The 72,089-nt window shown below is 37.4% G+C and overlaps 2 protein-coding genes across 16 annotated transcripts; both read left to right on the plus strand.

Moving 5' to 3' along the window:
- Positions 1-21,803: 21,803 nt before the first annotated feature.
- On the plus strand, positions 21,804-28,460 carry LOC113280965. 12 transcript variants are annotated; one of them, XM_026529582.1, is made up of 4 exons: positions 21,804-22,434; positions 22,540-22,827; positions 22,936-24,774; positions 27,740-28,460. In XM_026529582.1, the coding sequence occupies exon 3, from the start codon at positions 23,430-23,432 to the stop codon at positions 24,654-24,656; it is 1,227 nt and encodes a 408-aa protein (XP_026385367.1). In that variant the 5' UTR covers positions 21,804-22,434; positions 22,540-22,827; positions 22,936-23,429; the 3' UTR covers positions 24,657-24,774; positions 27,740-28,460. The 12 variants fall into 11 exon arrangements, with proteins under 12 accessions (XP_026385363.1, XP_026385372.1, XP_026385365.1 ...); XM_026529578.1 differs by having other exon boundaries at positions 21,804-22,670; positions 27,740-27,884; positions 28,118-28,460; XM_026529587.1 differs by having other exon boundaries at positions 22,519-22,827.
- Positions 28,461-29,039: 579 nt separating this feature from the next.
- Positions 29,040-55,456, plus strand: LOC113277250 (helicase protein MOM1-like). 4 transcript variants are annotated; one of them, XR_003324811.1, is made up of 9 exons: positions 29,040-29,379; positions 29,446-29,648; positions 29,741-29,789; positions 51,710-51,818; positions 52,128-52,578; positions 52,772-52,945; positions 53,045-54,328; positions 54,432-54,852; positions 55,065-55,456. XR_003324811.1 is itself a non-coding variant. In XM_026526394.1 (9 exons), the coding sequence occupies exons 1-8, from the start codon at positions 29,205-29,207 to the stop codon at positions 54,609-54,611; spliced, it is 2,625 nt and encodes an 874-aa protein (XP_026382179.1). In that variant the 5' UTR covers positions 29,040-29,204; the 3' UTR covers positions 54,612-54,640; positions 55,065-55,456. The 4 variants fall into 4 exon arrangements, 2 of the variants coding, with proteins under 2 accessions (XP_026382179.1, XP_026382178.1); XR_003324812.1 differs by having other exon boundaries at positions 29,485-29,648; XM_026526394.1 differs by having other exon boundaries at positions 54,432-54,640.
- The last annotated feature ends 16,633 nt before the right edge of the window (positions 55,457-72,089 follow it).

Raw genomic sequence — 72,089 nt, forward strand, 5'->3', positions numbered from 1 at the left:
ACTGTCTCACACAAATCATGTAAGATGTTTCAAGGCGATTTTCACATAATCATCTTTTGAGTCATTATTCAGTTTCCAACAAATAAATTGCTTCCAACTAAACTCGTCAAGAATAATGATGAACGTAGTTAAAGCAAAAAACTTTCCAACACATATTTCGAGAAAGATATAAGCAAGTTAAACTCAGCTCGAAATATGAAATGTGTATAATGTAAAAGTCTATATAGCTATACGACTTAGTCTCATTAGGAGATAAAATAGAATACACTTATGAGTGATAGATGAGTTTAAGTCTCCACATACCTTTTACCGATGAAGTTCCTCCAAGCTCTCCTCAGTAGATCTTCGTCTTCAATCGTTGAACGCCGTGAAGTCTAAATCTCAACTACACATTCTATCCTAATCCGAGTCATAGCTATAAGTAGACTAGAAATCAAGACTTATAGTTTTGATCAACTAAACTTGAAAAATAATCTTGAGATAGAAACGCTTGCGAGTTCGACCGAGCCGTGCTCTAACAATCTCCCCCTTTTGTCAATTTTAGTGACAAAACTACCAATACATATGGATTACAAAATAAATAAACTTTGTAGCTTCTCATCCAACATGCTTGATTTCCTTGGTTCTTCAACATTTCTTGAATTCTTTGTCACTCCAAGTACTCCAGTGATAATGAACGTGTTCAACTCAGCATCATTGTTGTTGAAGCTCCGTAGCCATAACAATAAGAAAACATATGTTCTCAATTATTGTTATACAGTGTCATAGTATTATCATACAACATCAAAGTTCAATTGTATCACAACTTTGAAAATAATACTACAATGATATGTATCACCCCACCTTGGTCAATACTTCATCTCACAATGAAAACCACTCCCCCTTACATAATAATCAGAACACACAACTACAGAGAAAATAGCTGGGTCTGGCTTCGGAAACTGCACGTCTAGTTTCAAATGGGTAAAATTTGAAGAATCCAAAATTATTGTTTGTTGGATTTGTTTAGACATAATTGTGCATGTGAAGGTGAATTAGGGTTTGGGTTTGAAAAAAATCGTTTGAATCGCAGATTAGAGAGAGGGGTTAGGGTTTGAAAGATGAAGAAAAATTATGTGGAAAAATCTTGGATTATGGACTTTATTGTTGGGATACCAACACCAATCTAAAGTACGAGTACTTATAGTAATTAGTTTAGGGTTATTTACTTTTTTTACAAAATTCAATGTAAATATGTTAGTTTGTTTTAAGGATTTATTTTATCCAATTAATGAAAGAAATATAATCAGGTTTTTAGGCTTGCCAGTCTCTCGGTGGTTAATTCCCAATCAAAGAATTTTTATCGTATCGCTCCCGGGTCTTAATATTTATATTATAGGTTCAGAGGGTAAAATGAAGAAGAAAAAGAGGCTTGTTACGGACCTGTATGACTAGTTACTGACCAGTATGACTAGTGCTAGATTATGACTTATAAGTCCCATTTTGTTGCGACTTTGGTGCTTCAAATAGACTTCCAATAAACTTTTTTTTTGGATGCCAACATTACAATAATTAATCATCACCCTCATTTACAAGAGAGTTGGTTGGTAGCCGAGCAACAAGCTGGGAACCAATCCCTTTCGCAATAACAACCCAATTCTATGAAAAATAAAATTACTAACTTTCGCATTAAAGTCATGGCTAGATATGCAGGACCGAAGTCTCTTCAAAAAAGCTACAAAATCCTCGCCGAGCTCTCCAAGGGTTGTAAAGGCCAAAACCCCCAAACTGTAACCCTGAGATCTACATTTTTCAAAATATTTCTTGTGTTTCCGGGTAACCGCATTAGAGATAGAACTACCAGGCAAAAGAGCACCACCACTAGCAAAGGGAGAGACTCCAATAACATCAAAACAGGTGTCTTGACTATTGTTCCAGCCGCAGACCATTATATCTGCGGGTCTTAAGGCGGAACCATCATCAGCTAAAAGACCCAGAGACATCTATTTTCTGGAAGGAACCCCAGCTCTGTAACAAGCGTCAGCTAAAGTATCACGCATAAAGTCATGAAGGAACATTAGACCAACTTAGTGGAACATTGTTAAGCATGATCACCATAAATATACATCCCTCCTTTACAACAAGGACATGCAATACCTTCCTCAAAAAGTGGGATACCCATTCGGTAACATAACACTGAAGCAAACTGGCGTGGCCCAATGTTTTAATTCAACCCACTAATAGGAATAACCAATAGATAGTCTTGTGAAGCTTGATTTTGTTATACTCCCAGAGAAACAAGTCGCGCTCAGACATAGAATACTTTGTCGGCATCTCTTTCTTAACAACATTGAAGTAAGGAACTGCCAAGGTACTCATTAGATGGGGGGCAGTATCAACGATGCTGAAAGAGGAAGGGAGGGAGCCACAAATTTGTAAATAATTATCAAGCGCGCCCTGGAAAATGGGGCTAGTTCCATTAATTAGAGTTTTTCTCAAAATATTGTCTTGCAAGTTCTTAGTCTGAGCCCAGGAAGCAACAAAACAGTAGTGTGCCGAGTCTTCCATGGTATAAAGGCCCAAAGGAGAGTGGCTCGGCGCTGATGTAGTGGCCCAAAACCAGGCACATCTAAAGTAATAAGAGAACTAAGATACTGAAACAAATAGTTATCGTACCTTGTTTGAGCTCGTCGAATAACATCAGGAATAGTCGTTCGCATAGAAAAGTACAGGCGTGAAACCCCAGTGCAACTGCACAAGAGAAGCAATTCACAAAATGGGTCGCGTAGTTTACGAACAGAATCCAGTAAGGCTATTGTTTTATCGACTCTTTTCAGCACCATCTCGGCCGAGAACTAAAGTCCAAACTGACAGAAGACCCTAACAGCTTAACCCCATCAACTGGCCTGCCAATTTTCGGGCAAAACCCCAACCTTCAGGCACCTAAGATCAGTAGTGGGCCAAAAAACTTCAGTCTTGGATATATTTAACTGCAACCCTCTAGGAAGTCCCTATTTTTGTATGATCTTTAGAGCTTTAGAAACCTCCATTGCATCACCAATAAGAGTGCCATCATCTAAGTACCATGCCTGTAACTCTATGTTGCAGCTGCTGTCAATCTTACGCACGAAAGGATGTAAAGAAAGGCCATAAAGTAAGGGCCCCAAAGGATCCCCTTGTTGAACACCCTGCGTTGAAGCTAATAAATTGTCCCTGTAGTATAAGCGGGCTGGTTTTTCATAACAAAATTCAACCCACCTAGAAATGGATGGACAAACACTTCTATATTCAGCAATAAGTGTGGTTCTGTCGACTAGATTGAAGGCGTTGCTAAAATCTACAAGAACCATGGCCATGTTTCCTTGTTTACCTTTCTCCTCTAAAATCCTGTTGACAATAATAGTCGACAGACACTTGTTTACCAATTGTAATGCAGCCGCAGCAGCACTGAAGTGTCCTCAATGGAGAATAATAGTCATACTAGTGTTTCATTTTTATAAACAGTGTCACAATGCACATGCTATTGAATTTATTGAAGTGTCCGGACTCTCACCGACTGAGAAGAAGTAATGTTGTCGATGAAGGCAAATCAATAATAATCTGAGCATCTGGCAAGGAAGTTGCATTTAAGCAATTCATTCAACAATTAGATCCTTGTTAACTATCAGAGGAATGGGAGGAAAAACATACCAGACATGCTACTATTATGGTCCACTTATCAAAAAACATGTACTTTAGTAAATTAAAGTGATTGTCAACCAATATAAAGAAAACACATGTATGAGTAAATATGTGACAGATGCACGTGGCAAACTCTTAGCCGGTGAAGTACCGAAAGAAGAGCAATGGTGAAGCATCAAATCAAGCCCAAGGGTATGGGTGCATTAACCGAAGTATCAACCACATCTGATCGGAAGGAAGACACATGGAAATATCGAGAATAATCAACGGTTCATTTTGAATAAGCCGACAAGGAATTAAATGCTACTGACGAGCTACGCGCGAAGATAAAAGGATCAGATCAAGGTGGGACCGATGACAGAAGACTAACGGGACATATGAATAGGATCGGGAAACCTAATATCAATAATCGAAGATCCATTGGAACACTTTTATCTCGGGAAGAAATAATACATAGAGGAGAACATCGGAAGAGCTCGACTATGACAACCCGACAAGAACAACAAATATGATAGGATAGTCCAACACAATAATCTTGTTGTATGTAAGACTTTGCCTATAAGTACCCAACGAGGTAGTGAGGTAGATGTAGGTTCTTTAAGCGAGTGAGAAAGGAGAAAGATTAAGTGTAGCAATCCTTGTGTGTTTATAAAGCATTTTCACCATTGTAGCATTGTGAGAAAGTAATAAGATTCATCATTCACCCCCGTGGACGTAGGTAATCATGTCGAACCATGTATATCTTTGTGTTCTTGTGTTGCTATTTGTTTACCTATTTTGCATGAATTTCACTTGAATGTTAGATGTAAGATGTTAGATTTTCTACAACTACATTTTGGCGCCGACTAAGGGCACGAGTAACATCTTTTGGTACCTTGAATTTTTTGTTAGCTAAGAGCAGAATCTTAAAGATCATAATCATCTGTGATATTAGTTGATGCTAGAAAATATCTCTCATGTCTTATTTTGATGATGTTTATATTTCAATGAAAATACTTATGTTTTTCTTTGAAATTTGTTATTTTTCTTTGGGATTAACTCTAGTCATATGAAGAAACATCGGTTGGTCTTTAGATTCACTCAAAGTTTTTGATAAAGAGATTTCAAAGTTCTTAAAATGATTTTGTTTTCTCGTGAAAATTGGTATTTCGTAAACAGCTAGTGCTTGAAGAGAGCTATTGATTCGTTGGAAAGAATTTCAAAGCTCCTAAACACCCATGATGATTAATAGAATCTAGAGGAAATTCTTTTCAAATACTCGTATCTTGGAAGGATTTTAATGTTTCTTAATTTCTTGGTTCCTCAAAGGGTTTTCAAATTATTGAAAAAAGCCTTAAAGAACCTAGACATCTATGATTTCAGTTCAAGATATGAAAGATCTCTTCGTACACATTGAGATTATAAGTCTGACACTTTTTCTGATGAAGGTCTTGTTAAGCTAAACCACAAATCTTAGTATCTACTTCAGAGCACACCAGATCTCGATGAACCGATTTCCTGATAATCAGAGTTCTCAATGACATGCTGGAAATTTCTGTAGAAAACTATAAAAAGACGAGGGTACCCAAATACACCATAATCTTTTTCCTTCAACCTATAAGTCCTCTACCGAATGTGATTGTCTATGGAAAAAGTCGAGACAATACGACAATTCGGTTCACACTTCGTATGATCGTCTATGGATACGAGATCGGGACAATACGACATCAAGATAACTTGTGTGATTGACTATGGATACAATATCGAGACAATACAAAAACGAAGTATGTTACTTGATGATAGGTTCGGTAATGATAAAACTCTATAGGATCACTATAAAGTAATGCAGAGTTAACGTATATGTGTATTTTACTTTATATAATAGACAATTATAATGCAGAAATCAAAGTAAAAGACACAACAAGATTTTGTTAACGAGGAAACCGCAAATGTAGAAAAACCCCGGGACCTAGTCCGGTTTTGAATACTCTTATAATTAATCCGCTATACAAAATCTAAACCAACTTCGTATAGTTTGCTAGAGAATCTGTATGGACTAACTCTGAAATACTTTGCTAGAGAATCAACTAGACAGTCAGACTCAATCTAGATAAAAAGTATCTCAAGGAGTTATTATCTCAATCTCTCGATTTGATCTTTACTCAAAGGAACAACAAGAGCAACCTTAATTTCGAAAGAAAAGAAGGATTTTTATTTGGACACCAAAAACCATGTGAATGATTTTTTATATCCAAAACTCAACCAAAATAATCACAAGTAAACCCATGAATATTCTACTTGGAATACGCAATTAAATCAAAACCACAAAAGTGATAAATTTAATTGAAAGTGCTCAACATAAGTAAACTCACGGAGCAACAGTCTACGACTAAGTTAATCATATGGAGGTGACTAACTTAACCGTTCAAGTACTCAACATAAGGAAAAAATTACTGAATACATGACTACATTAACCAATAGAACATTATAGTGTAGCCGTTCATATACTCAACACAAGAGCTTGTGGAATATATGAAAACACAACTAGATTAATTACAAGAGAGCCTATAATTAATCTAATCGAAAATCAAATAACCAAACTAATCACCGAAGTAATCAATTTAATTATTTTGGGCTCAACATAAAAGAGATTACGGAAACCCGACTAAGATTATCATGGAACATGACCATCTTAACCGTACATGTACTCAACATAATAAGGAAAACTTATGGAGTACAAACTAAATAACCAAGGATGATTAATTTAGTTCACAATGCTCAACATATATCATCTTATGGAACAACCAACAAAGCCAAGGCTAATCGACTTAGTTGTAAGGTGCTCAACATAAGACATACAATGGAGCCTTTAAGGTAAAACATAGCAAGATGGATCAATGAAGATCAATACCGTGGTTAACATACAAGGATTTATTCTATCTTTGCATCATTATATGCATTACAACATAATAGACTTTATCCTTGTTGCACAAAATATTTAATCCTATTTTCCATCAAATACATGATTGCACAGGCATAAATTTTGTATATGTCAAAAGTCCATTCGTCCTTTCATCAATACGAATACCAATTCATGGACGAATTTACTTTTGATCGCAATATGGGACCTTCAAGTTCACGGACGCAAACAATACATATCCCATAAAAATATTGCAATATAACAAACCAAGAAAAATACTGCAATAATCATCATCCTCCAAATATTTTTAGAATTTAAAACAAATAAACCTAAAAAATAAACATAAGAAGATGAAAACAAAATAGCTATGTGTAGTCACAATCTTCGCTATTCGAAACACTAGTTATTCTTCCATATAATCCAAAAAGAAGACATCCTAGGCATCATAAACAAAGCAGACCCTTAGGTCAAAAACCAGACACTAAAGATCAGATGGACGGTTTTGGAGACACACGAGTCTTGTGATCATCGAGCTTACGAGTGACAGAAACCTCATCAACATTTGAGGAAACATCCTTATTGAGAGGTTTTTTCACGCGGTTCTTCATGAGTTCAAGGTTACATTTAACCTTTTTCAACTCAGCTTTTACAGCATCCAAACACTTTATGGTTCCAACAAGTTGCTGAGAATCAATGATCACCTTGGTTGGAATCTTTTCTCCAATATCTGAGTAAGAAGCAGGAGATTGAGGAAAAGATCCATCAACTTCAACAAGGGTTCCCTTCTTTTTATCAAACTCAAAGTATATACCACTATTAACAAAGTCTTCAGGAAAGTCCCATGAAAAAGAAGCCATTGATACGAAGCCTAGATTGAAGGATTTAACACAATAAGAAGGGTATATAAACGAATTTGAGGGAATTAAGGTTTAACGGTAAATATAAGATACTAAATCCAAAACCTTAACAGAACCCTTATGAGGACCCAACACAAAACATGACGCTCTTGAAAGACAAGACAAAACTAACAAAAGCAATACAAAATAAGATAAAATACTAACATAAAAGTACATGTCTGATTATCCATCTAAGAACGATAAGAACATAGCCAGATAATCACAGTTACTTTGCACAAAGTATACCTATTCAGTTCTCACACATCTAGGATTTTTGGTGAGTGAGATATTAACCTTGTGATTAATTCGCACAAGTATGAGCATCTAGCTCATCAAATGACCATTGATTTTGTTTAGCCTTCCTTCTTTGATTATCCCTCGGTAAAGCTTGTTCTACATGTCCTTCTGAAGGTTTTTTCTGAGGAATAAATCTAGGACCTCTTGAAATTGGTTCAAGTGGATTAGAATAGATGGGAATCCATTTTATAGATGTAGATTTACCAAAAGCATAAACATGGGGAATACATTCATTAAAAACATAAGAGTTTAAATAGTTAGAATGTACCTATGATCTATGACGACTTCTAGGAAGAGATTTATTCTTATAATACTTTTGGTTTTCTGTGGGTATTTGGTTCACCGCGGTAGTCGATTAACTATTTGTTCCATTGGCAGTTGATAGAAGCAAATTACGGAGTTTAGAAATTTGTTTGTTTCTTTCAAAACAATGGATAGCATAGTGATTTCCTTTTCCACAGAAGGTACAGGTTCGTGGAGGTGAAGCAACAACATGCACTTGTTTAAACTTCATAGCCACCGAGAAGATTGTAAGTTATAAAAACTTTTCGTGACACAATCTTCATATGGAGAAACTTTCATTCTGTACAGTAACTCATGAGAATTAGAATGTGCAGAAGGATTTTTCTTTAACACAGAGTTTTCCTTTTCCAAGGATTTGCACTGTTCATGAGCTATGACAAGTGATGCTTCAAGTTCATTTTTCTCAATACGAAGACTGTTAAGATTCGATAAATGCGTCTTGATCAAACCTTCTTCTCTAATTGAGCCTTCTTTTACTAGCTTCTCAAGATTACGAATCTTTTCACGATGTTGACTATTTTCTTGAAGAAGATTCTGAATTTCATTAGAGAAAGACCCTATAATGTTATAGAGTACCTTTTCACGATCAATAGCCTTTTCAAATTCATCGACGAGCTGTACATGATCCTTGATATCAACAAACTCTATAGAATTTTTGGAACTTCTGGTGAGCTCCATTTCAGCTTTAGCCATTATGTCTAATGTCTCATTGGAGGAAGAATGATTCACACACAATGGGACATTCTTATTACCTCGGGATTCAGAAGAATTATCTAAGGAGTGATCCTTTGAGGTATTTCCGAGAATTTTGACAAAGTTGACAGCTTTAGGAGGCATTTTGGTATGCGTATGAGATTCTGTCCACAGAGTCAGATCGCTACAAACACAGACTGATGAGGTCTTAAATGTGTTTTCCTGCTCTGATACCAATTGAAAAACAAGGGGGTCTAACAACACCACCCAATATTTCGCTTAGCAATATGTATGGACTAACTCCGAAATACTTTGCTAGAAAATCAACTAGACAGTCAGACTCAATCTAGATAAAAAGTATCTCAAGGAGTTATTATCTCAATCTCTCAATTTGATTTCTACTCAAGCTAAAATCAATAGCGAGTCTTTATCAAAAGAGAGATAACTTGGACGGTACCAAAGACCAATTTCCAAGGATCAATCAACTACAATCAACAACCAAAAGTTGGATTAGAGAAGTTGATGATCACGAACGCACAACCTGTATTATTTCTATTATACAAAATATAATGCGGAAAAGAAATAACATAGACACCATAAAAAATTTTAACGAGGAAACCGCAAATGCAGGAAACCCCCGGGACCTAGTCCAGATTGAATACACAGTGTATTAAGCCGCTACAGACACTAGCTTACTGCAAACTAACTTCGGACTGATCTATAGTTGAACCCCTACCGATCTCCCACTGATACAAGGTAAATTGTACTTCTACGCCTCTGATCCCAGCAGGACACTGCGTACTTGATTCCCTTAGCTGATCTCACCCACAACTAAGAGTTGCTGCAACCCAAAATCACAAACTTGATAATAAATGAATTTGTCTCACACATAAAAGTCTATCAAAAGGATAAATCTGTCTCCCACAGATAAACCCTAGGTTTTGTTCCGTATTTAGATATAAAATCAAGGTAACAGGAACCAATTGATAATCCGGTCCTATTTTCCCAAAGAACAGCCTAGATTAATCAATCACCTCTCTACAATCCTTCCTGACTACACAAGAGGATTATCAGGGAATCACAAATAGTGAGACGAAGATGTTTGTGACTTCTTTATCTTGCCTATCGGAGAACTCTCACGATCTCAAGCCAATCAATCGATTGTACTCGTACGATAGAAGATGAAAGATCAGATCACACAACTACGATAAAAGTAGTATCGGTCTGGCTTCACAATCCCAATGAAGTCTTTAAGTCGTTAACTCGGGTTTAGAGAAGAAATTCAAGAGTTAATGGAGATCGACTCTAGCGAGCGCACTAGTAGCACATAGACGTGTGGAGATTAAGTTTTTCTCTGGCTAGATGTCTCCTATATATAGCCTTTCAAATTAGGATTTTTCCTTAGGTACAAAGCAAACTCTATCCACCGTTAGATGAAAACCTAATTTAGATTCAATTCAATATCTCTCAACCGTTAGATCGAAAGACATAGCTTGTCACACACACTTTGGTACACGTTTACTAGGTTTGAGAAAACCATGCCCAAACGAGTACACATATGTTGGTTCAACATGATAACCCAAAAAGTCAACCATATGAGCATCTCATATTAATCATGTTCTTCTTCTCCATAACTAGTTCAATTGACTCAAATGAACTAGTTAAGAGTTGTTCAATTGCTATGAGATCTTATGTAACTACACAAGACACAATTGAAACAAAGATGATTCGATTCGATTAAAATCGGCTCATGAACATTATACCCACGGTTTGCATAAAACATTCCTTAATAATTAATATTTCATGTTCAGATCACATCTTTAGATCATAACCTCTTAAGCTCACAAACAAGTTCGCGGACTTAAGTTAATCGGTTGAGTTTTCCAAACTCAACAGAAATTCTCGGGTCGAGAACTTCCGCCAGTTCGCGGACTTAGCACACAAACAAGTTTTGGAAATCCCAGCAGAAATTCTCGGTCGAGAACTTCCATCAGTTCGCGGACTGGGTTCGCGGGCTTGGCAAGCCAATTCCACAATTCTACCGATTTCTCTTGACCAACAAAGTTCAAAAACTTCGGTTCAAGGATTACATGGTTATATAATCTAAACTCTCATTTCAATCATTGAAACCTTCTCAGAGGGCGATATTCAGTCGTGAAGAGCAACAGACCTTTCTCGTCAGAGCAATTTCCAAAGTGATTGAAACTTTCATGACTTTCGTCACTAGGTGAAGATAAACCTGATCAAAGCGATACGCTTTACCAACACATGATTTTGAGTAAAAGATAAGCAATAAATACTCAGCTCGAAATATCAAGTGTATATGATCTAGTCTATATAGCATACGACTTTTGTCTCATAAAAAGTAGGAGAAGAATAGATATACTTTCGAGTGATATATAAGTTCAAGTCTTCACATACCTTTTTGTTGATGAAGTTCCACGGTTCCTTAGTGTAAATCTTCGTCGTTGTCGTTGAATCACCATGAAGTCCTTGAGCTCAAATACACTTTTTCTATCCTAGTCCGAGACTTAGCTAATAAGCTAGAAATCAAGACTTTATAATTTTGATCACTAACATTGACAAACATGATTGATATAGCAACGCATGCGAGGTTGACCGAGATATGCTCTAACATCTCTAACTCTTAATTCAATCTGCAATAAACTAATAGAAATCTGCCAGCTCAATTGAATATAAGAGGAGTTACTTGTACGGTACCAAAAACCAATGTTCAAGTGTCATTCAATATAAATAAACAACCCAAGGTTGGATATTCTATTTGAATGACATTAACGCACAACCTGTGATATTTTAATTATATAACAAAATATAATGCGGAAAAGAAATGACACAGACACCAGAATTTTGTTAACGAGGAAACCACAAATACAGAAAAACACCGGGACCTAGTCCTGATTGAACACCACACTGTATTAGGCTGCTACAGACTCTAGCCTACTACCAATGAACTTTGGACTGGACTGTAGATGGAACCTAATCAATCTCACACTGATTCAAGGTACAGTTGCGCTCTTTACGTCTCTGATCCCAACAAGATACTACACACTTGATTCCCTTAGTTGATCTCACCCACTAAAGTCGAAGACTTGATAGATAAATATGTCTCACACAAAAAAGTATATATGATTGAATAATCTGGAAAGAGCATGAAGGTTATTTCCTTCAACGATGGAATGCTTCTTAGAATCGTATCTAGATGGTAGCGATCTGAGAATTTTCATCATTGTGTCCTTTTTCATGAATAGCCTTACCCAATGCAAAAGATGCATTAACAAGTAAACTCATCAAATGAATATTCATCTGCCATACAAAGGTTTTCCCAATCAGAATTAAGGTTTTGAAGTCTAGCTTCCTTTTCACTGGTATTCCGTTCGAATACGGTTTCTAAGATCTGCCAAGCATCTTTAGACCGAGTGCATGTAGTCACATGGTGCTGAAGATCTGGGGTAATGGCATGTATGATGGCATTCAAACCGTCAGAGTTTTTCTTTGTTTTTTGGAAAGGTCGCATTCCCTACTGCCACAACGTGAACATCATAGACATTAACTACATAAACCCATGATTGAAAATCACGCGCTTGAAGAAAGGCACGCATAGCAATTTTCCACCACAAGTAATTTAAGTCATCTAAGACTGGTGGTACGTTTATAGAGATAACACCTCTGTCCATATTAGATCGCTACAAACACAGACTTGTAAGGTCTTTAATGTGTTTTCCTGCTCTGATACTAATTGAAAATGCGGGGGTCTAACAACCACACCCAATAATTCGTTTGACAATCTGAGAGGACTTACTCCAATACACTTTCTAGAGAATCAACTAGACAGTCAGACGCAATCTAGAATAAAGTGTATCAAAGAGTTTAATATCTCTAACTCTTAATTAAATCCGCAATCAGCAAATACAAATCTATGAGCCCGATTGAATATAAGAGGAGTTACTTGAACGGTACCAAAGACTAATGTTCAAGTGTCAATCAATGTAAATAAATAAACCAAGGTTGGATATTCTAATTGATTGATCTTAACGCACAACCTGTGATATTTCAATTATATAACAAAATATAATTCGGAAAAGAAATAACACAGACAACAGAATTTTTAACGAGGAAATCGAAAATGCAGAAAAACCTCGGGACCTAGTCCAGATTGAACACCACACTGTATTAAGCTGCTACAGACTCTAGCCTAATACCAATTAACTTCGGACTGGACTGTAGCTGAACCCTAATCAATCTCACACTGATTTAAGGTGCAGTTACGCTCCTTACGTCTCCGATCCCAGCAGGATACTACGCACTTGATTCCCTTAGTTGATCTCACCCACAACTAAGAGTTGATACGACCCAAAGTTGAAGACTTGATAGACAAATATGTCTCACACATAAAAGTTTATATGATTGAATAAATCTGTCTCGTACAGAAATGCCCAAGATTTTTTGTTCCGTCTTTTGATAAATCAAGGTGAACATGAACCAATTGATAACCCAGACTAATATTCCCGAAGAACATCCTAGAATTATCAATCACCTCACAATAATTTAAATCGTATGATTGCGAAACTAGATATTGTGAAGTTACAAATGATGAGACGAAGGTGTTTGCGATTATTTTTCTATTGGAGATATAAAATCTCGAGTCAATTATTCCAATTGTACTCAACACGACAGAAACAACAACATCAGATCACGCAACTATAAAGATAATAGTTGGGTATAGCTTCACAATCCCAATGAAGTTTTCAAGTCGTTAACCTACAAGGTCTCGAGAAGAAACCTAAGGTTAAAGGAGAATCGACTCTAGTTATGCAACTAGTAACACACATGAGGTGTGGGGATTAGGTTTCCCAGTTGCTAGAGCTCTCCTTTATATAGTTTTCAAATCAGGGTTTGCAATATAAGTTACCTTGGTAACAAAGCATTCAATATTCACCGTTAGATGAAAAACCTGATTCAACCAACCTAATATCTTTCAACCGTTAGATCGAACTTAGCTTGTTACATACAAATGAAATGTACCCTCATTTAGGTTTATGTAACCGTACCTAAACGTGTACACCATGTCCGTTCACGAATAGTTAACCGAGGTTAGCCATATGATTACTCTCATATCAACGTTATTCATCTCAGCCATAACTAGTTCAAATGACTCAAATGAAACTAGTTAAAGAATTGTTCAATTGCTATATTCTCATAGAATTATATAAGAACACAATTGAAGCAAAATCGGTTTGATTCACTTGAATCAATACATGAAAATTATAACCACGGTTTGCAAATATTGGATTCCTTATTGATAAATGTTTAGGTTCATGAACAACCGATTTTAGAAAGTAACACACTTAAGTATACGTACGGTTATGCATACTTAAATAAGCGGATTTAAGTTTGGTTTTGCTTTTCAAACTCAGCAGAAATTCACGGACGTAAACTTTCTCCAGTATGCATAATGGTACGCATACTTACCCAGTCTCCTACAACCTTTTTGTATACACACAAGTATGCATACTTTAGGCTCCCGGTTTTGGACTTATACACTAATGTGGGAACACACTATGCTTATATCCAAATATGGTTACAAGATTCTATAACTCTTTATTTCAATCATTGAAACATTCTTCTATAATTATAATAGCCATTTTCACACACTATTATCATCAAAGCAATTTTCAAGATATTGAAATAATCATTATCGAAACATTCCAAGCCTACATCAAATGATTGTATCATACAAACCATGTAAGATGTTACTCGGTAATTTTCTCATGATATAAGATGAACTTGGTCGAAGGGAAAGCTTGCCAAGACATATTTCGAGAAATATGTAAGCGAGATATACTCAGCTCGAAATCTCAAATGTTTATAGAGAAAACTATATCGTAACACGACTTATGTCTCAATATAGGAGATAGTAGAAGTAAACTTTCCAAGTGATAGATGAGTTCAAGTCTCCACATACTTTTTGTCGAAGAAGTTCCACAAGCTCCCCTTAGTAGTTCTTCGTCTTCAAATGATGAACTCCATGAAAACTAAGCTCACTACACAATCTATGTCCTAGTCTGAGACATCTATAAATAGGCTAGAAATCAAGACTTATAGTTTTGATCACTAACATTGACAAACATGCTTGAGATAGCAACGCATGCGAGTTCGACCGAGCAGTGTTCTAACAACTTCTTGATCCCGCAGAAGTCTTTAAACGAGCGGTCGTAAGAGATTTCACATAATTAAGGTACATTTTACTCCGAAAAGACTGCTCCACCAGAAACAACAAGAACTGAAGTTTGCCTGGATTTTAGGATAGTTTGATAGAAATGAAAACTTAGGTATTTATAGACCAAGGATGTTTGGACACCAAGGAATTTCCAAAACCGAAGATATTTTCAAGGTCTGCAATGAATGGCAAATTCGGTTTTCCTAGTTCCAATAAATGCTTGTCCAATATTTTCCAAAATCTCTCAATAGAAATTCTCCAATTAGTAAATGCACTTTACTAATTTTTATTCTCTAGAGATATGCATTAATTGCAGGTAATTAAAGCATATAAAATCAAAAACCATAACTAAAAGATTCTTAATTTATTTCGACACAGAATTACCTTGAGTACTAAGAAATATCTTTGCACAATAAATGATAAGAATTATTGTTCATGTTCAAAGTAAGTTGACATCTTTTCACTGCAAATCCTTATTTCATATTTACATGGATTTGCATTCTTGGAATCGGTTATACCCAGTATTTTCAGAACCAGATCGGACAGGCCGGTTCAACCGGTAAACTAGTGAACCAATAAGAAAAAAGGGTCGGTTCACCTTTAACCCATTAACATGTTAAGAAACCGGAAACCCGGTCGACCCGTACGGTCCAACCACCAAACCAGTCGCCCCAGCTGGTTTTTTCCAGGTTCACCCGGTTACTTTTCCATTTAGTTTTTTTTTTTCTTTTTAAATATTTCTTGAAACTTTTTTTTACTTCTACGAGGGATTATGATAGTAATTCAAAGAACAATTATGATTGAAAAAAATAAGATCGAGTATATGTCAGAATACGATGCATCAGATAGATCAATTCATTTGCTTATTAATCTGTATATCACAAATTGATTCTTGCCATAATAAGAAAAAACGATACTTACAAAAATGCTTAAAATTTCAAAGACAGTAGGAGGATACGAGCGATGAAGGAAATGAATAAATAAGTTAAGAAAAAAGTAACAATGAAATGAATTAATCATAACTGAATCTATCAATTTATTTCTTCTTTGTGTCTACGATAGCATGTTTTAAGAGAGATAATGAGAATATGAAAAGAAATAAGTAACCGAGTAGATTTAAGGGAAGGGGTGAATAAGATATTAACATTTTCCTTTCACATGCTTGTATTGTTAATGTATATTGGCCCCTACATCTGCCCATTGATTCCTTAGAAGTTAGATAGGATAAAGTCAAATAGGATTACTGTTATTATTTTACTGTATACATTCGTCGCTGTATCTACGTGACCTAGTGAACCACAGGTTAACCCACTGGTTGAACCACTTGACCTTGACCCAATAGTTTTACTGGTTCGATGACCGATAAGTTTTTAAAACATTGATTATACCACACTTCCAAACAAGTTTAGAATTGGTTCACCTGTTTTCCAAGACTACTATGTGATACATCAAATACCAAATCACATACATGGGTTCAATCGGTTCTACCAATCACTAGGACCGGTTATACCTAAATATGGAAACACTTGTAATCGGTCACACCAATCACTAGGATCGGTTACACCATTTATAAGGATCAGTTCCATTTACACATGGTATTACTTGTGACTGGTTACACCAGTTACCAGGAGCGGTTACACTAATTACAAGGATCGGTTACACATAGTATTCATGATCGGTCATACCAATTACTTGGACCGGTCACACCAATTACAAAGATCAAACATATCATCACATGGTGATTACTTAGGATCGGTTACACCAATCAATAAAAACTAGTCATACCAAATCATAAGTCAGGCATTTTGATTAGTTATACCAAGATACATAACCTAATTTAAGATCTGTTCTACCATCTCACACATATTGGTCATCCAAATATTTGCAATGAATAGTCGGACCAATAAGCCTAATGATTTCCCTACTCACAAAACAAGTTCATGAATTTACTTCCTTTAAACAAATGTAAAACAATGTTTCCTAGAATGAAATCTTCACCATCTCAGAACATTGATCTGTTATTCAACACTTACCAAATCAGAAAAAGCAAGGCTACTTTGATTTGTCCTCAAAAAAATCAAAGCTACCACAATTCAAACACCACAAACATATTCAATCCCTAAGAACTCATCAAAATACTATTTAATCTCTCAATTTCTTCTGCCTTGTTCTTCTCATCCTCTATCAACAGTTCACCAACTCCATCTAATTTCCCTTCAGCAACACCACCAGATCAATCTCCTTGATCAAATCTATTAATAAGAAGACAAAATCATGTTAGAGAAATGAAAATAAAACCAAAAATCAATCCAAATCCATCTCAAATAAAACCCGAAATCAGATTCAAACATGCAATTAATAACCCAAAGTTCATCAAATTACGCAAAATCAAAACATTGTAAATCCATTTTTTACACGTCACAAGATCCCTGTAAACCCATTATTCCTCTGTAAGATAATAAACCCAAAACCATCTTCTATTTCATCATTCATTAGCAGCGACTTCATCACCTTCGTCTTCTCAGAACCATCAAGAACATCTCGAATTCTATTTCTCACTGACTCGGAGTTGATGAAGAAGAAGTAAGAAGAAGGAAACAAAATGATTATAGATTTGATGGAGAGTAAAGTGAAGTAAATACCTAGCATCAACGACTAGGATTCACGACAAATCAAAGGCTAGAATTAAACAGGTACTTTGGTCCGGTACATTCCTAGAATTTAAGAAAAACTGGTACATGTACCCTTTATATAACCGCTTCTTGATTCTAGCCCCGTTCCATGTACCCTATTCTCCGGTTCCGGTCCGGTACATGTCCAATTTTATCGGTTCTGGTCTGGTTCTTGTGCAACCTTAGATTAGAATAGGGAAGAGATGTTTTTAGTTTCTGATATGTATATTTAGGGTTTGAGAGGATAAACACGAAATTACACAGGGTTGTTTGACTTGGTAAATGAATTTTGACTAACTTATGTGGGGCACGACTAAAACAAAATAAAAAGGACAATTCTTAAATAACGCGTGCTACAGCCCCAGGGCTGTCAACATCCATGTAAAGAAACTCCAACAAAATAAATGATGTAAAAAAACCCCAAATTCCAAAATTATCGGAAATACCATTTGTTTTTATTCAACCCAAAACTAACAGAGGAAATCAACCCTACTCATTTTCTCGATTCCGTCATTATCTTATTCTAGTTATCTTTCATATTCTCTGAAACATAAGAAAAAAAAAATCAGATCTACGAATTCATTTTCCTGTCTTCATCCGTAGATCCTCCGATTTTAAATTTTCCCTTCTTCAATGCTTACTTACTTCAACCAATGAAACCAATTCTGACCTAAATCGTCTCAATTTTCTGACTTAAATCCTCACAAACAACAAAATGGTGAAGAAGCAAACTCAACATGAGAAAAATAAAGATGAAAAGTTAAAGAAACAGTGGAAAAACTCCAAAAGGTAAGAATCATACCAACTCTGTAGTGACGGTGTTGATTTTTTTGGTCCTTTTTTGATGAAATCAACATGAGCATAGCCTTTAACTAGGTTGATGCTTCATTTTTTTTCAATTGAATGTGAAACGAAGATTATTAGGTTTAATCTTTCTTGATTTTTTGAGTTTTCTGTTTGGTTTAGATTTCATTTGTTAGGTTTAGGTTTAATCTGGTAAAATGATCAGAGATTCAGAGTCACTCCATTAATTAGGCTTAGGTTTCTTTTTTTTTTTCGATTGAATGTGGAACAGTTCAATTTTAAAAAATTCTGTTGGAGTGTTGTATTTCTTGTTTTTCTGATGAAACCAGATTTGGTTTAATTTCATCATTTCCTCTTGTGGTTTACACATGCTAGACCATTTTCTATTGGTGTGTTATATTGTCTTCATTTTCTTTTTTGATGAAACCATATTTGGTTTCACCATCACCATTTATGGTTACATATTTCTGTTGGGTGTGTTTTCCGTTGGGTGTGTTTACTTGATATTTGCTTGATGTAACTATATTTGGTTTCTCCATTTTCAGTTATTGGTTTCATCATTTTTCAGTTATGGTTTCATCATTTTGTTGGTGCTTATGGTTTACTTTTGGTTTCACAACAGAGAAAAAAAAAACAGAACCATATATGTGCTTGTTGCATCATTTGTGCGCGGAAGCTTCTGCAATAAAGGCTTTGATACAAAAGAAGTCACAACATATGCAGGCTCTTTTTTCATCTCCATTTTGGCGCTTTTTCAAACATTTTTATAAAATCTATTGAAAGAAGACGAGTTAAAGAAAAAGACAAAAGCCGTCAAGATGATTAACAAGAAAAGTTGCAGAATGTGAGACCAAAGCTGGCTTGTAACATCCTCCTTGACAAAAAAGAATAATACTCGCATGTCGTGCCTAAAAAATACAGTTATTTTAGCAGATTCGATTTTTGTTGAAGTTTAAACTGCTTGTAAAATGGTTATCGACTAATTGTAACGGTGACAAAATTACAGTTTTTATAAAACAAAATAATTAATTGATTTCAGTTTGTAGTCCCTTACAGCTTATGCCTACAAAATATGATGTCTAATTTTGTTGGGAACATTGGTTGTCACTTAAAAAAATCGGGACTAATTTTCACTAATTCACTATGTTGTAACACTTGATAAGCATGTAGGCAGATCTTCCAACTTCATAAATGGTGTATCATATATCTGTGGTACTAATAAAATACAACTTAGTAACAACATTATCTTTTATGCTATCAAGATGCGAAAGAAAAATAGCAATAAAAAATGATGAAACCAAAAAGGGTTTCAGCAAAAATATGACGAAACCAAAAAGGGTTCCAGCAAAACTATGATGAAACCTATTTTGGTTCTAACAGATTGTAAAAGCCCACAAGCTCTTCCAAACTTAATCTAAAAATGAAACAAACATGACACACCTTTAACAAATTAACACGTTTAACCGTAGAAAGAATAGAAAAGAGAATAAATGAAAAATAACTCAAAAACAACATCAAAATCAAATTTGAAAAGTAGATTAAATACATATCGTACGCAGTCTAAACTAAATGGAAACTGAAATTCGAAAAATTATAGTCGAAATGGCTTCACATCTGTCGAGCATGGCATGTCCTTTGCGGTTATGGGTAGTCAAAACATGACAGCTACCACAAGTCCATCTTCTTCTTGGGAAGTGAACATGTATTAAAAATTCCCTTCTTCTTACTTGGAAGACCTGGTTGTGGCAGAGTATCAAGACTAATAACAAGAGATTTTTGGAAACATTATAACTAGACTTTCAACTGTGGGAACTAAATTAGTTTCACTTGAATATGCTTCTCGGTAGAACTTCACCGTAAAGTAATATTCAACATAATTATACGGATCTTCTCCTTTCAACAAGATACAACGGATATCATAAGCTAAAAGATAAATTTCTGCATCATAAACACAAAGAAAACATGAAAAAAAGGTTTTAGCATAAAATACGATGAAACAAGAAAAAAAAATGTTACAACAAAACCAGGAAAAAAGGTTTCACCAAAAAAAAATATGATGAAACTAGCAAAAAAAATAATGAAAACCAAACACAAATTAATTGACTAATTTTCACAAGATTTCTGAATACCCCATTAGTCAATATGATTTTTCAAAATAACTAAGAATTGAATAATACTGAAATTCTAACCTATAATGAAAGATCGAGGAAAGTTAAACCTAACAAGACGACAATTACAATTAAAATTAACCAAAATTGAGTTTTGGGAATGAAGATATAAAACCACAACAACGATGATTTATGGCGTAGGAATTATTACTTACGGATATCATGATTAATAATCCGTTAAATTGTTATTGTTTCACTGACAATCATCACATCATTATCCAATATAAACTTTTTAATCTTCTATTTAAAACAATTTCAAACCCTAGTGTGGGTTTGAAGAAGGAAAAGGATGTGCTGGTAGCGGTGGGGGAAGAAGAGAAGGCGACGGTGTTGGCAGAGGATCAGAAAATGATCGAGGTTTTGGTGGTGGTGCAGGAATAACAGAAGTAGAAGGAGGTGTTGTTGATTGTATAGGGAGAGGAGGGATCATCGGAAAAAAAATAATGAATGAAATACGATACAAAGAAAGAAGAAATATGGTATGGGAGGGAAGTTATGGATTTTTTAATAATGAAAATGATCTAATTTAAATCTTATTAATATTAATAATATGGTGTTTTTGTATCATTTTTATTGGAAATGGAGTCCTTAGGGAAATTTTAATGGAATGAACAAACTTGGAGTTTGTTCATTTTGCTCTCACTATGAAATGAACAAACATGAAAAATGGATGTTCAAATCAATAAATCAGTTGATTTGAACATCGAGATGGAACAACCAGCGCGCGCTTGAGAGAAGGACGCGCGTTCTTGCCAAAAATACGGGCGTTGGAAGCACCAACGCACGACCATACCATTAACGCCCGCGACTTTCTCATGAACACCCACAACTCTTGGATTGACGCCAAGTACAATCCCTGATTATGTTACTAATTTTTAATCTTATTTTATCTCACTTCATCCAATTTTATCTCACTTCATCCTATTTAACTCACTTCATCCAATTTTATCTCATCTAAATATTTTATTTTATTTTTCATCTTTATCCTACAAAACATTTTATATTAAAAATAAATACTAGCAGGGTCCTAAAAAACCAACTCTGTCAATTTTTCCCTGCTTTACCATAGTGGAAAAACCCGTTTGGCCATCCACGTGTCTAAACAAAATTTTGTTTTTGAGTTTAAACGTTACCATAGGAATTTATCTTATACATCCCAACATATGACTGGAGACTAAGAATACGTTTTGTAAGAACTGGGAGAGAGTGGATCGGGCAATAACTCAGACGAAAAATCGGTGTAAGAACTCAGATTAATCCTTTGATTTCTGGGTGCAATCCTTATGTTTTCTGATGATTAACAAACAACAAGCGATTGTCGATGGTTCGATTGAACCAGGAGGGTTTCAAACAAGTCAAAATTCAGATGTTAATATTCAAATTGATGTAGCTAGGGATTCGGATGAACATATGATGGAATCTGAAGTTGGAACTGAAGGTATGCAAAATGATCAACAGAGAATAGAAGAAGATGGATTTGGTTTGCAAAACAATCAACCTTTGAAACAGGGACCCTTGAAACCAATTTCTTATAGGGATTTGTTTAAGAATTCGAATGAAAGTTGGAAAAATTGCTTCAAAGAGTGGGGTTTTCAGGAAATCGACTTGGAATTTGAGGAAGGCCATACGTCGATGGATAGTACTACTGAGGAAGATGATGGGATTCCGATTATCAGTTTGGATTTGGAAAACAAGAAGAGAATTATCCAACCTTGGAAATACTGCCTAATTGGGAAGGTGGTAGGGAAAACGGTAGGGTATAAATTTTTATCTTTTAAAGCTAATGCAATGTGGAAGCTATCAGGTAAGATGCATATCCTTGATTTGGGTAGTGATTTTTTTCTTTTCAAGTTTGATAATCATTTAGATTATAAATTTTCTTTGTTAGAAGGTCCTTGGTTTATTGTAGGTCATCATCTTTCCTTGCGAAGATGGAAACCAGATTTTAAACCATCTGAGGCTTCAGTGAACACTACAGTTGTTTGGGCTAGACTTCCCGAACTCCCACTTGAATACTTCGATAAAACTGTATTGGAGAAGGTAGGAGCTAAAATTGGTAGATTGATTAAGGTTGATGCAACCACTGAGCATGTGTTAAGAGGCAAATTTGCTAGAGTTTGTGTTGAGGTGTCTACTGATAAACCGTTAGTTCCTCTAGTTAAAATTGGGAGAGTTTTACAAAAGGTTGAATATGAAGGTATTAATATGATATGTTTCAATTGTGGAAAAATGACACATAAAAAAGATAAATGTCCTTTGATTGTTCAGGATTCAACTCCGAATACTAACACTTTTTACAATGCAGGTGATCCAAAAACTGTTAACTTAGAGGATAGCTATGGTCCCTGGATGATTGTCGAGAAGAAGAAGAAAAAAATAAAGGGAAGCATCCCAGTGGTCAAGACAGGCAGCCTAATGGCAGTAGGTTAGGTGTTTCAAACAGATTTACTTCATTAGCTGAGCAGAATGTCATGGAGAAGAACGAACAAGGCAGTGAAGAAGAATTTAATGCTAAGATTGATAACAGCAGCTCGCACATTAATGGTGTTAGTGGAGGGAATGATAAAAGATTAGAGAGTCAGTTACAAACTAGATCAATGAAAGGGTTTAATGGATCCTCTACTAATGATGAGTTATTACAAGTTAATCAGGGAAGGAATTTGAATAGAAAGAATAACAATTTCAATAAATCTGATGGTGGGTGTGTGAATTCTGCTAGCCCAGTTATTGTGAGTGATCCTATAAATAAAGGGAAAGATAAATTAGACTCTTCTACCTTCCTTAGAAATATAGGAGTTGATGGAGGACAACAATCAGTCACATCAATTTCGTTTACAAGAAACAGAGGAGCAGATGGAGGACAGCATTCGGTTCCAACAAATTCTCTCTCAGGTCTATCCAAGACTATTGGAGGTTTCTTGGACAGTGGAAGACTTGTTAGTTCGAAAAGCCCAAGTAGAACTTCTGGCGATGGCAAATCATCTGACAGAAATTGTGATAGAGAAGATAAGACAAGTGGATATAAGGATTCATCTCATAGAGGACGTTGCACAGTTGAGAAGGCTTATGAATCAAGCACTGCCGGAGGTGGTGCATGCCCAGGAACAGCTGGATTGGAGTGTATTTTTGGACAGAGTCAATCAGGTATTGACACCGCTAAGATTTTCCCCCTCAAATTGGACACACATGGATCCGGAGGAATTTCTAAATCAGGGAAGGGAAGAACTAGAATGCGTGTCAAGGATGTGGCCAGAAGCAACAATTCTAGTGGCGGAAATAGCCCCAATGGTGGAAACTCCGGCTCTTATAAGAATCCCAAGCGATCTTTGGAAGTTCGAGATGCTTTTCAATACTCGCTTGGATCCGGACCATTCCTACCAGCGTCAGTTCATGACAAAGTTCATTCCGATGCTGGAGTTGAACAAAGCAGCCATTGCAAGGAGAATGGAAATGCCGGTCTTCAGCGGACCATCTGGGATTGTTTCCTTGGCTCATTGTATAAATAATTTCTCAATGAAGATTTTAGTCTGGAATTGTAGAGGTGCTGCAAGGCCCTCGCTTGTTCGAGTTATGAAGAATTTAATCAAGAGACATAAGCCAACTATCGTGGATTTGCTAGAGACAAGAGTGCTGGCTTCCCATGCAGCTGGTATTGTCGGTCGTTTGGGTTTTGCAGAGTCTATTGTGATTGACCCTGAGGGTTTTTCTGGGGGTATGTGTTTGTTATGGGATCCGGAGGAGGTGGATATTCAGGATACTAAGGAATCTAGGTGGGCTATTCATGCTGTGGTCACTGCGAAATTTAAGAGCCCCTGGATTTTATCTTCTTTTTATGAGAGCACCAACAAGGTCACTAGGAAGAGGATTTGGGATGAGTTAGGAGCCATTGCCGAGTTTGGTCAAACAGGTCATATGGTTATGGGTGACTTAAACAAGATTGGAGCTAGAAATGAGAAACTGGTCGCAAGGAACTTTCAGTTAATCAGTTGCAGGAGCTCAAAGATGTCATGGATCAATGTGGCTTGATTGATTTGGGGGAAAATGGACCAAAATTTACTTGGAATAATAAGCGTACTGGGCTAGCTAACATCAAGGAAAGGTTGCACCGTGTGTTAGCTAATGCAACAGCTTCAAAAATGCACAGGTTTTTCATCTCTCTTATTTTAATTCTGACCATAGAGCATTGTTGATAGATCTAGACCCTAAAAAGAGCTTTAAAAAAAGACCGTTTAGGTTGGAGTCCATTTGGACCAATGATCCTAGATTCTTTAATGTATTTAAGGAGAGTTGGCTTAATCCTTCTAGGAGTAATAATCAAAATTACTTTGAAAATGTTGAAAGATTTCAAAAGGAAGTTAAATACTGGAACAAGAATATTTTTGGTAATATTTATACTAGAATTGAATCTTCTCTTTTGAATCTAAATCATTCTCAGAATGCTTTTGACTCTAATCCCACTGATGAAGCTAAGAATAACATGATCAACTGCTTGTATGAATATTTGAATTTGCTCAAAATGGAAGAGGTTTTTTGGAAACAGAAATCTAGGATTGATTGGCTCAAAGATGGTAACCTTAATACAAAATGTTTTCATACTTCTACTCTGGTTAAAAGGAGAAGAAATTCCATAAATTTGCTTAAGGATAATTCTGGTAAGTGGCTGAAGTCTGATGAAGATATTGAGTTAGAAATTGTGAATCATTTCAGTAAACTTTTTAGTTCTACCAATACTTGTTTGGATCATGCTGAAATTGAATACCTTTTCCCTAGCATCATTACTGAGGATGAAAATACAAAAATTACTAGGGAGGTTTCGCTTGTGGAAATTAGAACTGCCATGCGTCAATTGGGGTCGTTAAAAGCCCCTGGTCCGGATGGATTGCAGGGCATCTTTTTTCAAAAAATTTGGGACATTGTTGGTCCTAGTATAATCAAATTAGTTAAGGATTTCTTTACTCATGGTGTTCTGGATCATAGATTGAATAGGACTTTCATAGCTTTGATACCTAAGAAACCTATTTATATGTGTGTCAAAGATTATAGGCCTATTAGTCTGTGTAATTATGCTATGAAGATCATAACAAAAATTCTTACTAATAGAATCAGGCTCTTACGAGCAAAATTGTGTCAAAAAATCAGCATGCTTTCATTGAGGGTAGGTCCATTTTTGGTTATACTATAATCTGTAATGATATAATTCACTCTTTTAAAGCTAAGAAAGGAACTAAGGGTTGGATGGCTCTTAACCTTGATTTTGATAAGGCTTATGACAGAGTTAGTTGGACATTCGTAGAATTTTTTTTGAAATGTGTGGGCTTTACTGATAAAGTGGTAAATTGGATTATAACTTGCATTAGCTCTGTTTCTTTTCAAGTTTTAATCAATGGTGCTCCAGTGATGAGTTTGTTCCTAATAATGGTATTCGTCAAGGAGATCCGTTATCTCCTTACATTTTTATTTTGTGTCTTGAGGCTTTATCGAGACTCATAAAACATGGTACTGACTCGAAGTTCTTGCAGGGCTTTACTATAGCTAGGGGAGCCCCTATGGTTACTCACTCTCTCTATGCAGATGACAACATTATCTTCCTCAAGGCAAATTATAAAAATGTTTGTAATTTGAGATAGATTCTTAAAAAGTTTAGTAAATGGTCTGGACAGGTTGTTAGCGATGCTAAGTCAACTTTGCTGACTTCAAATAATCTGGGTAGGAGCTTCACCATGGGTATGGCTAAGGCACTTAGAGTGCAGGTTGCTGAAACTCCAGGTAAGTACTTAGGTGTTCCTTTACAATGGGGTAGAGTTTCTAAGAAAACCTTTGCTGATTTGCTAGAAAAACTTAGTAATAGGATGGCTGGGTGGAAGTCTGAAGTTGCCTAAAGGTTTAATCAATAAGATTGACAAATTTAGGAGGAACTTTTTGTGGGGAGGAGATAAAGATTATAGGAAGATGCATAACATAAATTGGTTAACTGTGTGCAGTCATGTAGTAAATGGTGGTTTAGGTGTAAGAGATTTGGACCTTAACAATATGGCTTTGCTAGCAAAGATGGCCTGGAGGATTAGTGAGAACCCTGAATCTGAGGTAGCTAGACTTTTAAAGGCTAAATACTTCAAGGATAGTGATTTCTGGTATAGTAAGTCTAAAAATGGTTGTACCACCTGTTGGAGAAGTCTAGTCAAAGGAAAAGATATTATAAAGGGTAGTCTTCGATGGTGCATAGGTGATGGGAGTCAGGTTGATTTCTGGAGAGATACTTGGATCGATGAACTTCCTTTGTCTGCTTTAAACAATATGGAAGGCATGTTTGCCTGATATATCGGTGAAAGATGTCATTAACTCGAGTACGAGGATATGAGATCTTTCTGCTGTTGATAGATTTATTTCTGATGAGGTGAAGAAGAAAATAATTTCTATCCCGATCGCTATTAGTGATGATAGGATTGATAGTAGAGTCTGGATACATGGGAAAAATGGTAAGGTGAGTGTTAAAGAGGCTTATAACTTCTTAATTTCCAGAAAAGTTGGCATGGTTAATACCAATACTGACTGGAAATTTCTGTGGAGCATTAAATGCCCACAAAAAATTAAATTCTTTTTGTGGAAGCTTTGCCACAACAAACTTAATATGAATGAATCTCTTTACAGGAAAAGTATAAGCTCATCCCCTGGTTGCACTTTATGTCATAGAGAATTTGAAACTGTTTATCACTTGTTTTTCAATTGTTATGCAGTTTCTCCTATATGGAAAAAGTTATATGATATGACAGGGCTGAGGTTTGATTTGGATGTAATGTCACCTACTTTCTTAAAACAATTACTTTCTTTAAATGGTACTGTTGGAAATGTTAGGTGGGGTTATATTGTTCCCCATGTGCTGTGGTGCATATGGAACAACAGAAACAGGTTGATTCACGAAGAAGAAAGGTTTGTTTCCTTAAAGATTCTTGCCTTGGCCATTAGAAAAGCAAGGGAGTTTTATTTAACTGTCGTTCATAAGGAGGAGAGACCTAACCGTATGCATGAAATTTTAGTTAAATGGCAGGTCCTTAAGAAAAGTTATTTCAAATTGAATACAGATGACGCTTCTTCTGACTTTCGCTTTGCAGGAATCAGTGGGGTGGTTAGAGATGATGCTGGTGCTTGGCAGGATTTGCAAAACAGATTTACCAGAATGGATGCAATGTGGCTGAAGTGTGGGATGCTAGAGATGGCCTTCTTCTTGTTATGCAACTTGGGATCAAAAATCTCGAGGTTGATTGCGATTCCTCTTATACTCCCTCCGTCCCTAATTAGATGACCTATACCATAAATAAGTGGAGTGATAGATTAGTATTATTATAAAAAATATGTAAAATTTGATAGTCATATTTATATTCATTAGATAGGTGTTTTAAAATGCTCTCCGACGATACAAAGTTTACGAAAATCCGTTGTATAGTTTGAGATATAAATCATTTCTAAATTTACTAGTAAATTTTAACTAGGTCATCTAATTAGGGACGGAGGTAGTACCATCCAACTCGGCAGAGGCGAAGTTGCCCCCCTTGGTATCTCAGAGGGCTCGTCCATGACATTGTTGATATGAAAGACAAGTTTGAAGATCTGGTGTTTGTTCATCAGTACAGAGACACAAATTTTGTTGTTGATACTTTGTCGAAGAAAGCTGCTGACGGTGATCTTGAAGGAGTGTGGATTAATAGTCCACCAGTAGAAATAATTAGTAATATTGTAGCTGACATTCAAGGTGTTTCTCATCCAAGAATGATCAAAGTTTAGTTTTGGTGTTAACAGACACAGTATCAAAAAAAAAAAAAAAAAAAAAAAAAAAACAAATTGGAGACTAAGTTTTTATAATTCAAAGAGTATTACCTTGGTATGTTTAGAATAATATGATTCTTAAATGTTAAAAGAAAATAAGGACATGTTATTGAACTGGATTTTGAGAGTGGAGAATTTTATCCAAGAAATTCCAATAAAACTACATTGGGGCATTCTTTTTTCCTGCAATGAAACAACATTGACACTAGGAATTCCAAGGATATATCACGAGAGTTGATCCAAGGGGCACTTTCCCGTGAGTGGGTCCCTCACACTTTCTCTCGTCATTTGAATTTCCCCCATGAGATATAAACGTATCATTTTCGTTAAAAACCGTTTTGAAAACAGTAACTCTAGGCAAACTTTAATGATTCCGGTGCCAGAGTCACTGAATGGCTACCCACAATCCTCTAATAGAAAATCTTGTTTCCAGCCTAATTTCTAGCTTTAATCTGAAGTCTCTATCAGTGGGACGTGGCTGGTCATTTTCCTGACTCGAATTTCGGGCAGTATAAAAGCAAAATATTTCTACATTTGATTAAAAGATAAAAAATTCAATCAATACTCTCACCAACCTGTCTTCCCCACTCGGCACTCACACACGGCTGAGCAACTCAACAGCTTTTTCTTCCCCCACCACCACCGCCCCACCCAAGTAGAAGTAGATGTCCTCTTAATTTCTCGACTCTATCGAAGACAAAGATATACTCTTTACTAGGAAACCAGCAGAGGGTCTTCATCGGAAAAACAAAAATGCCTAACCCATTGAGAAGAAAGTCTGGTTCTAGTTCTTTAGACAGCAAAAATGAGGAGCACGAGGAGAAGAAGAGGTCGTCACCGTGTTCTAATGGTGGTAAGAAATTGAGTGCCGCTAAGTACAGAGAAATTTTACTCAAGAACCAAGGAAGGGAAGGGGATGAGAAATCAGGTAATTACAATACTCTATTTTTGACTTTTGTTAATGAATGTTTGATTTATATTGATGGTTTGTTAGATAACAAGAAGCTGATATTGGACAATGATTTGGCTCAAGTTGGAGACGGTATGGAAATTGAGCAGAATGGTGGTCATTTCAGTGAAAGTAAGCTTATTAACGTTGTTCAGCGGTCTGGGAAAATTGGAGATGGAAGGAAAAACTTGGAAATGTCTGTCTCTATGGAAGAGGGAGAGAGTACAGTGCCTCTGGAACCAGAAGAGGTAATTCTAATTAGGCATGTTGGTTTTGCCATTTTCTCGTAGTTGATTGTGTGAGATGGTTCTGATTTCGTTCTTCTTCTGTGTTGCATTAGGATGGAGGGAAGATAAATGTCAAGGTTTGTGGAGGAGGAATCAGTGAAGATTGTGTTAGAAAAAACGCTTTAAAATTACCAATTTTTCCATGGACTATGTTTTGATCCCTAGACCTATTGCCCATTAATTGTTTTTTTTTTGAATAGATAAAACAATAGTCCCACATTGACTAAAATCTAAAGAGTTTTAGACATAAATACCATAGAATTGGCTATAAGGGCATGGCCCTTGGTTAAAAACAGTGTTGCTTTTGTCAGGCTTAGAGCAGTGTGTTGTCAAGAAACCAAGCCAAACATGTACGGACAAGAAACCCAAAACAAATACGTACAGACAAGAAAGCCAGGACAAGACAACAGGAAGCTAGGTTGGTAGCTAAGGGGTACAGACAACAGGAAGGATTAGATTTCTTTGATACCTATTCACCGGTCACTAGAATCACTTCTATCCGGATGCTGATTGTTATTGTTTCTATTTATGATTTGCATATACATCAGATGGATGTTAAAACTGCTTTTTTATATGGTGAATTGAATGAAGAAATTTATATGGACCAACCTGAAGGTTTTGTTGTCCAAGTTTAGTGGCAAAGACTTTAAACGATGGCAGTCCAAAATGTTATTCTTCTTAAAAGACCATATTCTTAACTGTCTGGATGACTCCTTGTACGACTTTTATAATGCAAAAGAGAATTTTACTGCTTTTGATTTATGGGAAGCCCTAGAAGAAAAATATCTTGCTGAAGCTGCTGGAAGCAAGAAGTTCTTGGTGGCTAGGTTCCTGGAATATAAGATGACTGATGAAAAGCCTGTTGTAGAACAATTCGTCGAAATCCAGCTACTCATCAACGAAATTCTTGCTGAAGGCATGCATATTGATGAATCTCTACAAGTATCTGCAGTGATTGAAAAGCTACCACCCTCATGGAACGAGTACAAGAGGAGGCTGCGACACAAGAATCGCGAAATCACCATGGTGGAGCTGGGGAAAAAGATCCAGGTGGAGGAACTTCTGTGCTGCAAGGACAAGAGCCTGATGCTGAGCAAAGACATGTCAAACAAAGCTCATGTCCTGGACGATAATGCTGCGTCAAAGAAAAGGCAAGGAGAATCCAGAAAAAATGGTAAACGTAACAAACAACGTAACTCCAAAGGTAACCATCTTAAGCCAAAGGGTGGTGTCTCCAAAAACACCATCAAAGGCGACTACTATAACTGTGGGAAAACTGGTCATATGGCCAAAGATTGCAGGGCACCTAAAAAGACCAAAAATGATCCTAAACAGAAAAATAAGGCAAACGTAGTAGATGATTCTGGATATTTTACTGGCATGGTGTCTGAAGTCAACCTTGTCTTTAATGTGACCAATGTGAGAGACTGGTGGCTTGATTCTGGAGCCACTAGGCATGTATGTAAATTCAGAAATGCTTTCTCCTCCTATAACAAAGTAGGAGACGATGAGAAATTGTTTATGGGAAACTCTTCTACCTCTAAAGTGGTGGGAAAAGGCAAGGTTGAATTGAAACTCACTTCAGGAAAAACTCTCGCATTGAATGACGTGTATCACGTCCCGGACATATGCAAGAATCTTATCTCAGAAACCATCTTACTTGGGAAAGGTTTTAAATTTGTAGCTGAGTCTAACAAGGTTGTAATCTCTAAAGGTGGTGATTTCGTAGGAAAAGGATATGTCACTGATAACATGATTAAGCTTAGTGTACTTTCTTTGAACTTGAATGATAATGCATCTTCTTCTGCTTATGTTTGTGACTCCTCACATGTTTGGCATGATAGACTAGGACATGTTAATTTCAAATCTATTGAAAGACTTGCTAAATTAGGCTGCATTCCTAAAATAAACTTTGACAGAGGTCATAAATGTGAAATTTGTGTTGAATCCAAATATGCTAGAAAACCCTTTAACAAAAAGGTTGAACGTAGTACAACTCCCCTAGAACTAATCCACTCAGATTTGGGAGATTTGAAATCAACACCAACTAGAGGAGATAAAAAATGGTACATCACTTTTATAGATGATCACTCAAGATACTGTCAGGTTTATCTTCTTAGAAGTAAAGATGAAGCCTTAGACACTTTCAAATTATATAAACTTGAAGTAGAAAACCAAAGAGGTGTTACTATTAAAACTCTTAGGTCGGACCGAGGCGGTGAGTATGTGATACCTATAGGAGAATTCTGCAAACTTAATGGAATCATTCATGAAACTACTGCACCTTCTTCACCTGAGTCGAATGGAGTAGCTGAAAGGAAAAACCGAACACTCATAGATATGGTGAACGCTATGTTAGCTAGTTCAGGGCTACCTTCGAACCTGTGGGGGGAAGCAATTCTCTCTGCTTGTTATATCTTGAACCGAGTTCCATTTAAGAAATCCGACAAAACTCCATATGAGTTATGGAAAGGAAGACAACCGTCATATGCATACTTTAAAGTGTGGGGGTGTTTGGCCAAGGTGGCCACTCCTCGTTCCAAGAAAACCAAACTAGGACCTAAAACTGTAGATTGTGTTTTCCTAGGATATCCTGAGCACACTAGTGCTTATAGGTTCATGGTAATTGGTGAGAACACCATAATGGAATCCAGAGATGCAGTGTTTTTCGAACACATTTTCCCTTTAGGGTCTGGACCTCTTAAAAGGGTCCGCGATGATCTCTCAGATGTTCCTTCGACTAGTCAACCCCCGTCTCTAGATGCTGAAACCGAACCTAGAAGAAGTAAGAGGGTCAGAACCGAGAAAGGTTTCGGTCCAGATTTTGTGACTCTTACGGTAGAGTCTGAACCCCAAACCTATAAGGAAGCTATGACTTCTCCGGAAGCTCCCTTATGGGAAGAAGCTTCAAATAATGAGTGGGATTCCATTCAACAAAATGAAACTTGGGAGCTTGTAGACTTACCTCCTGGTAGTAAAACCATAGGTTGCAAGTGGGTCTTCAAAAGGAAACTTAGAACAGATGGAACTATAGAAAAACACAAAGCTAGGTTGGTAGCTAAGGGGTACAGACAACAGGAAGGATTAGATTTCTTTGATACCTATTCACCGGTCACTAGAATCACTTCTATCCGGATGCTGATTGCTATTGCTTCTATTTATGATTTGCATATACATCAGATGGATGTTAAAACTGCTTTTTTATATGGTGAATTGAATGAAGAAATTTATATGGACCAACCTGAAGGTTTTATTGTGAAAGGTTTTGAAGATAAAGTATGCAAACTGAAAAAATCTTTGTATGGTTTAAAACAAGCACCTAAACAGTGGCATGAAAAATTTAATCATGTAATGATATCTAATGGCTTCAAGGTTAATGAATCTGATAAATGTGTTTACATTAAATCTGTGGATGATTCTCACGTTATTGTGTGCCTATATGTTGATGATATGCTCATATTAGGTAGTAACCTTGATAGTATTAATACCACTAAAAGCATGCTTAACGAAACTTTGACATGAAAGACTTAGGCCCTGCTGATGTAATCTTAGGGATGAAAATCAGAAAGATGTCTGATGGATATAGTCTTAGTCAATCTCATTATGTTGAAACTGTGCTTAAGAGATTTAATCATGAAAATGCTAAACCTGCAACTACTCCTTATGATCCCAATTGCAAATTGAAAAAGAACAAGGGTGAGGGTATTTATCAACTTGAATATTCTCGTGTTATTGGCAATCTTATGTATTTAATGAACTGTACAAGACCTGATATTGCCTATACTGTGAGTAGATTAAGCAGGTACACTTGCAACCCTGGGCAGGATCACTGGAATGCTCTCTACAGAGTTCTACGGTACCTGAGAGGAACTTCAAACTATTGCTTAAGTTTTGGGAAGTATCCTGCTGTGCTAGAAGGGTATTGTGATGCTAACTGGATATCAGACTCAGATGAGTGCAAATCCACTAGTGGGTACATCTTCACACTTGGTGGTGCGTCTGTGTCATGGAAGTCTACCAAACAGACATGTATAGCCCGATCCACCATGGAGTCTGAGTTTATAGCCTTGGAGAAAGCTGGAGAGGAAGATGAATGGATACGAGGTTTCCTGGGTGGAATTCCACTCTGGCCCAAGCCTGTGTCTTCGATCGCAATCCACTGTGACAGTCAAGCTGCTATTGGATGCGCAAAGAATAGTGTATACAACGTAAAGTCTATACATCTTCGAAGAAGACACAAGACAGTGAAACAACTACTCTCTACTGGCATCATCTCTATAGACTTTGTAAGGTCTAAAGAGAATATTGCAGATCCTTTGACGAAAGGGTTATCTAGAGAGGTAGTTAGATCCACATCGAAGGGGATGGGACTCAAGCTCATAGAATAAATCGCCATGAAGGACACTCAACCTTGTGAACGGAGCTCCAAGATCAAGGTTCAATGAGATAACTAATTTTTGGTGATGTCGAGAGAAAGCACTATCTTTGTCCCTCCCTATGGTGTAACCGTATGATAGTGCTGCCTGCATGTTTTAGGATGATCTGTCAAGATCTTAATGAGTTCCATGGCTTTGCTTAAAGCGGAGTGTGGCAGGACACTCTTAATGGACTCACCTATGTGGATATTGGAAGTGGGGCCGCTTCCTATGAGAATTTGAGCTTTTTCTCTAGAGACATTCATTAAGTCCGGGATTTAGCCCACGGCCAAAACGGGCACAACGGCAAGAGCTTGGCAGCTTTCTTTTTCTTTGAGACATCAAAGTGTGGTTGTTATTTCTGAATTGCACTCACTGTTGACGGTTCAAGACATTGTGTTCACCGAAACAACAAGCAGTTCCGGTAACCTCTCACTATGTTAAGGTTCAATCTCTGGGACACCTTAGCCTAATATTGATGTATTATGTTTTCTCGTATTTCGTCGATATGTTTTATCATTCATGTGGGGGATTGTTAGAAAAAACGCTTTAAAATTACCAATTTTTCCTTGGACTATGTTTTGATCCCTAGACCTATTGCCCATTAATTGTTTTTTCTTTTGAATAGATAAAACAATAGTCCCACATTGACTAAAATCTAAAGAGTTTTAGACATAAATACCATAGAATTTGCTATAAGGGCATGGCCCTTAGGTCATTAGACTTTTGTGCTTGGAGGGAAGGCTTAGACTAGGGCAAGGTTTCCTTTCCCGTACGCGCGGTGCTTCGCACAGAAGCACGCACGCCGCCGCCGTCCATCCGGTCGGTCGGTCGGCTCGGGTTCGGGTTCGGGTGTGGGTGTGGGTTCATTAGATCCTATCTTTTTGCTGAAACTTTTGGTACGTGTTTTACACACATGTAGAAGAATCTTCTTCTTTGTCTGCACATGTTTGTCTTGGCTTTCTTTTCTATACGTGTTTGTCTTGATTTCCTTGTCTGCACATGTTTGTCCTGGCTTTCTTGTCTGTACGTATTTGTTTTGGGTTTCTTGTCCATACATGTTTGGCTTGGCTTCTTGACAACACACTGCTCTAAGCCTGACAAAAGCAACACTGTTTTTAACCCAACATTACCAGTATTTCTGTCATACGCATGGTTTGGTTGCATGCATTTTTCCTCTCGTTTGTAACGTCTTAAACACTATATAAGGGAGGAGTCTTGAGCTCATTTGACACACCACAGAGAAACATCTCTTCTACTCTTCTTCTGTTTTTCTGTAAACATCTCTTCTACTGTTTTAAATTCTGCCAAGCTCTAAGGGTACCCTCTTTGTATGCTACATTGAGGGGTACTAACTGTAGTTGTATCCTGGAGGTGACTCGCCAACTGCTGTAGCATCTTAGAGGAGTGGCAGGCGATATTGCCTTTAGGACAGCGTAGTTTATGTGCCTCTACATTCTCTGTGCAGCAACATCAGCAACATTATTTTGAGCTAAGTATCTTCTTCTCAGTTACAGTTACATTATTAGTACTTTCTCCAACAATCTAAAGGCAATATCCTCTTTACTATTTTTTGTAACAACATGGGAAAGAGTACTGTAGACAAACCCCCAAAGTTTAGTGGCAAAGACTTTAAACGATGGCAGTCCAAAATGTTATTCTTCTTAAAAGACCAAAGGCTAGATGAAGTTGCCTTAGAAAGACCCTAAAGAAGGCTTCATGACCGTGGTTATGAAGATAGACTGGATAGGTGGACTAGGAAAAATTACATGTGCAAAAACCATATTCTTAACTGTCTGGATGACTCCTTGTACGACTTTTATAATGCAAAAGAGAATTTTACTGCTTTTGATTTATGGGAAGCCCTAGAAGAAAAATATCTTGCTGAAGCTGCTGGAAGCAAGAAGTTCTTGGTGGCTAGGTTCCTGGAATATAAGATGACTGATGAAAAGCCTGTTGTAGAACAATTCGTCGAACTCCAGCTACTCATCAACGAAATTCTTGCTGAAGGCATGCAAATTGATGAATCTCTACAAGTATCTGCAGTGATTGAAAAGCTACCACCCTCATGGAACGAGTACAAAAGGAGGCTGCGACACAAGAATCGTGAAATCACCATGGTGGAGCTGGGGAAAAAGATCCAGGTGGAGGAACTTCTGTGCTGCAAGGACAAGAGCCTGATGCTGAGCAAAGACATGTCAAACAAAGCTCATGTCCTGGACGATAATGCTGCGTCAAAGAAAAGGCACGGAGAATCCAGCAAAAATGGTAAACGTAACAAACAACGTAACTCCAAAGGTAACCATCTTAATCCAAAGGGTGGTGTCTCCAAAAACACCATCAAAGGCGACTGCTATAACTGTGGGAAAACTGGTCATATGGCCAAAGATTGCAGGGCACCTAAAAAGACCAAAAATGATCCTAAACAGAAAAATAAGGCAAACGTAGTAGATGATTCTGGATATTTTACTGGCATGGTGTCTGAAGTCAACCTTGTCTCTAATGTGACCAATGTGAGAGACTGGTGGCTTGATTCTGGAGCCACTAGGCATTCTGTAAATTCAGAAATGCTTTCTCCTCCTATAACAAAGTAGGAGACGATGAGAAATTGTTTATGGGAAACTCTTCTACCTCTAAAGTGGTGGGAAAAGGCAAGGTTGAATTGAAACTCACTTCAGGAAAAACTCTCGCATTGAATGACGTGTATCACGTCCCGGACATATGCAAGAATCTTATCTCAGAAACCATCTTACTTGGGAAAGGTTTTAAATTTGTAGCTGAGTCTAACAAGGTTGTAATCTCTAAAGGTGGTGATTTCGTAGGAAAAGGATATGTCACTGATAACATGATTAAGCTTAGTGTACTTTCTTTGAACTTGAATGATAATGCATCTTCTTCTGCTTATGTTTGTGACTCCTCACATGTTTGGCATGATAGACTAGGACATGTTAATTTCAAATCTATTGAAAGACTTGCTAAATTAGGCTGCATTCCTAAAATAAACTTTGACAGAGGTCATAAATGTGAAATTTGTGTTGAATCTAAATTTGCTAGAAAACCCTTTAACAAAAAAGTTGAACGTAGTACAACTCCCTTAGAACTAATCCACTCAGATTTGGGAGATTTGAAATCAACACCAACTAGAGGAGGTAAAAAATGGTACATCACTTTTATAGATGATCACTCAAGATACTGTCAGGTTTATCTTCTTAGAAGTAAAGATGAAGCCTTAGACGCTTTCAAATTATATAAACTTGAAGTAGAAAACTAAAGAGGTGTTACTATTAAAACTCTTAGGTCGGACCGAGGCGGTGAGTATGTGATACCTATAGGAGAATTCTGCAAACTTAATGGCATCATTCATGAAACTACTGCACCTTCTTCACCTGAGTCGAATGGAGTAGCTGAAAGGAAAAACCGAACACTCATAGATATGGTGAACGCTATGTTAGCTAGTTCAGGCCTACCTTCGAACCTGTGGGGGGAAGAAATTCTCTCTGCTTGCTATATCTTGAACCGAGTTCCATTTAAGAAATCCGACAAAACTCCATATGAGTTATGGAAAGGAAGACAACCGTCCTATGCATACTTTAAAGTGTGGGGGTGTTTGGCCAAGGTGGCCACTCCTCGTTCCAAGAAAACCAAACTAGGACCTAAAACTGTAGATTGTGTTTTCCTAGGATATCCTGAGCACACTAGTGCTTATAGGTTCATGGTAATTGGTGAGAACACCATAATGGAATCCAGAGATGCAGTGTTTTTCGAACACATTTTCCCTTTAGGGTCTGGACCTCATAAAAGGGTCCGCGATGATCTCTCAGATGTTCCTTCGACTAGTCAACCCCCGTCTCTAGATGCTGAAACCGAACCTAGAAGAAGTAAGAGGGTCAGAACCGAGAAAGGTTTCGGTCCAGTTTTTGTGACTCTTACGGTAGAGTCTGAACCCAAACCTACAAGGAAGCTATGACTTCTCCGGAATCTCCCTTCTGGGAAGAAGCTTCAAATAATGAGTGGGATTCCATTCAACAAAATGAAACTTGGGAGCTTGTAGACTTACCTCCTGGTAGTAAAACCATAGGTTGCAAGTGGGTCTTCAAAAGGAAACTTAGAACAGATGGAACTATAGAAAAACACAAAGCTAGGTTGGTAGCTAAGGGGTACAGACAACAGGAAGGATTAGATTTCTTTGATACCTATTCACCGGTCACTAGAATCACTTCTATCCGGATGCTGATTGCTATTGCTTCTATTTATGATTTGCATATACATCAGATGGATGTTAAAACTGCTTTTTTATATGGTGAATTGAATGAAGAAATTTATATGGACCAACCTGAAGGTTTTGTTGTGAAAGGTTTTGAAGATAAAGTATGCAAACTGAAAAAATCTTTGTATGGTTTAAAACAAGCACCTAAACAGTGGCATGAAAAATTTAATCATGTAATGATATCTAATGGCTTCAAGGTTAATGAATCTGATAAATGTGTTTACATTAAATCTGTGGATGATTCTCATGTTATTGTGTGCCTATATGTTGATGATATGCTCATATTAGGTAGTAACCTTGATAGTATTAATACCACTAAAAGCATGCTTAACGAAAAACTTTGACATGAAAGACTTAGGCCCTGCTGATGTAATCTTAGGGATGAAAATCAGAAAGATGTCTGATGGATATAGTCTTAGTCAATCTCATTATGTTGAAACTGTGCTTAAGAGATTTAATCATGAAAATGCTAAACCTGCAACTACTCCTTATGATCCCAATTGCAAATTGAAAAAGAACAAGGGTGAGGGTATTTATCAACTTGAGTATTCTCGTGTTATTGGCAGTCTTATGTATTTAATGAACTGTACAAGACCTGATATTGCCTATACTGTGAGTAGATTAAGCAGGTACACTTGCAACCCTGGGCAGGATCACTGGAATGCTCTCTACAGAGTTCTACGGTACCTGAGAGGAACTTCAAACTATTGCTTAAGTTTTGGGAAGTATCCTGCTGTGCTATAAGGGTATTGTGATGCTAACTGGATATCAGACTCAGATGAGTGCAAATCCACTAGTGGGTACATCTTCACACTTGGTGGTGCGTCTGTGTCATGGAAGTCTACCAAACAGACATGTATAGCCCGATCCACCATGGAGTCTGAGTTTATAGCCTTGGAGAAAGCTGGAGAGGAAGCTGAATGGATACGAGGTTTCCTGGGTGGAATTCCACTCTGGCCCAAGCCTGTGTCTTCGATCGCAATCCACTGTGACAGTCAAGCTGCTATTGGATGCGCAAAGAATAGTGTATACAACGGAAAGTCTATACATCTTCGAAGAAGACACAAGACAGTGAAACAACTACTCTCTACTGGCATCATCTCTATAGACTTTGTAAGGTCTAAAGAGAATATTGCAGATCCTTTGACGAAAGGGTTATCTAGAGAGGTAGTTAGATCCACATCGAAGGGGATGAGACTCAAGCTCATAGAATAAATCGCCATGAAGGACACTCAACCTTGTGAATGGAGCTCCAAGATCAAGGTTCAATGAGATAACTAATTTTTGGTGATGTCGAGAAAAAGCACTATCTTTGTCCCTCCCTATGGTGTAACCGTATGATAGTGCTGCCTGCATGTTTTAGGATGATCTGTCAAGATCTTAATGAGTTCCATGGCTTTGCTTAAAGCGGAGTGTGGCAGGACACTCTTAATGGACTCACCTATGTGGATGTTGGAAGTGGGGCCGCTTCCTATGAGAATTTGAGCTTTTTTCTCTAGAGACATTCATTAAGTCCGGGATTTAGCCCACGGCCAAAACGGGCACAACGTCAAGAGCTTGGCAGCTTTGTTTTTCTTTGAGACATCAAAGTGTGGTTGTTATTTCTGAATTGCACTCACTGTTGACGGTTCAAGACATTGTGTTCACCGAAACAACAAGCAGTTCCGGTAACCTCTCACTATGTTAAGGTTCAATCTCTGGGACACCTTAGCCTAATATTGATGTATTATGTTTTCTCGTATTTCGTCGATATGTTTTATCATTCATGTGGGGGATTGTTAGAAAAAACGCTTTAAAATTACCAATTTTTCCATGGACTATGTTTTGATCCCTAGACCTATTGCCCATTAATTGTTTTTACTTTTGAATAAATAAAACAATAGTCCCACATTGACTAAAATCTAAATAGTTTTAGACATAAATACCATAGAATTGGCTATAAGGGCATGGCCCTTGGGTCATTAGACTTTTGTGCTTGGAGGGAAGGCTTAGACTAGGGCAAGGTTGCCTTTCCCGTACGCGCGGTGCTTCGCACAGAAGCACGCACGCCGCCGCCGTCCGTCCGGTCGGTCGGGTCGGGCTCGGGTTCGGGTGTGGATGTGGGTGTGGGTGTGGGTGTGGGTTCATTAGATCCTATCTTTTTGCTGAAAATTTTGGTACGTGTTTTACACACATGTAGAAGAATCTTCTTCTTTGTCTGCACGTGTTTGTCTTGGATTTCTTGTCTGTTCGTGTTTGTCTTGCTTTCCTTGTCTGCACATGTTTGTCCTGGCTTTCTTGTCTGTACGTATTTGTTTTGGGTTTCTTGTCCTTACATGTTTGGCTTGGTTTCTTGACAACACACTGCTCTAAGCCTGACAAAAGCAACACTGTTTTTAACCCAACATTACCAGTATTTCTGTCATACGCATGGTCTGGTTGCATGCATTTTTCCTCTCGTTTGTAACGTGTTAAACACTATATAAGGGAGGAGTCTTGAGCTCATTTGACACAACACAGAGAAACATCTCTTCTACTCTCCCTCTGTTTTTCTGTAAACATCTCTTCTACTGTTTTAAATTCTGCCAAGCTCTAAGGGTACCCTCATTGTATGCTACATTGAGGGGTACTAACTGTAGTTGTATCCTGGAGGTGACTCGCCAACTGCTGTAGCATCTCAGAGGAGTGGCAGGCGATATTGCCTTTAGGACAGCGTAGTTTACGTGCCTCTACATTTTCTGTGCAGCAACATCAGCAACATTATTTTGAGCTAAGTATCTTCTTCTCAGTTACATTATTAGTACTTTAACCAACAATCTAAAGGCAATATCCTCTTTACTATATTTTGTAACAACATGGGAAAGAGTACTGTAGACAAACCCCCAAAGTTTAGTGGCAAAGACTTTAAACGATGGCAGTCCAAAATGTTATTCTTCTTAAAAGACCAAAGGCTAGATGAAGTTGCCTTAGAAAGACCCTCAAGAAGGCTTCATGACCGTGGTTATGAAGATAGACTGGATAGGTGGACTAGGAAAAATTACATGTGCAAAAACCATATTCTTAACTGTCTGGATGACTCCTTGTACGACTTTTATAATGCAAAAGAGAATTTTACTGCTTTTGATTTATGGGAAGCCCTAGAAGAAAAATATCTTGCTGAAGCTGCTGGAAGCAAGAAGTTCTTGGTGGCTAGGTTCCTGGAATATAAGATGACTGATGAAAAGCCTGTTGTAGAACAATTCGTCGAACTCCAGCTACTCATCAACGAAATTCTTGCTGAAGGCATGCATATTGATGAATCTCTACAAGTATCTGCAGTGATTGAAAATCTACCACCCTCATGGAACGAGTACAAGAGGAGGCTGCGACACGAGAATCGCGAAATCATCATGGTGGAGATGGGGAAAAAGATCCAGGTGGAGGAACTTCTGTGCTGCAAGGACAAGAGCCTGATGCTGAGCAAAGACATGTCAAACAAAGCTCATGTCCTGGACGATAATGCTGCGTCAAATAAAAGGCAAGGAGAATCCAGCAAAAATGGTAAACGTAACAAACAACGTAACTCCAAAGGTAACCATCTTAAGCCAAAGGGTGGTGTCTCCAAAAACACCATCAAAGGCGACTGCTATAACTGTGGGAAAACTGGTCATATGGCCAAAGATTGCAGGTCACCTAAAAAGACCAAAAATGATCCTAAACAGAAAAATAAGGCAAACGTAGTAGATGATTCTGGATATTTTACTGGCATGGTGTCTTAAGTCAACCTTGTCTCTAATGTGACCAATGTGAGAGACTGGTGGCTTGATTCTGGAGCCACTAGGCATGTCTGTAAATTCAGAAATGCTTTCTCCTCCTATAACAAAGTAGGAGACGATGAGAAATTGTTTATGGGAAACTCTTCTACCTCTAAAGTGGTGGGAAAAGGCAAGGTTGAATTGAAACTCACTTCAGGAAAAACTCTCGCATTGAATGACGTGTATCACGTCCCGGACATATGCAAGAATCTTATCTCAGAAACCATCTTACTTGAGAAAGGTTTTAAATTTGTAGCTGAGTCTAACAAGGTTGTAATCTCTAAAGGTGGTGATTTCGTAGGAAAAGGATATGTCACTGATAACATGATTAAGCTTAGTGTACTTTCTTTGAACTTGAATGATAATGCATCTTCTTCTGCTTATGTTTGTGACTCCTCACATGTTTGGCATGATAGACTAGGACATGTTAATTTCAAATCTATTGAAAGACTTGCTAAATTAGGCTGCATTCCTAAAATAAACTTTGACAGAGGTCATAAATGTGAAATTTGTGTTGAATCCAAATATGCTAGAAAACCCTTTAACAAAAAGGTTGAACGTAGTACAACTCCCCTAGAACTAATCCACTCAGATTTGGGAGATTTGAAATCAACACCAACTAGAGGAGGTAAAAAATGGTACATCACTTTTATAGATGATCACTCAAGATACTGTCAGGTTTATCTTCTTAGAAGTAAAGATGAAGCCTTAGACGCTTTCAAATTATATAAACTTGAAGTAGAAAACCAAAGAGGTGTTACTATTAAAACTCTTAGGTCGGACCGAGGCGGTGAGTATGTGATACCTATAGGAGAATTCTGCAAACTTAATGGCATCATTCATGAAACTACTGCACCTTCTTCACCTGAGTCGAATGGAGTAGCTGAAAGGAAAAACCGAACACTCATAGATATGGTGAACGCTATGTTAGCTAGTTCAGGGCTACCTTCGAACCTGTGGGGGGAAGCAATTCTCTCTGCTTGCTATATCTTGAACCGAGTTCCATTTAAGAAATCCGACAAAACTCCATATGAGTTATGGAAAGGAAGACAACCGTCCTATGCATACTTTAAAGTGTGGGGGTGTTTGGCCAAGGTGGCCACTCCTCGTTCCAAGAAAACCAAACTAGGACCTAAAACTGTAGATTGTGTTTTCCTAGGATATCCTGAGCACACTAGTGCTTATAGGTTCATGGTTATTGGTGAGAACACCATAATGGAATCCAGAGATGCAGTGTTTTTCGAACACATTTTCCCTTTAGGGTCTGGACCTCTTAAAAGGGTCCGCGATGATCTCTCAGATGTTCCTTCGACTAGTCAACCCCCGTCTCTAGATGCTGAAACCGAACCTAGAAGAAGTAAGAGGGTCAGAACCGAGAAAGGTTTCGGTCCAGATTTTGTGACTCTTACGGTAGAGTCTGAACCCCAAACCTATAAGGAAGCTATGACTTCTCCGGAAGCTCCCTTCTGGGAAGAAGCTTCAAATAATGAGTGGGATTCCATTCAACAAAATGAAACTTGGGAGTTTGTAGACTTACCTCCTGGTAGTAAAACCATAGGTTGCAAGTGGGTCTTCAAAAGGAAACTTAGAACAGATGGAACTATAGAAAAACACAAAGCTAGGTTGGTAGCTAAGGGGTACAGACAACAGGAAGGATTAGATTTCTTTGATACCTATTCACCGGTCACTAGAATCACTTCTATCCGGATGCTGATTGCTATTGCTTCTATTTATGATTTGCATATACATCAGATGGATGTTAAAACTGCTTTTTTATATGGTGAATTGAATGAAGAAATTTATATGGACCAACCTGAAGGTTTTGTTGTGAAAGGTTTTGAAGATAAAGTATGCAAACTGAAAAAATCTTTGTATGGTTTAAAACAAGCACCTAAACAGTGGCATGAAAAATTTAATCATGTAATGATATCTAATGGCTTCAAGGTTAATGAATCTGATAAATGTGTTTACATTAAATCTGTGGATGATTCTCATGTTATTGTGTGACTATATGTTGATGATATGCTCATATTAGGTAGTAACCTTGATAGTATTAATACCACTAAAAGCATGCTTAACGAAAACTTTGACATGAAAGACTTAGGCCCTGCTGATGTAATCTTAGGGATGAAAATCAGAAAGATGTCTGATGGATATAGTCTTAGTCAATCTCATTATGTTGAAACTGTGCTTAAGAGATTTAATCATGAAAATGCTAAACCTGCAACTACTCCTTATGATCCCAATTGCAAATTGAAAAAGAACAAGGGTGAGGGTATTTATCAACTTGAGTATTCTCGTGTTATTGGCAGTCTTATGTATTTAATGAACTGTACAAGACCTGATATTGCCTATACTGTGAGTAGATTAAGCAGGTACACTTGCAACCCTGGGCAGGATCACTGGAATGCTCTCTACAGAGTTCTACGGTACCTGAGAGGAACTTCAAACTATTGCCTAAGTTTTGGGAAGTATCTTGCTGTGCTAGAAGGGTATTGTGATGCTAACTGGATATCAGACTCAGATGAGTGCAAATCCACTAGCGGGTACATCTTCACACTTGGTGGTGCGTCTGTGTCATGGAAGTCTACCAAACAGACATGTATAGCCCGATCCACCATGGAGTCTGAGTTTATAGCCTTGGAGAAAGCTGGAGAGGAAGCTGAATGGATACGAGGTTTCCTGGGTGGAATTCCACTCTGGCCCAAGCCTGTGTCTTCGATCGCAATCCACTGTGACAGTCAAGCTGCTATTGGATGCACAAAGAATAGTGTATACAACGGAAAGTCTATACATCTTCGAAGAAGACACAAGACAGTGAAACAACTACTCTCTACTGGCATCATCTCTATAGACTTTGTAAGGTCTAAAGAGAATATTGCAGATCCTTTGACGAAAGGGTTATCTAGAGAGGTAGTTAGATCCACATCGAAGGGGATGGGACTCAAGCTCATAGAATAAATCGCCATGAAGGACACTCAACCTTGTGAATGGAGCTACAAGATCAAGGTTCAATGAGATAACTAATTTTTGGTGATGTCGAGAGAAAGCACTATCTTTGTCCCTCCCTATGGTGTAACCGTATGATAGTGCTGCCTGCATGTTTTAGGATGATCTGTCAGGATCTTAATGAGTTCCATGGCTTTGCTTACAGCGGAGTGTGGCAGGACACTCTTAATGGACTCACCTATGTGGATGTTGGAAGTGGGGCCGCTTCCTATGAGAATTTGAGCTTTTTCTCTAGAGACATTCATTAAGTCCGGGATTTAGCCCACGGCCAAAACGGGAACAACGGCAAGAGCTTGGCAGCTTTCTTTTTCTTTGAGACATCAAAGTGTGGTTGTTATTTCTGAATTGCACTCACTGTTGACGGTTCAAGACATTGTGTTCACCGAAACAACAAGCAGTTCCGGTAACCTCTCACTATGTTAAGGTTCAATCTCTGGGACACCTTAGCCTAATATTGATGTATTATGTTTTCTCGTATTTCGTCGATATGTTTTATCATTCATGTGGGGGATTGTTAGAAAAAACGCTTTAAAATTACCAATTTTTCCTTGGACTATGTTTTGATCCCTAGACCTATTGCCCATTAATTGTTTTTTCTTTTGAATAGATAAAACAATAGTCCCACATTGACTAAAATCTAAAGAGTTTTAGACATAAATACCATAGAATTTGCTATAAGGGCATGGCCCTTAGGTCATTAGACTTTTGTGCTTGGAGGGAAGGCTTAGACTAGGGCAAGGTTTCCTTTCCCGTACGCGCGGTGCTTCGCACAGAAGCACGCACGCCGCCGCCGTCCATCCGGTCGGTCGGTCGGCTCGGGTTCGGGTTCGGGTGTGGGTGTGGGTTCATTAGATCCTATCTTTTTGCTGAAACTTTTGGTACGTGTTTTACACACATGTAGAAGAATCTTCTTCTTTGTCTGCACATGTTTGTCTTGGCTTTCTTTTCTATACGTGTTTGTCTTGATTTCCTTGTCTGCACATGTTTGTCCTGGCTTTCTTGTCTGTACGTATTTGTTTTGGGTTTCTTGTCCATACATGTTTGGCTTGGCTTCTTGACAACACACTGCTCTAAGCCTGACAAAAGCAACACTGTTTTTAACCCAACATTACCAGTATTTCTGTCATACGCATGGTTTGGTTGCATGCATTTTTCCTCTCGTTTGTAACGTCTTAAACACTATATAAGGGAGGAGTCTTGAGCTCATTTGACACACCACAGAGAAACATCTCTTATACTCTTCTTCTGTTTTTCTGTAAACATCTCTTCTACTGTTTTAAATTCTGCCAAGCTCTAAGGGTACCCTCTTTGTATGCTACATTGAGGGGTACTAACTGTAGTTGTATCCTGGAGGTGACTCGCCAACTGCTGTAGCATCTTAGAGGAGTGGCAGGCGATATTGCCTTTAGGACAGCGTAGTTTATGTGCCTCTACATTCTCTGTGCAGCAACATCAGCAACATTATTTTGAGCTAAGTATCTTCTTCTCAGTTACAGTTACATTATTAGTACTTTCTCCAACAATCTAAAGGCAATATCCTCTTTACTATTTTTTGTAACAACATGGGAAAGAGTACTGTAGACAAACCCCCAAAGTTTAGTGGCAAAGACTTTAAACGATGGCAGTCCAAAATGTTATTCTTCTTAAAAGACCAAAGGCTAGATGAAGTTGCCTTAGAAAGACCCTAAAGAAGGCTTCATGACCGTGGTTATGAAGATAGACTGGATAGGTGGACTAGGAAAAATTACATGTGCAAAAACCATATTCTTAACTGTCTGGATGACTCCTTGTACGACTTTTATAATGCAAAAGAGAATTTTACTGCTTTTGATTTATGGGAAGCCCTAGAAGAAAAATATCTTGCTGAAGCTGCTGGAAGCAAGAAGTTCTTGGTGGCTAGGTTCCTGGAATATAAGATGACTGATGAAAAGCCTGTTGTAGAACAATTCGTCGAACTCCAGCTACTCATCAACGAAATTCTTGCTGAAGGCATGCAAATTGATGAATCTCTACAAGTATCTGCAGTGATTGAAAAGCTACCACCCTCATGGAACGAGTACAAAAGGAGGCTGCGACACAAGAATCGTGAAATCACCATGGTGGAGCTGGGGAAAAAGATCCAGGTGGAGGAACTTCTGTGCTGCAAGGACAAGAGCCTGATGCTGAGCAAAGACATGTCAAACAAAGCTCATGTCCTGGACGATAATGCTGCGTCAAAGAAAAGGCACGGAGAATCCAGCAAAAATGGTAAACGTAACAAACAACGTAACTCCAAAGGTAACCATCTTAATCCAAAGGGTGGTGTCTCCAAAAACACCATCAAAGGCGACTGCTATAACTGTGGGAAAACTGGTCATATGGCCAAAGATTGCAGGGCACCTAAAAAGACCAAAAATGATCCTAAACAGAAAAATAAGGCAAACGTAGTAGATGATTCTGGATATTTTACTGGCATGGTGTCTGAAGTCAACCTTGTCTCTAATGTGACCAATGTGAGAGACTGGTGGCTTGATTCTGGAGCCACTAGGCATTCTGTAAATTCAGAAATGCTTTCTCCTCCTATAACAAAGTAGGAGACGATGAGAAATTGTTTATGGGAAACTCTTCTACCTCTAAAGTGGTGGGAAAAGGCAAGGTTGAATTGAAACTCACTTCAGGAAAAACTCTCGCATTGAATGACGTGTATCACGTCCCGGACATATGCAAGAATCTTATCTCAGAAACCATCTTACTTGGGAAAGGTTTTAAATTTGTAGCTGAGTCTAACAAGGTTGTAATCTCTAAAGGTGGTGATTTCGTAGGAAAAGGATATGTCACTGATAACATGATTAAGCTTAGTGTACTTTCTTTGAACTTGAATGATAATGCATCTTCTTCTGCTTATGTTTGTGACTCCTCACATGTTTGGCATGATAGACTAGGACATGTTAATTTCAAATCTATTGAAAGACTTGCTAAATTAGGCTGCATTCCTAAAATAAACTTTGACAAAGGTCATAAATGTGAAATTTGTGTTGAATCTAAATATGCTAGAAAACCCTTTAACAAAAAGGTTGAACGTAGTACAACTCCCCTAGAACTAATCCACTCCGATTTGGGAGATTTGAAATCAACACCAACTAGAGGTGGGAAAAAATGGTACATCACTTTTATAGATGATCACTCAAGATACTGTCAGGTTTATCTTCTTAGAAGTAAAGATGAAGCCTTAGACGCTTTCAAATTATATAAACTTGAAGTAGAAAACCAAAGAGGTGTTACTATTAAAACTCTTAGGTCGGACCGAGGCGGTGAGTATGTGATACCTATAGGAGAATTCTGCAAACTTAATGGCATCATTCATGAAACTACTGCACCTTCTTCACCTGAGTCGAATGGAGTAGCTGAAAGGAAAAACCGAACACTCATAGATATGGTGAACGCTATGTTAGCTAGTTCAGGGCTACCATCGAACCTGTGGGGGGAAGCAATTCTCTCTGCCTGCTATATCTTGAACCGAGTTCCATTTAAGAAATCCGACAAAACTCCATATGAGTTATGGAAAGGAAGACAACCGTCCTATGCATACTTTAAAGTATGGGGGTGTTTGGCCAAGGTGGCCACTCCTCGTTCCAAGAAAACCAAAATAGGACCTAAAACTGTAGATTGTGTTTTCCTAGGATATCCTGAGCACACTAGTGCTTATAGGTTCATGGTAATTGGTGAGAACACCATAATGGAATCCAGAGATGCAGTGTTTTTCGAACACATTTTCCCTTTAGGGTCTGGACCTCATAAAAGGGTCCGCAATGATCTCTCAGATGTTCCTTCGACTAGTCAACCCCCGTCTCTAGATGCTGAAACCGAACCTAGAAGAAGTAAGAGGGTCAGAACCGAGAAAGGTTTCGGTCCAGATTTTGTGACTCTTACGGTAGAGTCTGAACCCCAAACCTATAAGGAAGCTATGACTTCTCCGGAAGCTCCCTTCTGGGAAGAAGCTTCAAATAATGAGTGGGATTCCATTCAACAAAATGAAACTTGGGAGCTTGTAGACTTACCTCCTGGTAGTAAAACCATAGGTTGCAAGTGGGTCTTCAAAAGGAAACTTAGAACAGATGGAACTATAGAAAAACACAAAGCTAGGTTGGTAGCTAAGGGGTACAGACAACAGGAAGGATTAGATTTCTTTGATACCTATTCACCGGTCACTAGAATCACTTATATCCGGATGCTGATTGCTATTGCTTCTATTTATGATTTGCATATACATCAGATGGATGTTAAAACTGCTTTTTTATATGGTGAATTGAATGAAGAAATTTATATGGACCAACCTGAAGGTTTTGTTGTGAAAGGTTTTGAAGATAAAGTATGCAAACTGAAAAAATCTTTGTATGGTTTAAAACAAGCACCTAAAAAGTGGCATGAAAAATTTAATCATGTAATGATATCTAATGGCTTCAAGGTTAATGAATCTGATAAATGTGTTTACATTAAATCTGTGGATGATTCTCATGTTATTGTGTGCCTATATGTTGATGATATACTCATATTAGGTAGTAACCTTGATAGTATTAATACCACTAAAAGCATGCTTAACGAAAACTTTGACATGAAAGACTTAGGCCCTGCTGATGTAATCTTAGGGATGAAAATCAGAAAGATGTCTGATGGATATAGTCTTAGTCAATCTCATTATGTTGAAACTGTGCTTAAGAGATTTAATCATGAAAATGCTAAACCTGCAACTACTCCTTATGATCCCAATTGCAAATTGAAAAAGAACAAGGGTGAGGGTATTTATCAACTTGAGTATTCTCGTGTTATTGGCAGTCTTATGTATTTAATGAACTGTACAAGACCTGATATTGCCTATACTGTGAGTAGATTAAGCAGGTACACTTGCAACCCTGGGCAGGATCACTGGAATGCTCTCTACAGAGTTCTACGGTACCTGAGAGGAACTTCAAACTATTGCTTAAGTTTTGGGAAGTATCCTGCTGTGCTAGAAGGGTATTGTGATGCTAACTGGATATCAGACTCAGATGAGTGCAAATCCACTAGTGGGTACATCTTCACACTTGGTGGTGCGTCTGTGTCATGGAAGTCTACCAAACAGACATGTATAGCCCGATCCACCATGGAGTCTGAGTTTATAGCCTTGGAGAAAGCTGGATAGGAAGCTGAATGGATACGAGGTTTCCTGGGTGGAATTCCACTCTGGCCCAAGCCTGTGTCTTCGATCGCAATCCACTGTGACAGTCAAGCTGCTATTGGATGCGCAAAGAATAGTGTATACAACGGAAAGTCTATACATCTTCGAAGAAGACACAAGACAGTGAAACAACTACTCTCTACTGGCATCATCTCTTTAGACTTTGTAAGGTCTAAAGAGAATATTGCAGATCCTTTGACGAAAGGGTTATCTAGAGAGGTAGTTAGATCCACATCGAAGGGGATGGGACTCAAGCTCATAGAATAAATCGCCATGAAGGACACTCAACCTTGTGAATGGAGCTCCAAGAACAAGGTTCAATGAGATAACTAATTTTTGGTGATGTCGAGAAAAAGCAATATCTTTGTCCCTCCCTATGGTGTAACCGTATGATAGTGCTGCCTGCATGTTTTAGGATGATCTGTCAAGATCTTAATGAGTTCCATGGCTTTGCTTAAAGCGGAGTGTGGCAGGACACTCTTAATGGACTCACCTATGTGGATGTTGGAAGTGGGGCCGCTTCCTATGAGAATTTGAGCTTTTTTCTCTAGAGACATTCATTAAGTCCGGGATTTAGCCCACGGCCAAAACGGGCACAACGGCAAGAGCTTGGCATCTTTCTCACAGAAGCACGCACGCCGCCGCCATCCGTCCGGTCGGTCGGGTCGGGCTCGGGTTCGGGTGTGGGTGTGGGTGTGGGTTCATTAGATCCTATCTTTTTGCTGAAAATTTTGGTACGTGTTTTACACACATGTAGAAGAATCTTCTTCTTTGTCTGCACGTGTTTGTCTTGGCTTTCTTGTCTGTACGTGTTTGTCTTGCTTTCCTTGTCTGCACATTTTTGTCCTGGCTTTCTTGTCTGTACGTATTTGTTTTGGGTTTCTTGTCCGTACATGTTTGGCTTGGTTTCTTGACAACACACTGCTCTAAGCCTGACAAAAGCAACACTGTTTTTAACCCAACATTACCAGTATTTCTGTCATACGCATGGTCTGGTTGCATGCATTTTGCCTCTCGTTTGTAACGTGTTAAACACTATATAAGGGAGGAGTCTTGAGCTCATTTGACACAACACAGAGAAACATCTCTTCTACTCTCCCTCTGTTTTTCTGTAAACATCTCTTCTACTGTTTTAAGTTCTGCCAAGCTCTAAGGGTACCCTCATTGTATGCTACATTGAGGGGTACTAACTGTAGTTGTATCCTGGAGGTGACTCGCCAACTGCTGTAGCATCTCAGAGGAGTGGCAGGCGATATTGCCTTTAGGACAGCGTAGTTTACGTGCCTCTACATTTTCTGTGCAGCAACATCATTTTGAGCTAAGTATCTTCTTCTCAGTTACATTATTAGTACTTTAACCAACAGATTGTTCCAAGGATGTACAACCCAAGGATGCAGTGTTGATGGCGGAAACGGGAAGCAATGATAATGTTTGTGTCATCCACAAGCTTGGTGAAAATACTGGAAAGCTCTTGTGAGTGAATGTTGTTGTTTTTTTCATGTTTAATCTTATTAGTGATTACCGAATAGCTCTACTCTAATGTCTAAACTTGTGTTTATGGAGGCTTAACACTGAGCTGTGCTTCAAAACTAAATGGTGCAACAATTACAATGATTTTGTTTTCTTTCCTTCCGTCCTTTTTAGCCATAAATGTTGGTCCCATTGTAGTACGCCAACCATGTCCACTGGTTTTTGCTAGGCGATTGATGTTTTAGTAAAAAAAAATAAATAATTTTCTTTGTAAGTCTCGCATAACTTTTTTTTATTCATGTTGAATTGCAGGGGCTCCAACGGCAAGGGTTGCACAAATAACTATCATCTCGAATGTGCTGATCCGCCCCTGAAGGATGTGCCACCTGGTGGTTGGCATTGTGTCTGTTATGTTAAGAAGAACATAGAGTCAGGTGTTCTTTTTTGCCCTGGAGCAGTAGAATCCAATTTGGATGATGTACAAGTGGAATTGGCAGATTCCGCTAGTGTGGATAGTACTAAAACCAGTTCATGCAATAACAATGATTCTAATGGCAATGTTGAGAAGCTGAAGGAGAGGCTTGTACGTGTCGTTGCGTCAGATTCTAAGTTTGTCGAATACTGGGTTCCTGTTAAGCTTTCCAATGTCCAGCTTGAGCAGTATTGTGGTATCCTACTTTCTAATTCAGCGTTACTTCGTTCATCTTCAAAGAAATATGTTATTGCTGAGGCTCTCTGTAATGTTCTTAGCTCTGCCAGGAAGGTGAGGCTTACTTTTGTTACTCTTGATTCGTTATCTATATATTATCTGATGTTTCACCAATTAATCTAAATGTTCCTTTTCAGTTACATGATTTTCTTCTCATTGTTTGGAGTTTTTACCAGAGTTTTTTAAAATTTTCTTGGTGGGTATCACCTGTCTTACATGGTTTCTTATATGGGATATGTTTTTGCAGTGTTGCGACCATCCATATTTTGTGAACCCTTCTTTGCAGAAAGTGCTCACAGATGGTCTGTCAGAGGCCGAGTATTTGAATGCCGGAGTAAAAGCAAGTGGCAAACTACAAGTACTTGATAAGATCCTTTCAGAGACAAAAAAGCAAGGCTTAAGAGTACTGATCATTTTTCAGGTGTAGGAGCTGATCCTTGTCGTGTTCTCATTAAATTTCCAGGGTATACTAATCACATTATGTGAGTTATGTCTCACTCTAATGTCTTTGATGTGGCAGTCAAATGTTGGCTCCAGTGGAATCTCTCTGGGAGATGTCTTGGATGATTTTGTGCTTCAGAGATGTGGTGTGGATTCCTACGAACGTGTTGATCGTGGATTCGTTGCATCTGATGAGGAATTTGCCAATCAGAAGCAATCTGCCATGAACAAGTTCAATGATAGGGAAAAAGGGAGAATTGTGTTTTTACTAGATCAGCGTGCTTGCCTCCCAAGCATTAAGCTATCATCAGTTGATATGGTAATTCTATATGACAGCGATTTGAACCCGTACAATGATATGAAAGTTCTGCAGAAGATCACTATTGTCTCGCAGCATGAACAGTTAAAAGTGTTCCGGTTATATTCATTGTATACTGTGGAGGAAATGTTTCTAATTCATGCTAAGCAAGGTCTGGCCGATGATGCACAAAACTTAAACCGTTCCACGATCCATCAGTTGCTTAGATGGGGTGCTTCTTATTTATTCAAAGAATTGGCCGTGTTCCATGGTTCCTCCACATCCTCCGATCCAAAATTTTCTTCTGATAATTTGGTGAAAGAATTACCTGGTCAGCTGCCTGCGAATGCTGGAAGCCCTAGTCCAATCAATTCCTCAATTGTTGTGAAAGTTAATCAAACAGGAGGCACATATTCTAGAGATATATCTTTACCTGGTGAGCTGGAGATGCAGTCGGTTGACGAAGATCTGCCTCATGTCTTCTTCTGGACAAAATTACTGGATAGGAAGACCCCAGAGTGGAGATATTTACCTGCTGCATCCTCACCCTTGGAGAACCGTAAACGAGTCAAGTACTTTGAATGTTCATTGGAAACGGCGGACTTTGACAATGATGATGTCACGAAGAAGAAACGGAAGGGTTTTACCGGTATCACAGATGCACCTGTTGTAGAAGATACAAGAGAAGTCGGTGGTCTCAACAAAGAAGGTAAAAGGATAAATGATACCAATGAGCAGGACCAAGTTGGGTTAGTGCCCTGGGAATTTCCATCACAGCCAGCTATAACTGACAACCATTTTGAGTTGCCTACTTACAATGATGCTTTGCAAGATACAATGCTGCAGCAGTCTGTGCTTATAGACAGATGTGTAGGTGGTACACGTGTAACAGATTTCAGAAGCTTGGGGGTTGTTCCGGACTGCATTAGTCACCATCCTTTACATATTGCTCAATTGACTTATGCTCGGACTTCTCAGACTCTGCTCCAGGGTGACCCTCTTTTAAATGAATTAGTTAGAATTCGCCAAGAGGGGGAGAAAGCTGTGAAATTCCACGAAGAATCGGTTAGTGTTTACAGTACCTTTTCAGTAGTCATTATTCTCTTAGGTGAACTCCTCTAAATCAGTTATTCCAAGTGGATTTTTTATTTATGTTTTGTATGTGTAGAGAACACGAATCAGATTTGATTATCACAAGGAGGTGCAAGAGGTCTATAAAAAGTATAGCAAGCTTCATTATGATAATGATACTGCATTAGCTCGGACAAAGAATGCAATTGATACAAATCATAACAAAGTCACCATTAATGTGATGTTAGCCAAGTATTTAAGGGACAACTGTCTATGAGACTACCAGGGCTGCTGGATGACATCAAGGTATAGGTCCCTCGACTTTGAATTCTTCTATCGCATTTGAGAATTTTTTTTGGTGGCTATGCAAATTTTGAAATTTTGAGCTACATTTATAATGCCGTAATAGTTGATGGTCATTTTAATTTGCTTGGGAAAGGATTAGGTCTCATTTTATGTTCCACACGCAATGATCGGTGTAGGAGACGTGGCGTTAGTTTGCTGCTCTCCAAAATTCTGTAAGTCTGTGTAAAAGAGTCTTTTTGTAGAGAACTGAGTAATTACAAATCCTCAACTCAGATGGGGAGTATGGCATTTGTTTTGGTCATACATGCACATAGATAGGTATACATGTATAAACAGTATATGAAATGATTGTTATCAGGTAAAAATTTATCATATCGTTTTTCTGGTTCCATTTTGATGACTAAAACTCAATTATTGTTATCAGGTAAAAAGAATCAAGTATTACAGTAAATACAAATTATATCCCACCAGTAACAGTGAATTTTACCCAATGATTTACCATCTTTAGTTCCCATGGAGCATTCTTTACAAAAAATTGAGTCTACAATGGAGGTGATGCAGACAAGTCTGTTGGGAAATGGTTTCCTGATTTTGAACAAATTTCCGTTAATAAATAGGGTGGTACACTTATAAACTCTGATTCTACAGCTGCAATAAAAGCTTTTGTGTGAGGGAAATAAACTTTGCAGCGGATGCATTGCCGGGTCTCATCTTCGAAGTTCGATCTGACATAGTTGTATTGTTGCGTAGTCTAATCCTTCCTGAATTGTCTCTGTCGGTTGTAAATACGCATTAAGTCTTTCTGTAGGGATAACAAGTGGGGTTGCTGTAGTTCTGTTTTATGCTCTTCTTTGCATAAGAACAACTGCTTTTTAACTTTGAACTCTGCCTCGATTTGTGAGTCGGAGTTTCTTGCTGTAATCTTCTCTTTATATATATATTAGGTATCACCCCGGCCTACGGCCGGGGCTCAACCTTTTTCCGATTTTTTGTTGTTGTTTGGGGCTTGCGATCCTAGTGTTTTCTGATCGTGTCAAATTAGTCGGGGCTTACAGTCCCGGCCGTGGTCTCCTATGCAAATTCCAGTATTTTGTTGGTCGGGTCAAATTAGTCGGGGCTTACAGTCCCGACCGTGGTCCCCTACGCAAATTCCAGTATTTTATTGGTCGTGTCAAATTAGCCGTGGCTGATGGCTCTGGCCGTAGTCCCCTACGCAAATTCTTGTATTTTGTTGGTCTGGGCAAATTAGTCGGGGCATGCAGCCCCGACCGTAATCCCCTACGCAAATTCCGGTATTTTTTTGGTCGGGCCAAATAGCCGGGACTTGCATCCCCTGCCGTAGTCCCCTACGCAAATTCCGGCCTACGGCCGGGGCTCAGCCATTTTTGATTTCTTTTCTTTTTGTTGTTTGGTCCCTTACACAAATTCCAGTATTTTGTTTGTCGTGTCAAATTAGTCGGGGCTGTAGCGCAAATTCCGGTATTTTGTTGATGGGGTCAAATTAGTCGGGGCTTACAGCCCCGGCCGTGGTCCCCTACACAAATTCCATTATTTTATACATTGCTCACAAAAATGAAAAACCAAACGAGTCCCACTCGTTTTTGTTTTGCGCTTTCACGCTTTACTTTTTCTTTTTTGGTAGCTTACGCGTGTTAGGTCAGGTTAACTAATAAGGGCTCGTTACCTTGGTGGTCGGGCAGAGCCATGTCTAGCTTGAAATTAGCTTTGGTACGGGCCACGACATAATCTATGTCGTCCAAAATAATTAAATCTCAAGAGATCAGACGGACGTCTATATAAGACATATAACCAATCGATCTGCATCATATGATGATAAAATCGATGGTCGGATTTGTAAGGTTACAGACATAGCACTTCTATATTTTGTTGATGGGGTCAAATTAGTCAGGGCTTACAACCCCGGCCGTGGTCCCCTACACAATTTCCAGTATTTTGTTTGTCGGGTCAAATTAGTTGTTGTCCCTTACGCAAATTCTGGTATTTTGTTAATGGGATCAAATTAGTCGGGGCCTACAACCCAGGCTGTAGTCCTTTACGCGAATTTCAGTATTTTGTTGGTCGGTCTAATTAGCCACGACCCACATCCTTGCCGTAGTCTCGCAAATATCTGACGTTGCCGTATGGCCCGTATCTGATCGACTATATATCCCAAATATTGATGCTCAATATCAATAGGATGCTTCAAAAAAAAAGGATAAAAAAACTATCAATCCCGAGAAGAAAAGTCTAAGTCCAAATCTTAACCACGTTGCAAAAGGAAATTAATTTTTTCTTCCTGTTTGTACACTGCTCACAAAAAAAGAAAAACCAAACGAGTCCCACTCGTTTTTTTTTTTGCGCTTTCACGCTTTACTTTTTTTTTTTTTGTAGCTTAGGCGTGTTAGGTCAGGTTAACTAATAAGGGATTGTTACCTTGGTGGTCCGGCAGAGCCTATTTCAGAACCATGTCTAGCTTGAAATTAGCTTTGGTACGGGCCACGACATAATCTATGTCGTCCAAAATAATGAAATCTCAAGAGATCAGACGGACGTCTATATAAGACATATAACCAATCGATCCGCATCGTAGGATGATAAAATCGATGGTCGGATTTGTAAGGCTACACACACCGCACTTCTTTTTATAATATAGACTAGGTATCACCCCGGCCTACGGTCGGGGCTTAACCTTTTAGAGTTCTGTTTATTGTTTGGTCGGTCGGCCAGTGTCTTCCCATATTTTAGTCCATCTAAAATAGTCGGGAGTATATTTGGTTAGTACGGTCAATACCACAACGGTCCTGATATTTAGTTGGTCGTGTCATATTATACCGTGTTAGTTAGTCGGGTCACAATAGCGTGTTCAATTAGGTGAGTCATAATAGTAGGCCCCGGCCGTGGATTAGAAAATTTAAAGGCAAATATGATATCCGCATTAAAATTAGCCGTGATTAGGTAAAATCTATAGAGTCTTCAAATTAATATTCTTTTTTTTTTTGTAAAATCAGAAAGGATATTTATAGTTAGTGCATGAAAACTTTCAAGGAAACCGACACGCATTAGGAAATGTTGATTCGAATCACATAAGGAAATGTTGAGTCTCCTTTTGCACCGGGCCGGGGCATAATCCCTGCTGTCTAAAACAAAATATTAAAAGAAGATCATCTCACTAACCGACGGACGTAAATATCTCTCAAAATTATATGTCTAAAACGGACGGATGGATAAAACTCTCTACAACTATCTTTCTTAGCCGTCGGATTGCCGAAATCAAGGGCCGTCTATTACCCAAGACAAACATCACTTCTTTTTATAACAGCCTTATTATTACTTCAAAGTCATATATTCTTATATCGTGGCATCAATCCCGAACGTCCAAAATAATAAAATCCCCGTCATATATACAACGGACGGATGTACATTTCGCGAATTAACAGTCCAAGCGGCAGAATGGCCAAAGTCAATGTTTGGATCTGTCCCAAGGCTAATTTGTAATACGCGTGAATCTAATATCTCTATACATGGTTCTAAAATTGTACATAGAATATTAGTAAACTACACCGAGTTTGTTTGTCCATTTTGTTGTACAACTTTGTCTCCATTCAGCAATTTGTACATTTGCATCCTCAAAGGTCTAATTGACCGAGTCAAACTTTTAGGTTGTTCATTTTTTATGTTTTTGGGCAAGGTTTTATGCTTGCTCCTCGTGCTTTCTTTAAATTGCAAATTAAATTATGTCATTGGGTATTTAATTTGCAAGAGATGATTTCATGGGGTGCTATTCGTGTTTTTAAGTTCGTGTCTATTTGGTAACATTTTTTTTTTGCTTTGTTTTAATTTGCTGCGAAAGGAAGAGAATGAAGCACCAGGTTACACCCGGGTGAAGCTTCCTGCCCAACAACTTTCTCCAATTCCTTACTTTATCTCCCCTCACACCCTGAAAGAGCGTGCTATGAGTTTGGAGCTTGATCAACTACTTCTTGTAAGCGTCCCAGCAGCCCTGGTAAATCTCAGACGACGTTTGGTCGCGTTCAGCATAGCTCGTACCAACCTCATCCCATATTGTCACAGACGACGCTTGGTCTACAAGAATATGTTTTAAGAAGTTATAAACCGAACCCTGTGTGGTAAACTTTCACAGTGCATGCTGGTACAGGTATCGGAAGAGACTCAACTCATTTGTGCAGCATGAACTCCACCTAGTGTATCCTCAAAGGAAATTTGGAAGAATGTCTCAATATGAGGTGCAATGTTGGAAATCTGCCCCAACGTTAAAAATTGTTGGAAAAATGTCCCATTCCGTTAACTTTGTCATCCAACCCAGTTAAGTCACGTGTGTAAGGCCACGATCGCCACCAGAACCACTACAAAAACCACCGTTGCCACCACCTGAACCTTAAACCCCGAACCCTCAACCTGAATCCTGAATATTAAACCCTGAAACTTGAATTCTGAAGGCTTTTTTGCGCGTGTGTGAGCTCACACATGTGACTTAACTGGATTTTTGACGGAATGGGACGTTTTTCCAAATTTTTAGATATTGGGGCAGATTTCCAACATTGCATCCCTTATTGGTGCATTTTTCCAATTTTCCCTATACACCCGAAAGGAGGAGGAAGTAACACAGCCAATCTTGAAACATAAGAGAGATTATGACATTTCGTGTTTGTAATTTTAGAAATCAGGGGCTGAAATAATTCATCTATAAACTGCAGATCACTGCACAAATCTTCAGCTGAAACTTCCGCCCCCATTTCAGCAAACAAATAAATCCCAGCCATTCGAGATGGTTCTTCACCATCACAAAGAACACCATCCATATCCAACACACAGCCAACACTTTCCCCCACTTATTGTCAAATTTCACTAACATTTTGTTCCTCTAGTTTCAGACAAGATGCACTGACATTTTTCCTAATAAACTTTCTACATTGGCGCATCCGAATTGATGAATCAAACTCGATCCAGAACCAAAGAATGGTAACAAATTCAACTTTTCTTGCTAACGGATGGCACCCACAGTTGTAACACCACATTTAACTAAATTACATGTTTGTGGTGGGGAAAGTTTTTGTACACTTTTACATAGACATTTATACACCTCTGTCTACAACATCCTCTTATATCTTTAATCTAGACATACAATTGAAGGGGGACTTTCCCCCTTGCATCTTCAATAGAGTAACTTACACCATTATAATACAGTAATTCAGCAAATTCAATTCATACATAGATAATGACCAGTTGAATCAAATTTTCTACAATATCCAAGCATCTCATAAAATGGCTAATCAAGCCCTAAATTATCATAGCAGAAAATAAAAATCACACACAACTTTCTCAGTGAAAATCTCAATCTATTCATTTACTAACAGTAACAGTAAGAGTTTCTCAATAAAATCTAGTTACATCATTATCATCATCAGCTTATTCATTTTTCATCAGTAATTCAATCAGCAACCAACTACAAATATCTAAAGATGATCAAATCTAACCGTAGAAAATGTGATCAACATAACCAAACCAGATATATCAAGTTGGGGGAGTGAGCAGGGACGTAGCAAAGATTTCAGGGGCCCTAGGCGAACTTACTGAAACGAGGGCCTATAAAAGCAAAATAAAATTTATTTTGGCGATTTGGTACAAAATTATTATATATTATCGAACGATATTGGCAGAAAAAAGAGTTAAAAGCAAAAAAAATAAAACTAGTCATAAAAATCTAAGGTGACCAAACTTGTGGTACAAAAAGCCCATTCAAATGTTGGGATCCATTAAAACTCCATCGTAAACAAAACTGATACAAAAACCCCAAATTTTTAAAAATTGATACAAAAACCCCAAAATAAAATTTGATGAAACCAACATTTAAATTTGGGGTTTGTGTTAATTTTGTTTTGATGGGGTTTTTGTGTTACTTTTGTTTTGATGGGTTTTTTGTGGAAGGATGGTGACACCTCTGGGGTTATAACTCGCGGACCGAAAACAAAAAGCAAATACCTCATTTCATGATAAAAACTGATTTTCCTGCTCTTTTCGATGCGAAATCTTCAATTATACAATCAAAATTAATGTTATCTAAAATATCGATAGATAACATTGCTAACCCATTCAACCTTTCCTTTGACGTCGTCGACCAAAGATAATTCTTGATGAACTTCAACTTCGAAAAATTTCGTTCGACCGAGGCGACTGTAAGTGGAATTGTCAATAAAATTCGGTATGATATAAATGCATTCGGGTAGCAACTTTCCATATCTTTTAACAAATTCAATACTTAAATTTTTTTATCGGTTTCGGCAGGAAGATAACTTTTTAAAACTTTAAGTTCCGCATATAAGTCAAGCCTATTATTTGAACCCATACCATGTTTTTGATGACTTTCAAGGTTGATACAAGAAGTCATTAAGATATCATCATCAAGAGAACGCAAATGATTAACATTATATAAGAATGTTGATCAGCTCTTTCCTTCATCTTTCTTTTAGAAGCACCACTCTTACATTTTGTCCTTTTACTAGGACCCATGATTGGAATTAATGTTCGACCACTTCAAGAATCAAAAATTACAAAACCTGTTCACAAATATGCCAAATTCGTAAGTACATGTCAGTTAACTATCAATTAAAATTTAACAATCATCATTTCACAACAATAATAACAAAACATAAACTAATTCCAAAGAATAAATACTTAAAAAATCTGAACCAAGAAAAAAAAAGCTAGAATTGAACTAAATCAGAATTTGGTAATACATAAAATCAATTGTTCCCCTAAATTGCAATATAATGAGCACTCTTTATATGCAACAACTAATGAATTGTTAAATAAAAAGTAGAAACAGGAGAAAATAATTAGAAAGAATTAGATTATCGATCCATGGAACTTACTTTATTTTAGTAGTTTAATCTTTTTTTCTTTTTTTAATTAGAGATCAGTCGGAAAAGACCCAAGAACTTCCATAGAGATATAACAAGAGTGAAGAAAGTGTTGCAAACTGAAAACCGATGCATCCAAAGCTTAATTTCTACCGTCAAAATGGAATATTAAGTGATCCTATAATCATTCTGACACTGCTTCACGAAGGAGAAAAAAAAATGAAAAAAACTGCCGACACAAATCAACAATTTTCCAAGGGGACTTTAAACATACCATATAGCAGCATTACATAATTTGGGGCCCCTAAGATTTGGGGGCCCTAGGACGTCGCCTAGATGGCCTATAGCCAGCGACGACCCTGGGAGTGAGGGTATCCGATAGTCCACATCTTGATCTCCGCAGCAAGATAACCAAAAGCACACCGATCCATATGACGAAACAGATAATTCCAATGCCCAACTTCCCACTCATAAGCTCAGAAAGGTCATCCTTGAGATTCGTGTCATCGATTTTTAGTAACGATTTCAACCGATTCAAATCAGTCCCAGATCGTTTGAGAAGATCTACCATCATCATCATCTCCGCTTTTGATTCTGAAGATTCATTTGGTGAAACGTTTGCACTGTTGTTGATGGTTTCAGATGAAGCTGGGTGAAATTCAAATTTATGTTGATAATTACTTTGGGAATATCTGTTGCGGTTGAGTTCTGAGATTCGTCAGATTTAGCTAGAGTCGAATTCACAGTGTAACTGGTAGATGAAGTTGAGCGAGATGAATCTGTACTGGAAACAAGATTCAGCGATTGCAATAAAAAAACAAACATTAAAATCGATTATATTCAGAATTTATCAATCAAATTATGGGAAAATATAAAGTATTTGAAGTTACTTCATCTGTTGTTGGAGAAACAAGAAGATCAGAATCTAAAATCTCAGAAGATTCGATTGAAGATCCGGTATCCGGAGAAGTTACTGTCGGAACAATTGCTGAATTATGCCTGCACAAAAAATAAAAATCAAACACGAAACAATTAGTATGGCTGAGTCGCGGACTAGGTCGCTTTCTTTAAGACGTTTCGCGGCTCTGCCCAAGATTGTGCAAGCAGTTCTTCATTGGCGCGTCGTCCCCAGGATAAAACAGCCGAGATTAATCTCTTACACAATCGCTCTTGCACGGTGAGAGGATATGAAACTTCTACACTTCATTCTTGCTCGGAAACTCATTTAGAAAAATAAGAGATGTTCACACACTTATTTTTCTTTCTCTAAAAATCTTTTCTTTTGTAAACCCATGTCATAAAAGAAAAACTCTCTCATAACAAAAAGGATTTCAACAACTCTCCAAGTTCTTTTTAACACCAAAGCATAAAAGAAAAACTCTCTCACTAAAAATGTTTCAACTACTCTCTCAATTCTTTTCATCAAAATCTGATTTATAATAGTCAAAGAATTAAATAAGATTAAATGAAATGCATTAATAAGTTGGTAATTAGCATCATTAACCAATTCAACAAAAAACGGTTTTTGACGTTAAAAACGAAATTAATTTATTCTTTAAAGGAAGAATAAATGTCACAATAAAACCATTTAAATGAGACACTAATTTATTGGAAATTAATAATGTTTATAAAACATATAATCCCAACAATCCCCCACTTATATTTTTCAAAACATTGAGCAAGAATGTACAGAGTTTTACATAAGCAAAGGTGTCTTGCGACTTGAACCTTTACGTAGTGTCAGTAGGCTCTCTTAAAATCTGACCATAGAGTGAACGTAAGTCTTGAACTCTAGGAGATAAAAAGATTGCTTAACATACACGACTATACTAGTGTAAAGTCTAAAACCAGCACATTACGGCCTTGTGCTTGTATCCCAGTTTAATGAATGATCTAGAGAACTTCCCATATTCTCATAGAAAGCGGCCACACTTTCACATTCACATAGGTGAGTTTATCAAGAGTACTCCTGAAAGTACCCCACTCTAAATAGAGATATAAACATCATTAAGAGTTTAAAAATTTAAATCTAAAAATTAAACTCGACCTCTACTCCCTTCAGGATATCATGTCGTGGGATATTTAGACTGTTGTTAGTTCTAAAGATGTTCTTGTGATAATCCATTCTTAACAGACTCTTGTTTCTTTAGTGTTTGGAATACGAACCAAAGGGATTGTTCCAAGTACGTGACTTATTCACAAGTCGTAGGAGTGGGAATACAGACGGAACTAAGTAAACTATAGGGTTACTTAATTGGTCTCAACTATACGAAGTTAGGTGTAATTTTGTGTAGCGGCTTAATCCTGAGAGTATTCAGTTCTGGACTAGGTCCGAGGTTTTTCTGCATTTGCGGTTTCCTCGTTAACAAAATCTTGCTGGGTCATTTACTTTTATTTTCCGCATTATCATTGTTTTATTATAATTAAAGTAAATCACACAAACGTTAATTCCTATTTACTTGATAAGCAATCCTATTGTGTTTGGTTAAGTACGAACCTTTGTATCAAGTAAACATACTTCTTTGTTGTATTGTCTCGATCTCGTATCCATAGACGATCACATGAAGTGTGAACCGATTAGTTGTATTCTCTCGACTCAGTCCATAGACAATCACTTTCGGATAAAGTACTTATAGGTAGGAAAAATTTTAGCTTGAGGTATATTTGGGTACCCTCGCTTTTGCAAAATATATTAGCTTGAGTCTAATAAGGTTTTCATATAACGGTGGATATTGAATACTTTATTACCAAGGTAACTTTGATTGCAAACCCTGATTTGAATACTATATAAGGGAGAACTCTAGCAACTAGGAAACTTAATCCCCACACCTCACGTGTGATACTAGTTGCAACTAGAGTCGATTCTCCTTTAACGTAGGTTTTTCCTAAAACCATTATAGGTTAACGACTTAAATACTTCATTGGGATGGTAAAGCCATACCCAACTATTTTCTTTGTAGTTGTGTGTTCTGATCTTGTATTGTTCTATCGCATTGAGTACTATCTTCTCTAAGATTTGCGCGAGATTTGATCTCCGATAGGCAAGATAAAAATTAGTCACAAACATCTTCGTCTCATCGTTTGTGATTCCACAATATCTTGTTTCACTATCATACGATTAAGATTATTGAGAGGTGATTGATATTACTAGGCTGTTCTTCGGGAATATAAGTCCGGTGTATCAATTGGTTCCTGTTCACCTTGATTTATCAAAAGACAGAACAAAACTTATAGGTTCTGTAGGAGACATATTTATCTATTCAATAGACTTTTCTGTGTGATACATATTTGTTTATCAAGTCTTCGACTTTGGGTCGTAGAAACTCTTAGTTATGGGTGACATCAGCTAAGAGAATCAAGTGCGTAGAGTCTGCGGGGATTCAGAGGCGTAAGGAACGCGACTGTACCTTGATCAGTGTGAGATTGGTTAGGGATCAACTACATTCCAGTCTGAAGTTAACTTGCAGTAGGCTAGTGTCTGTAGCGGCTTAATACAATGCGGTGTTCAAATCTGGACTAGGTCCCGGGGTTTTTCTGCATTTGTGGTTTCCTCGTTAACAAAATTTCTGGTGTCTGTGTTATTTTTTTTCCGCATTATATCTGTTTATATAATTGAAATATCACAGATCATTCATAATTCAATCAATTAGATAATCCAACCTTTGGTTGTTGATATAAATTGATTGACACTTGAACATTGGTCTTTGGTACCGTTCAAGTTGTTTTTCATAATAATCAGGCTCACGGATTCTATCTGTTTGATTTGCTGATTACATTAAGAAACATAGACACAACTCTTGATTATATTTCCATTGATAGAGTCTGACTGTCTAGTTGATTCTCTTGGAATTATATTGAAGTTTGTCCATACATATTTTCTAAATGAAATATTCGGTGTGGTTGCTAGACCCCCGCTTTTTCAGTAGTAAGCTTGGATTGTCAACATTTTTGGATTGAAGGAGATTGCAAGGAAATAATCGAGTTTGCGCAAGGTCAGGAAAACAAAATTCAGTAGATAAATTAAGCCATAATCTTCGAAGGTTTAGGATTTTGAAGTATTGCGAGCATTTTTAGGCTTTACTTTCAATCATAGTACTAGTAATAAAGTAGTTGATGCTTTAGCTAAATAGGAAAGGAGAGTCAAGGTTCTCATAAACAACAATAGAAAGAAAGGACATATTTTATTCTCCTTACTTTAGATTATGATGATTCTCAGTTTTTACTTTCAAATATTAGTCTTACACAGTCTATGAAAATTGTTGAAAGTTTCTCATATTTCAAATTCCTAATACTGAGATAAGGGCAGTCAACATGGTAAACATCCTCTTATAATTCTTTGGCTTGTGTATTAATATATTAAATTTCAAAAAAAAAATGGCATGTTTGCACCTTTGCATATCTGGATTCGCTCTTGTATTCCTAAGTTGCACAATCTTCACAAGCAGGGACAGAAGCTGCAAATTTGGTCATTTTCCTGGTCATATTCTTCAGAAGACTCTTCGAACACTACATACCTCTTGTTCAGTTTTACTCATAGATCGAAACAATCTTCAAAGTTTGGAATTCATCAATAAATTCTTAGGGATAAAGGTTATGTATACTACTACATACATACATTCATGAGATAGATGTGTGTAACAATGTTTATTTACTCCTTCAATGGCAGGGTCCATGGCTTGTCCTGAGAATTCCTTGGCCCTGAAAGAATATTTTTTTCTACTTCACACTTCATTTTGGATCTCATAAACTTTAACAATTTTAATTTGAGAAACTATGTATTTACCCATATAATAAAGTTTAAAAGCTCCTTTACAGATTAAATTTATTTTAATTAATATTTATCGAAATTTTGCAAACATAACTTACAATACTGATTCAATATTTGCTAAAATCCAAATTTGTTTATATTTGTCATTTTCAAATTTTCGAAGAAAAATAATGAGCTTAAATATTAGTTTTGGTATGCAAAAAATACGATATAATTTTTAAATTTTATAACTGGGAATATATTTCTAAATGAATATGTCTTTTTTGTATATAAGTATTTTTCTATGATTTAAGACTTGATATCATGAAAGCATTCATACATGGGAAATCTCAGTAATATATTCATACCATACTAATATATTTACTTTGTGCTTAACAAATTACAAAAATATTTCCTATGTGTAAAAAACAAAATATCCCATAATTTAAATTTTATTTTTTGCATATGAATATTTTCAAATTAATATCTCTTTACTACCAATAGATTTGAATAGATTCCTTTAGGATTTTACTTATTCCCACCATTTTGTTTTCATTTCTTCTTTGCTCTGATTGGTTGCACCTTGCGACAATGAGGATTCTGCTTGTCGTGCGCGTGGTGGTATTAGACATATTTTCCATTGCACACTTGCATGTTAGAGACTTTCACAAAACTTGATATACACATGATTTCAGTTAAGACTACGATTAGGTTCCATGGGCTTGATCATGTCAGTTTTTAGAGTTTTGCAATATGATCAGTGACCACTGCATAAACTTGTGAATGTTTTTCTATACCCACTCTCATTTTCCTCATCAACAGAACCTTGCCGTCTCCACCTCTCTCTGTAGATCTACCGAAGATAAAATCTATTTTGCAATAAAATGATAATAAAGAGATTAATTTTATATGATCATCCATCCATCCACACATACAAATACGGTTAAATCATCATTTATGTCATAATGACTTCTCATTTCCAAAACATTTCATCTTTGTTTTATAAGAAAACTAAGATTTAGATGGTCGTCAATTTTTATAAGAACCCTAAGATTTTTGTGCCATTTTCCAGGACGTGGGTTGCAGTCGTATTTTAATATGCTATTGATCTTTTCTCAAAAGTTTACTTAATATGATACCGATATTTCCTCTGAATGTGTATCATATTTATCCTTCCTCTGGCTATGCTTGTTGCTAGATTCTTGAATCAGTTATGTATACGAATAAATAAATTAATGAGTTACCATATGCAATTTGAGCGAATGGTTCGATGTGTAATAATTCTTCATTTAACATGCTATGTATTTTTCTCTGAATGTCCATATTGCTCTAGCTAGCGAAAAACAACATTAAGAATTCATGTGTCCATTTTTCAGTGGTAGTCCAATAAAGGTGTAAAGTAAAATTAGGATACACAAATGAAATTGGCCTATATCAGTATATAAATTTACGTATGTCCTTGATCTTCCAAATTTTGCAATTATGGTGCGCTGTCGAGGGTAAATTTTTGGCATAGACATCTCATTGACGCTCACATTTTATTTCAACAATGTGCATGTGCATCCCGCTGCAATTGTATGGTCCTCACGGAAGGAATGAAGCAACAGACATTCTGGTGTATTTAAAACATGGAACCTAAGTATGGCCATCCAATATCATCTCCATTTTCGTGTGCTAACCATACCAAAAAGAAAGTTGAATTTTTCTGGCCGTCTAATATTATTTTATTTTATTTTAGAGATTACGATGAGCAATGGTGTAAAATTAAAGGTGGAGTTGTATAAATAATGTTAGAGCACTGCTCGGTCGAACTCGCAAGCGTTGTTATCTCAAGCTTGTTTGTCAAATTTAGTTGATCAAAACTATAGTCTTGATTTCTAATCTACTTATAGTTATGTCTCGGATTAAGATAGAATGTGTAGTTGAGCTTTTTACTTCACGTCGTTCACCGATTGAAGACGAAGATCTACTGAGGAGAGATTGGAGAAACTTCATCAACAAAAGGTATGTGGAGACTAAAACTTATCAATCACTCAGAAGTCTATTCTATTCCATCTCCTAACGAGACTAAGCCATATAGCTATATAGAATCTTACATTATACACATTTGATATTTCATGCTCATTTTATCTCGCTTATCTCGAAATATGTGTTGGAAGCTTTTTTCTTTAATTATGTTCATGATTATTCTTGACGAGTTTAGTTGGAAATAATTTATTTGTTGGAAACTAAATATTAAGTCAAAAGATGATCATGTGGAAATTTCCTTGAAATATCTTATATGATTTGTGTGAGATAGTCATTTGATGTCGACTTGGAAAGTTTCGTATTGATCATTTGATCACTTGAAAGTTACTTGAAGCTAATAGTTTGTGTAAGACAGCTATTGTCGTCTTCTAAGGATGGTTCAATGATCGAAATGAGAGTTTAGAACATTTAACCATGTATGGATACAACACCGTTGCATACCTAGTACGCGAACTGTTTTGTAGTGATTCAGGTCTAGGAACGGTGTTTGCGTACCCAGTATGCGAACGGGTTTTAACTGTTAAGGTCCGGGAACCTTGTTTGCGTACCTAGTATGCGAACGGTTAAACCTGAGTTGGGTCCGGGACTGCTGGCCGCGTACCTAGTAGGGCTGTCAATGGATACCCGAATATCCGCTATCCGTTCGAGTTCGTTTGAATCGTTAGGATATTACCCGAAGTTTCGGATATCAGTATCGGTGTCGGATAATCATATCGGATAATCACCTATTAATGTAACGGATTCGGTTGTGTTAGTATCCGACGGATAATTATTTGTATCCGATAGCGAGGGTATATATGTAATATACATATACCCGTAACCCTATTGACTATCAGGGTAAACTAAAAGAAATTCTAGAAACTAAGAGTCTAAGACTGAGACTCTAACTCAGAGACAGAGAGACAGAGAGTAGAGCGACTGGTTTCCATTCTGAGTCTCAAAGAAGATTTGATTTTTTCCCGATTCATTTCAACATTTTAACTGTTTTTTAATTTATTATCGGAAACGGATAATTAAAGGATATTATCGAATATCCGTTACTCTTAACGGAACGGATAGCGAATAAAAATTTCAATATCCGTCGGATTTTATCGGATAACGGATATCCGATAAAATTAACGGTAACGGATACGGTATAGCAATTATCCGTTTCGATAGCTACCGTTGACAGCCCTAGTACCTAGTATGTGAACGGATGGAGAAGGCCAAGGTTCAGAGCTGTTTTTTGCGTGCCTGGTTTGCGAACACAGTGGTTAAGTTTTAAAATCGGTTAAGTATGTTTTTCATACTCATGAAAAATACATTTATGATTTAAGGAATGCAATCTTTGGAAACCGTGGTTTAATGTTCATGAAGTGATTCTTGTATAAGTACTTTGTACCATTACATCAATCTGATTTTGTTTCAATTTGTTCATATATATCTCTATGAGATAGTGAACAATTGAACAACTCTATGTGAAAAAAATTGATTCATTCAATTATCTTTCATGTTTGATTGATCATCATATTTGATCTAAAAGTGTTAGATGGATGCGGTTAAGACAAAAGTGTTCATATGGCTAACTTCGGTTAACTGTTATTGAAGCAACTCAATATACATGTTTAGGTACGGTTACCCATATCTAAATGAAGGTATATTTCATTCGTGTATAACAAGCTAATACCATATAATAATAGAGATTAATTTCCTTATTTCTAAGCAGACTTAGCTTGAATATAACGGTGAATATTGAATCCTTTGTTACTAAGCTATCTTACCTTTTATTGAAAGCAAACCCTGATTTGAAATACTATATAAGGGAGAACTCTAACAACTGGAAAATCTAATCCCGACACTTTCATGTGTCCTAGTTGTGTATTAAAGTCGATTCTCTTTTAACCTAGGTTTTTCCAAAACCATATTAGGTTAACGACGTGAAGATTTCATTTGGGACTCGTGAAGCCAGATCCAACTATTTTCTCTGTAGTTGCGTATTCTGATCTTACTTGTTTTATCATATTGAGTACTATCTTCTCTAAGATTTTCTCGAGAGATTTATCTCCAATAGGTAACATATAAAAAGTAATCACAAAGTTTTTCGTCTCAGACTTTGTGGTTCCACAATAACTTCTTCTACTACCATATAATGAAGTTATTATGAGGCGATTGATATTTGTAGGCTGGTCTTCGGGAGTATAAAACCGGATTATCAATTGGTTCCTGTTCACCTTGATCTATCATAAGACGAAACAAAACTTCATAGGTAATTCTATGGGAGACATATTTATCTATCAGAATAGACTTATCTTTGGGAGACAGATTTGTTTATAAATCTTCGACTTTGGGTCGAAGCAACTCTTAGTTGTGGGTGGGAATCAAGTGCGCAGAATCCGGCGTGGTTCTAGAGGCGTAAGGAACGCTATTGTATCTTAATCGGTGTGAGACCTGGTTAGGGCTCAACTACATTCCATTCTGAAGTTAACTTGTAGTAGGCTAGCGTCTGTAGCGGCTTAATACATTGTGGTGTTCATATCTGGACTAGGTCCCGGGGGTTTTCTGCATTTGCGGTTTCCTCGTTAACAAAATTTCTGGTGTCTGTGTTATTTCTTTCCGCTTATATTTGATTATATAATTGAAATATCACAGGTTATGCATATTTCAATCAATTGGTAAAACCGACCTTTGTTTGTTGGGTATAAATTGATTAACACTTGGGCATTGGTCTTTGGTACCGTCCAAGTATTTCTCACATCAATCAGGCTCATATATTTCTATTTGTTTGATTTGCTGATTGATTTGAGAAAACAAGATATAACTTTTTGATATCTTTCCTGGTTGAGCTCGCTTTATAAGCCGGTGCTCTCGGAATAATATTGGAGTTAGTCCATTCAGATTGCCGAACGAACTATTGGCTGTGGTTGTTATATCCTCGCTTTTCCAAATACTCTTTCAATAAAAAATTAACAAAAAATCGCATAGTATGATGATACTTACTTACTTCCTTTTTTTTTTTAAATTTTTTTTATGGAGATCGAATTTCAATTTATGCAAGCCAAAATAGTGATTACATTATTGCTTACAAGATTATAAAAAATATCAAAATACAATATAATCAAAACTCAACTACAAATGACGATACCAATTGCAAGTACATCGAAGATAAGGAACCATGAACCGTAAAGACATCCAATTTTTTTATGTGTAGTAGTGATGAACGATGGTAACTGGAATCAACTCCGACCATTTAAAAAGATCATTTTCTTCACTAAGAGATGCTCCAAATAAGATGGAGTATTCTGTCCAAAATCTTATAAATCCAAACGAATCTGGATGCCATATAAAAATCCCTCTTATTGAAATGAACCAAAACGACGTTGACAAAAATCGTTGGTATTCTTGACGAATCGAAAATAACAAGCCAAGAAACACCATATATATTTGAAAGAATCGCTAATAGAGCGAAGAAAAAATCTTCGTTAAAACAAAGAAAAGATCCCCAAATAGCGGAGAAATGTGTTCATAGACACCAAAAAAAAACTGGCCAAACTGGGTATTGATGGTGGTTTTTGTATAGACACCAAAAAAGAATCGCTAATGAGTATATAAGCTCCTAGCTGCATTATTCACTAATGTCGGAGCCTGCCGAGTATTTTTTCCTATGCTATGTTCCCCGGACGAAACCTTAATATTGATATGTCATGTCAATTTGTGTTCACTCGCAGCAGAGTAGCAAGAATTTCCAAGTATCAAGGTTAAGGTCCTTGCATAAAAGTACTCAATCGGAAAGCATACTTCTCTCCGGCAATAAACTTAA

This window comes from Papaver somniferum, chromosome 5, assembly GCF_003573695.1.
Source record: "Papaver somniferum cultivar HN1 chromosome 5, ASM357369v1, whole genome shotgun sequence".
NCBI classification, from domain to species: Eukaryota; Viridiplantae; Streptophyta; class Magnoliopsida; order Ranunculales; family Papaveraceae; genus Papaver; species Papaver somniferum.

Coding starts and splice junctions, on each gene's coding strand:
- LOC113280965 (XM_026529578.1), top strand. CDS start 23,430: ATGGAGGACAACAATCAGTCACATCAATTTCGTTTACAAGAAACAGAG.
- LOC113277250 (XM_026526394.1), top strand. CDS start 29,205: ATGCCTAACCCATTGAGAAGAAAGTCTGGTTCTAGTTCTTTAGACAGC. Junction 29,649..29,740: donor TGCCTCTGGAACCAGAAGAG/GTAATTCTAATT, acceptor GTGTTGCATTAG/GATGGAGGGAAGATAAATGT. Junction 52,946..53,044: donor GAGTACTGATCATTTTTCAG/GTGTAGGAGCTG, acceptor TTGATGTGGCAG/TCAAATGTTGGCTCCAGTGG.